Source organism: Cryptomeria japonica, chromosome 6 (assembly GCF_030272615.1).
Source record: "Cryptomeria japonica chromosome 6, Sugi_1.0, whole genome shotgun sequence".
NCBI classification, from domain to species: domain Eukaryota; kingdom Viridiplantae; phylum Streptophyta; class Pinopsida; order Cupressales; family Cupressaceae; genus Cryptomeria; species Cryptomeria japonica.
This window is the reverse complement of record NC_081410.1, coordinates 580,324,633-580,396,721: the sequence shown is the minus strand read 5'-3', so window position 1 is coordinate 580,396,721 and position 72,089 is coordinate 580,324,633. Positions and strand designations below refer to the sequence as shown.

Here is a 72,089-nt window from a genome sequence, read left to right as displayed (position 1 = left end):
TGGTTGGTTATGAGGATTCTCCCTGAGAATAAGATCTCCTACCTCAAATGTGCAAGGTTTGACTTGATGATTGTAGCTTCTGCTCATGCATTGTTGATAGGCTTTTAGGTGGTTGTATGTAGCTTGTTGCCTTTCATTAAGCGGTTCCAAGTCCTGAAGATGGGAGACTTGGTATACTTCATAATCTATCGAATTGTGCAAGGAGATCCATAGAGATGGTATTTCAACCTCAATAGGCAGGATGGCTTCTTCTTCATAAACCAGTGAGTAGGGAGTTGCGCCTGTAGGGGTTCGAATGCTAGTTCGATACACCCATAGTGTTGGATTTAATCGAATGTACCAATCATGACCAACATTGTTGACTATCTTTTTTAGGATCCTCAATATGTTCTTGTTTGATGCTTCAGCTTGACCATTGCCTTGTGGGTAATAGGGGTGGAAAAATGATGTTGGATGTGAAACTTCTCACAGAGTTCATAGACATCTTGATTTTTGAAAGGAAGTCCATTATTTATGATGAGGGACATGGGTACACCATATTGATAGATGATGTAATTAAGGATGAATGAGGTGATTTGCTTGCCAGTGACTTGGGTAAGTGGAATGACTTCGATCCACTTTGTGTGGTTGTGGTAATGATAGCTTTATGGCCATTGGATGAAGATGGATGGATTTTACCCACAAGTTCAAGTCCCAATTGACAAAAGGGCCATGGTGTTGTAATTGGTTGCAATTCCTATGCTGGTGCATGTATCGGGTCTCCGTGAACTTGGCACTTCTTACATTTTCTGATAGAATAGTAGGAGACTTTTTCCATGGCGGGCCAATAGTATCTAGTGCGCATTATTTTCTTTGCTAGAGAAGGACCACTTGAGTGATTCCCACAAATGCCTTAATGTACCTCTTCCAAGGCCTTTGTTATCTCATCTTGTTCCAAACATTGAAGGAGAGTAACATCAAGACTTCGCCTGTATAGGGTTTCGGCAATGATGGTGTATCGAGCGGTTTGGCAGATGAAGGTTTTTTGTTGGTTATTTGATTGTTTGGGAGGAAGTGTGTGATCACGGAGGTAAGTGAATAACTCACCGTACCATGGGGATTTAGAACCAATGAGGTGACATATCATTTTAGTTTCAGGGATATCATACGCGGGGATCTAAAGCTGTTCTACCAAGAACTCTTAGCATTTTGAATTTTGCGCAAGATCCAGGAGAGATGCAATTGTAGCCATTGCGTTGGCAGCTTGATTTTGATCTTTGGGTACTTGCTCAAATGTGATAGTTTTAAATGATTCTTTGAAACTATCCACCATCTTTATATACGGCATGAGCTTATCATCCTTAGTTTGATATTCATCGGTGACTTGTCAGGTGACTAGCTGGGAATCTCCATATACCTATAGCTCTTTTAGATGCCATTATATAGCCAATCTGAGCCATGTAATCAAGGCCTCATATTCTACTATATTATTGGTACATGGGAAAGTGGTCCTGTATGACTTCGGGATGCTGTCACCTTGAGGTGTGATAAAAAGAATACCTGCCCCCAAGCCATTTGTAGTGTATGAGCCATCAAAATATATCTTCCAAGGTTGTGTATTTGTGATCATGAAGATCTCTTCATCTAGAAAATTGGAAACAAGAGGATGGTCACCTGTGAGTGGTGCATCAACCAATTGATCTACAATAATTTTCCCCTTGATAGCCTTGTAGTCCACATACTCTATATCAAATTCACTCAAGATCATAACCCATTTGGCCAAGCGGCTTGTCAATGCTACCTTATTGAGTAGGTATTTGAGTGGATCTATTTTGGCAATGAAATGTACCTTGCATGTTAACATAAAGTGCCTCAATTTGGTGGCTGCCAAGATAGATGCTAGGCAAGCTCGCTCAATAGGTGTGTAATTGAGTTCATAGCCTACCAATGTGCAAGAGACATAGTATACAACACATTCTTTTCCTTCTGCATTGTGTTGTGCCAACAATACTCCTAATACCGTATTTGTAGCTAAAATATATAGCAATAGAGGTCTACTTGGATCTGGTGGGATCAACAAGGGTGTATGCATTAGGTAGTTCTTAAGAATTTGGAATACTTGTTGTCACTTTGTATCCCATTGAAAGTGGATATTCTTGTGTAACACATGCGTGAAGGGATGACACTTATCAACCAATTGTGCAATGAATCTCCGAATTGATTGTAGCCACCCTTGCAATGTCCTTAAATGACTGATGTTCTTTGGAGGTGGCATGTCCATGATTGATTTGACTTTCGAAGGATCTACTTCAGTACCTTTGCTTGAGATAATGTATCCTAAGATATTCCTAGAGGTTACTCCAAAGACACATTTCTTTGGATTGAGACGAACATGATATTGCTCTAATCTGTCGAAGATTTGACCTAGTATTGCCAGATGACCTTCTCTTGTTAATGATTTAGCTAGTAAATCATCGACATAATCCTCCATTATAGTGTGCATCATGTCATGAAATATGGTAGTCATAGCTCTTTGATAGGTTGCCCTTGCATTCTCCAGACCAAATGGCATCACATTCCAATAGTAAGTTCCCCATGGGCATGTCAAAGTAGTTTTATGTTGATCCTATAGAGCAATCTTGATCTAGTTGTACTCTTAAAATCCATCCATAAGAGAAAGCATTGCATGACTCACTGTGAGATCAACAATCATGTCGATGTATGGTAAGGGAAGTTATCTTTAGGGCATGCCTTGTTCAAATCTCTGAAGTTTGTACATATACAGATGCACCTATTAGGTTTACCAACAAGTACAATATTGGAGATCCAATCTACATAATTGATTGGTCTGATGAAACCAACATCCAAGAGCTTTTTGAGTTCCACTTTGACAAGAACAACAATTTGTGGGTGCGTCTTTCTGAGCTTTTGTTTGACCGGTTTAGCTCCTTCTGCCACAGTTAGGTGATGTATGACCAAATCAAGATCTAAGGCACGCATGTCTGCATAAGACCATGCGAAGTTGATTTGATGCTTCTGGAAGAATTCCACAAATGTTGGCTATTCCTCTGGAGTTAATAAAGATGCCAAATGTATTTGGTGAGGAGTCTCTGGAGTCCCCACATTGAATTCTTTTATTTCTTCGATTAGAATCATCGATCTCTCCTGATTTGTACTAGAGGGGAGGATGTCAAACCTTTCATCTACAGGTGCCTCAGAGAGCTTTTCACCTTTGGATACGCTCTTTATTTTTACTTTTTTGGGATCAACAAGTGCCACTGTGTGGTTTTCACTAGAAGATCCTTGTTTTATTGTGATATTTTTGCAGCTGAAAGGTTTGGCATCCGCCCCAAAGTACGCTACGTTGTTAAGTTCAATGGAAAACCCAACTTTATGATCCCCGCTTGGTATGTTATCCCATATTTCTAAAAAGTCTATGAACGCCTCATCGTTTTGGAAATGATCAAGACATGGGGGATTTGGCTGGTTCCAATCGATGAGTTTGGGGTGGATGATAGACATTACCTCATTGATTAAGTTGAGTTCAGAGGAGGCGTCAATCAGGGTTAATATTGATGAGTGAAGTTCATCGATGGTACTCTCCTTGTCAGATTCTGGTGTAGGATTTGACGCAGGGCTTGTGGAAGTTGCTTCTTTCTCAGGAACCCAAAAGGTTTTAATTCATGCCTCTCCATAAACTGGGATATCTTTACGAGGTGGTAGAGGTGATGTGTCTTCCTCATCTGAAGTATTTAGATTCACTAAATCCCATTCCCACTCATGTGAGTCTATCTCTGAATCACTCTCTAACATCCGATTACTGTACCAAGCTGGGATGTCTTTTGAATTGAAGAGTGTATTGGTCATGAGTTTATGCACTTTTGGAGGTGGGATAGTTGGTGTTGATGATGGGGTTATCAATGCTGTTGATGATGCTACTAGGATTATCTGTGTTGTTGGTATAGTTGGTGCTACTGTTTCTACTGATGGGATTATTGGTGTTATCAATGTTGCTGATGGCTTTGATGCTATTGATGGGATTATCAGTTTTGTGGGTGCGGTTGGTGCTACTGATGCTACTGATGGGATTTTTGGTGCTATTGTTGCTACTAGCTTTGATGTTATTGATGAGATTATCAATTTTGTGGGTGCAGTTGATGCTACTGATGCTATTGATGGGATTATCAGTTTTATTGGTGCAAGTGGTGTAGTTGGTGCTGTAGATATAATCAAGGATGGCCTCCTTGAATTAACTAGTTGATACACGAGTTTGCTGGATTTTCCTTTGAATATGAGTTTAGGAATAGATTCCTTTTGAAAACCTACTCCTGTTTTAGTTTTGGGTTTCAACTCAGGTTATAAAGGTTCATGTCTTCCTTGTTTGCAATGTCCCAAAGCACTCTGGCCATCATAGCCCATTCTTTGCATGATAGTGAGGACTTTGCCATATTTATCAGTGGGAAGATTAGCATTTGGGATTTCTTTGTTGATAGGGTCCTTGTAGATCCATTCTGCCAGGTCCTCATCCATTGTTTCCTCTTCCTGACTTTTACCAAGGATGAATTGCGCCAAAGTGCATTCTTGCTTGGCCAGTGGTGTTTGAAGCAACTTTTGAGGTTTTCCATGAGTTCTAGGGGAGATGAGTAATTTACCAACATAAAAGTGTTGGCTAAGATTATATTCCCCAGAACCTTCCTTATCTATTTTCATTGTCAACTTCTCTTGCTTTGGTATAGGGGTGATTGAGCTGCAAAGAGAGGCTGGATTAACATATGATGTGGAAGGGATAAATGGATTTGAATCACCAAGGATTGTGATTTCTACACCATTATGGGGAAACTTGATACATTGATGATAGGTGGATGGAACGGCTTGCATGGCATGTATACAAGGTCTTCCTAACAAAAGATTATATGGCAAAGGAAGGTCTAGAAATTGACAGACGGTATGCTTCACCACTGGCCCCACTCTGATAGGTAATACAATAGCTCCTCTGGAAGAATGCTCTGCATCATCATAGGTCTTAATGATTATCTTTTTATTGGCATCCACTGATTCTACCGCATACCCCAATGTTGTGACCAACTGCAAGGCGGATATATTCAAGCCGACTCCATTGCCAATCAAGACTCACTTGATTCTATGTTGGTTTACAAATCCTTCAATGTGAAGGGATGCATTATGTGGTTTTTGGAAGGAAGCGTTGTCACTTTCAGGAAAAAGTGAGGCATGGTGATGACTTGAGAATACCAACCATGGTTTGAAATTGATCTGTGTTGAGATTGGTGGGGACTGACTCTTCTTGGAGAGCTTGATCCAAGATTTTTTTATGTGAAGGGGATAAGTGCAAAATCTCTAATATGAAAATGAGTGTAGGTGTTTTATCCAATTGCTCCATAAGATTATATTTCTTGGGCAGGGGTGTCATTCCTTGTGGTGCTGCTTGAATGGTAATCTTGCTACAACGCGTAACAACGTTGCATGCAGGATTTAGATATTTGATGGTGAGAGTTGCAAATTGTTCATCAACATCATAGAGGTGATTCACAATATAATTATATGCAGCTTGTGTATAATTAGTTGTAGTATTTGTGTTTCACTTGGAGGTGGAAGGACCCCTTTGATCATGTGATGAAAGTGGATTCTTGAACATTAGATGATCATCATTGGATGTTTTAGGGTCATGTCCTTCTATTTCTATTTCTCCTCTATCAATAAGATCTTGAACAAGATCTTTGAGTCGATGGCAATTACTCATTTTATGCCCTCTTCCCTGGTGAAATTCATAATGTTCATTATCTCTCCACCATGGAGGTTTGACTTGAGGTTCATAGTTAGATGTTTTTGGTAAGGTCACAAGATTGGAAGAGACCAATTGACACAATATTTATTTTGATGGGTTCCCCTAAGGGTGTGTGCATGCATTTTGTCTTATAGTTCTGTTGCCTTTGTTTTGGTTCCTCTTGTGGCGCATTGCGACCTTGGTTTTGTGGATGAGTGATGGTGTTATTTTTAGGAGGGGGATTTTGTCCTGCAAACCTGACCACAGGTTGTGCAATTTTTACTGTTCATGCATCCACTATCTTGTCATTGACAACATTCTTGTTCTTGTTCAAAAAATTTGGTTTATCACTATTATAACGTGGACAAGGGCCATCTTTGGGTTCATTGTAGATTTTGATAAGTCCCTTTTTGATGAGGACTCTTTCACAAATTAGTCATTGAGTGATCATATCTTCAAAGGATTATGTACCTTTCATGTCTAAATGGAATTCCATCTCATCATTCAAGTTGGAAATGAATATTTCCACTAGTTCTTGCTCAGGTAAATGAAGAGAACATCTGCTAGACAGTTGCCACCACCGTTGTAGGAAAGTTGAGAACAACTCCCCTGGTTTTTGTTTGGTGTTGCAAAAATCTTCCATGGTAACATCTCGTTCTATATTATGTGCATAATGAGTGATGAATTTTTGAAGTAGTTCCTCAAATGTTCTAATGCCACCTGGTAATTGGGAAAACCATTGCATGGTTGTTCCTCCCAAACTCTGAAGAAAAAGGCGCATTAGATAGGTGTCCTCATAGACTACATCTAAAGAAGTTGAGTGAAATTATCATACATGATCTCGAGGGTCTCCTTTGCCCCTATACTTTTCAAACTTGGGTGTTTCAAACCCTCACAGAAATGGTGGCATAAGCATGTTCCTATCAGAAGGATAGGGACAAATATCGTTAAGTGAAAATCGAGTAGTCTTCACACCACTATTGAGTTGTTGAGCGAGATTTTCTACTTGTTGTCTCAACATTTCTATTTCTGAAGGAGGAGGAGGTGGAAGATTCCCTTGATGATTAAGGTCATAGAAGAATTAATCTCTACCTCTTCTACTATCGTTACGGCTATGTTGTTCAGATGTCTGCCATATTTGTGCGGTAACAATGTTAGAGGGTAGTTTAACACCCTCTTGAGAAAGTCTCAGAAAATGAGCATCTGCATTGTTTCTAAGGATTTCTTCAAAGAGTCTATTGAATTTGGGATTGTGTTGTGCTCTTTCTATATCTTCAGGAGTTGGAGTGCTAGGATCTTCATCATTAGTGCCTCCTTCAATGGCCTCTTGAAAATTGTTCAGGTTTTCTTCCTCCTTGTCTTCAATCTCTGGTTGTCGATTTCTCATTGATCTTGTTTGAGCAATGTTGTTGAAAGTTTGAGGTTGGTGAAAGTGATTATGAGGTGATGATGAAATGTTTGATAAAAGACAAGTTTTGTGAAATGTTTGTTTGGAAGATGGATCTCTAACACTGAAGGTTGGATGTTAACAAAGTTCTTTGTGAATTGCTCTTGTGTTTTCAACAATTTTGATGTGATGAGGTATAGCAAGGTTTGAGATGTGATACATACCAATCTACCTAGCAATGAGAGGATGCCCTCATAAACTAGTTTTAACTTGCACAAAAATGCCTCTAAGGATGATTGATCCTAGATGTAGAGACACTCTAAAAGTGATTTGTTGGTTTGATTTAAGCAATATTTAAAAGAAACTAGGACATGACCTTTTTGTGTTTTGAGAGTTGAATGTTTTTTGTGATGTGTGAAGGTGAAAGTGGATAGAATATGGACCTCAATAAAAACTTTCTATCACAAAGGGGGTTTCTACTTCTTCCTCTCTCTCAGGGGTTGGTGGTTCCCCTCAAGCTTCATTGTAGGTGATACAAATTTTTGGTAAGGAAGTAGGATTGATCTTGCCCCCTTTGTTTTTGTGATAATCCAATGCTCTATATTGAGTAAAAGCTCTATTTTTCAAAGGCTCTTTGTCAAATTCATTGGATTTGCCTTGAAGATACAAGTGCATATGATGTAAGAAGGCTCCATGTGAGAGAAAAATTTGTTTATTGATATAGAAAAACTTCCTTCTTTTAATTATGGCTTTTGAACCCAATTGTCTCTTTTTCAATGTGGTCTTTTGATGAAGGCTCCTTTTTCTCAATATGTGAGTGATGGTCATACAAACTGATAGTTTGTGTCACTTGTTGATGTTGTTTTGTTTATCAATGTTTGAAGTGGATTTATTGGATGAATACTTGGTTTAAAATTTGTTTTGAATTTCTTTGACAACAAAACATAGCAAGCACACAAACACAATAACCTTGCCCTTTTTCAAGAAAAGGCAAAAATAGGTGTGGGTCTAAATCAACCCAATCATGAAATTTATTGACCCCTCCCTTTTTTCTTTTACAAATGTATTTTGTGTTTCCCAAAGCCTGAAGTCGACCCAAATTGTTACTAGTCTGACACAAGATGAAGACAACTCAAACACTTTTTATCCCTAAGGTCAAATGGCCAGTTGTGATATTTTTAGCCCACATCTTGATATTTCTTTGACTTTGGTACTACACACCTTATGAATCCCGCCATGATAGGTAAGGATGTGATATACTAAGTCTTGCACTAGTATAATAGATAGATGATCCCTATGATGGGGGAGTCACCACTTTCATCAAGGTACAAGTAGCCTTTCAAAAAGCCCTATTTCTACTCAAGGAAATATTTATGGTGAGTATCATGGGAGTAAAACCATCTATGCTCTTGCACTGAATTTTTCACAAACATCCTCAATCAATAGACTAGGTAGGCTTCTATAATAAAAGGTGTCTAGTAATGTTTGATGTCTTTAGACGTAAGTTCATTCTGCAGTGACTTACTTAAGAGCCTTGTAACTTGTGGTGGGGCCCATATGTCCTTTCGGCAAGTTACACTGTAGGAATAACTACACCCAAGGATAAAAATTTCTCTCTCACCTGATTTCTATAGCAGCTCGAAGGATTTACCGCGCAAGGTCATTCCCAAGAGTGATGTGTCTGTTGACATACCTCTCTTAAAAATAAAAAAATTCGAGCGTTACTAACACTTTTCTCTTGCACCGAGGACCACAAGAGCCAAGGGAGAGGATAATGTGTTAGAAATGGAAACACTCTACAGATTTTGCACAAGTGGGCCAAACACTGAAAACAGATGTTCTTTTTAATTGGTTTATCGCAATGTGATCTATATGCTATTTGGAGATTTTGCTCCAACAACCATGGTGTTCTTTTAACCTCACAAAGCAATTTGTTTTCTAACTAGGAAATTGAAAAATCTTGGTCAATCAAATTTAAAAGCATGTTGCTCAAAGTAAAAGCGATTTTGCAAACAAAAATGGACAAGTTGATTGTTCTTTTTAACTTGCAAAAAATAAAAATAAAAAGTTGATTGTGAATTTTATCCTTGCAAGAAATGAAAGTTTGTTTGTTTGTTTTTAAACCCAAAATGAAAAGTTTGTTCCTAATCTTGCAAGAAAACAAAGTTTGTTTGTGTGTTTTTGTGGTTCTTTTTAACTTTGCTAAATGAAATTCTTTTTAAGCCCCAAACCGAAAATTTTGTTGATTTTTTATCCAAAATGAAAGATGAAGTTATTTTTAAACCAAAAGGGAAAGTGAATACTTTTTAAATCGAACTTTAAAAGAAAAGATTAGAAAGAAAAAGACAATAAACTTCCTAATTCCTAACTCCTCGAATCCTACAAAACAAGAAGTTAGCAAAACTTGCATAACAAAAAAATAGTTAGTGAAATGAAGGTTTTTGGTGGGCTTCTACAAGCCTAAAATTTTAATTTTTCGGTTACACAATATTTTTTTTCAACTCGCTGTTACAAAAGTGCTATTCTGTGTAAACACAGAAGCGTTACTTTAATACAAACACACTGAAAGACTGACAAAGGTGCTAAAATAACACCAACAACGCTACAAGATGGACAAAAGCGCTAATAAAAACTGTCAAACAGAATAAAAATTATGTCAGATAGAGAGAGAAAATACACTAAAAGAGTAACAATAGCGCTATTTAACCAACAATAGCACTATAACTAGGACAAAGGCGCTGATTTTGAATCAAATGCACTAAAAATCAGACCAAAGCGCTAAATCTTCAGCTATTGAAGGCGCTAAAACACGTGTCAATAGCGCTAAAGCGCAAGCTGTGTGTGGCAATTTTGGGAATTTTCACAAAAAAGTTAGTTTTTTATCAGAAGGTTGCATGTTCGATTCATGTTGGGTTATCCAAATGATGCACTGCATAAAGGATGTGAGAAACACAAGATTCAAATGTTAGTGTTGTTAGTGTCAATAAAAAATGAAAGATGAAAGAAACTACAATCCTAAGCATGAATATCAAGAGAGATATTAAACAGATTATAGAAAGCACACAAAAATGGAGGAAAGACACTAAACCTTCCCAAATGCTCTCCAACATGCTCATAGGTGCTTCTCCCTTGTTCCTCTCCTCTCCAAGTTCCACATGAGTGTAGCCCTCAACTTTTTGCACTATTATGGATGTCTTATGGAGATTCAAGATTATGAAAATGACTAATCATGCAAATGCAACAAGCTAAATATGAGAAAGCCTAATTAATCTATGTTAATTTTACCCAAAATAACAAAGAAAAGCGCTTCTAAATTCTTTCACAAATTTGGTATAAGTTTGATGCATATAAGATTTCTAGATCTTGATTAAGAAGGAATGGGCTCTATTTATAGAAAAAATGGAGCAATGGATGGTTGAGACATGTGAGGGCTTTCAACCCAATCCCAGGATGACAAATGTCAACATGAGATGGCTAGAGAGGAGAGGGAAGAAGCATTAAATGCCTGAGATGACATGAAGGTTACCTTGGGAGGTAAGGTTAGGCTTGAGTTGAATGAATAAAGCCTTTATCCAATGGATAAACTATTGTGCAAGAGTTAGTGGGGATAACAATGGTCAAAGCAATGAATGCTTGAAGAGACCCATGAGTTAAATTAGGGTTGAGTTAGAGGGAAAGTCTCTGACCATGTGGGTGAGTTGAGTTTAACAATTAATGGTTTGGAAGACTTTGGGGGTTAACTTGTTGAAGACATAAAGCTTGTAATGCCCTTCAAAGACTTTGAGGCTTTGAGAAGTGACTTCAAGTTGCTTAGGAATGTGACAACAATTAGGGGATGGGATTAGGCTAATTAGAAAAGGTTTAGAAGAATCTAGAATGGGTTTAGGATGCAAGTGGGTTTGGTGGGTGAGAGAAAATAGGATTTTAATTAAAATAAAATTACTTTATTTCAACTAAATAGGTGCAACTTGCATTTGTAGGAGAATGCAAGTGGAGGGGTAGTTTAGGGATTTAAATAAATATTTAATTATTTATTTAAGTGAGGAAAGGGGGTTAAATTAAATAAATGTACTTTATTCATTTAATTGATTTAGAGTGTGGTTTAATGAATTAATTTAAATAAATTAAATAATTTATTTAATTAATAGGAGAAGAGGTTGAGGATGAATTAATTAAACATTAATTTAATTAATTGATTATTGATAGTTAAATAATCAAATAAATAGTAAATATTCATTTAATGAAGTAGACGAATTTATGTGACTACATGGAGTTATATGCTAAAATGTTGATTGATGCTCCTTTGGATGATAAGGTTGAACACTTTGGCACTGCACAGGAAAAGGCTTTTGAAGTTAAGACAAGTTTCAATTAGAAAAGAAGAGAAAAGAAGATAGACAAAATGTCTACATTTGTTCAGGATGTAATGCACAGGATAAATACAGAACTAGGTTCTGGATCTAAACTGGTAGATCAACTGGCAACAACAAGTGCTCCTGAGGTGAAGAAGCCTGGGAATTTCATTTCTTCTCACTTCTAATTCTGATCCAGAGGATAATCAATCTCTTGCATTCAGAAGGGTACAAAGGAAGAAAACTAACAAGCCTTCGGTAGAGGAGAAGAAGGTGAAACCTAGGAGGAACCTAGTTAGAAAGGTAACAACTATGAAACCATACCTCCGAAAAGGAAACCTACTCAGAAGAGGCAGCCTACTCTGTCCACTCCTGCAACTCCTAGCAAGAAGAAAAAGAGTGATGAAGCGACTGAATCTTGTAAAATAACTTGTGCTGAGTTAATTGATGAGATAACTAAAGATGGAATGTTGAAAAATGTGTCAAAATTCTATGAAGATTTAGAAGATAATGAGAAAAATGAAATAGAGGAAGCAACTTTGTTATATCTAGACATATATAAGAAGGCTTTGGTAGAGATTTTGAATGAAATTCCTTTATCATTGTACAATAAGTTAGATGCAAGGAGATTAGATGCAATTAGGAGGGACAAAGAGATCAAAGAAGTTGAACTTTTGAATATGTGTGGCTCTATAAGTAATGAGGAAATGAAAAGATAAATAGATGTTGCTAATAGAATAGTCTTTAGTAGCAAAAGCCGACAAAGAGGCCTAATGATGGGTAGAGTCAATGAGATAATAAATGAGACCAGAGATGGTTGGACCAAATTATTCCAAAAGAATCCTAATTTTCTCACCTCTCAAGAAGAATTTTCTAAGGCTACAACTCCCACCATTCCAGACAAATTTAAAGGGAAAGGAATTTTGGGAAGTTCAGTTCAATTTTTGAGTGAATTGGCAGTTAAACCCATAACTATTGAGAGTGTACAGACTAAACTGACAGAGACTACATTTGTACAGTCTGGGCAAGGTAATATAGGTAATGCACAGGTTACATATAATATTGCGGATAATACTCCATCGACAGTAACTGATATTGCACCAAGTGGGGAAGCCACTGGTGCATTAGAGGAGGATAAAATAGATTCACGGGCAAAGGATAAGGAAGTAAAGGAAAATGAGTCTGGATCGACAGTAGTTTCCCCAGCAAAACCTTTGGCAATTGACACTTCTCAAGTTGAGAAGAAATCAATTATAAAGATGAGTCCCACAGAGCTAATGATGATGGCTACTCAAAAACTAATGAAGGAGGGATCTATAGACAAATGAATAATAGATCAATCAATAACAACGTTGCATAGATTGATTCCTGATTGTTTGATTGAAAATGAAGCAAGCTCTTCCGGCAAGCTTAAGGTACTAACAAAGCATATATCTAAAAACTTCTAGTCATTGCAGAAAATTTCAGACAAGAAAGCACTTGAAAGATTTACTCTAGCCAAGAAAGCAAATTTTGACTAGATTATTGAGACAGAGAAGAGGAAGGTCGAAGAGAAACTTGTACTCATTGAAAATTCTTTGAAACAATGTACTAACATCTATAGGGTCTATTGTAACATACAAATTCTTACAGCTAATGTAGATTAGAGGTTAAAGGAATTACATGAAAATATAGCTAATATTGTTAATTATTTTGATGGACTAACTTCACTTAGAACTTTCATTGATGGACAAATTTTGACTTTGGAGAACCAAGTTTTTTCTTTTGAACAGGAAAGAGACAAGATCATTTGAGAGAAAGGAGTCTTAGAGGTTTGGTGAGTCCAAGATTGGATTCACTCGGTTTACATACGAGGGAATGTATGGATATGCTTGTGAGGCCCACACTAGCATAAGTCATTGAGAAAGAAACACTAGCACATTTACTAACTGGACTTGTATCCATATCTGAAACATTCAAAACCGGCTGGGCATTTTGAGATTGGTCAAGCTCTGATAAAGTAATCTGTGATTATTCTTTAATTCTTTCACCGGTCTTTGGAATTGATGCCAAAGGGGGAGTATATGTGTGTGAAAAAAAAAGATGTATGTAATCCTAAAGGGAGGATAGGAAGAGTATATTGCTAACAGGGTCAATCAGCTCAAGGGAAGCATGATTCATTTTTTAGTTGAACCGACAGGGAATCCATTTTTCACATGAGTGTTGCCATCAATGCCAAAGGGGGAGGTTGTTGGCAATTGACACTCATTGGAATCATATGTTGTCATTGATGAAAACAAGATTCTATTGAAGGCATATACCAGACATACCGACATTTGGAGGCATACACCAACAAATACCAACATTGAGTATTCAGGGTCATCACCGACACCGGCACTGACATTGACATCCAACATTTCAGTGAAGCCAACATCAGTTTGGATCGGAAAGGTTTAATTGTAAAATCATTTTGTATTGGGCCGACATTGTATATCTTTTGTATTGTAAGTTGAAATAAGGCATATTGTTTGTAAGGGTATATAAGTCAATCTGTTAGGTCATTTTGATATGATAGTGACATAGGAGAATAATAGCAGAACTATGTGATGTGAAGGATATGTATGTAGATCATTTGAATGCAAATGTAATATCATGCTATGATCAATAGATATCGGTAGAACACTGATTCACCCCCCCTCTCAGTGTTCTTGGGTTCATTGTATTCCAACACTCAACCCTTAAACCAAGACACCTCACAACCCCAAGCCCTTTTCCAATAAGACCTTTTTCTCAAATGGTGGAATTTATCATGTGTGGGTGTTTGAACATGTTTTACATGGTATTTTCATTGAACTTGACCTCTTTTGGCATTATTTACAAGTCCTTTGTGCCTTTTGTCCTTAGGGACCTAGGAAATAGGGCTACAAGCAATTAGGCCTCCATTTGGAATTTTCCCACTTTATCTACCAAACTATCTTAAAAACCCCCTAAACAAATTTTATATTCAAATACCCTTTTGGGCACTCTAACAGATTTCAAACTTTTGCATCTGGGATTTGAGTGAAAATGTTCACACCCTATGGTGCCTATTTTGGTCTAATTAGCCGGTATAGGGTTTTAGGTCTCAAAATCTTCACCACTCAAAAGGAAATGAAGTCAGGGCTCTTGGAGAGGATCTGCACATGTCTAAGGGTCCCCTCCATGCAAGTTTTGACCATCATTGTGTCCACTATCCCAAAGATTCAATCAATCCTTCATTGCACAGACTTGCCACATGGAAAATGTCAAGTCTAGGGCATTACTCCTTAGTACAAGGTGAGATCTTCTGCTCCCCAAACCAAGAAAATCATCTAGTATACATGGTAATCCAACATCCCCAGGGTTTTAGACCTTTCCCATTGAGAAATGTTGAATGGTGGCCCCTTTTGCTTTAAAACCCTGATTTTTGGGATTTTTACTAGGCGGCGAGAAAGAAAATTCAATTACTCCTCAAATAGAGAACTTCAAGACATCAAACCTACATCAAATGAAAGGTGATTCACTGCAACAACCAATTCAAGACATTAGCCCTTCCGGAAGTCCGTACAAATCCGTACCAAAGCTAAGAACACAAGAAAAAGCAGTAAAAATGACAGTTTTAGATTGGTAGGAAGCATAAATTTCATTCAAAATCTCAATCTAACCTTTGGGAATCGTTCCTCAGGCTTAAATAAGGCCAAGGAATCTTTCCAACAACTTCCCAACATACAACCACAACTCATAAATTTGCAAAATTGCCTGTGACAACATAGCAACTTTTGACAAATTATGACATCACACTTGCCTTCATATCAAAGGTTACAATGTGGACACACAACATCTCTAGAACCCCTAGACACCAAAAACATAAATAAAATGCCCATACAAGACTTGTGACCAAGTATACAACTTTGGAGCCTTAGGGATTATTACATAGCATTGCTAGCATTGGACCTACCATATCCATTTAGGATCTACACAAGACACCTTCAAGGCAACACATCAGGTTGCTTTCAAACACATGCTCTACCACACCTTTGAGTGCCCCTGCACCACTCCCTCTTGGAGGTGAAAAACCCAGCTATAATCTTAGATCTTATTATGCAATAATCAATAAGTATCTTTACAAATCGACTTCAACACTTGAATCATTTAGAGTCAGCAGGTTATACACAGTAGCAGTATTATGTCTCTAAACTAGGGTATGCCCAACAATGAAAGACTTATCTGCAAAATGTTGATCACTTATTTGCAGATCAAGAGAAGATGTTCACTGCCTCAAGGAAGTTCGCTATCTCTTGAATGGAGCTCATTGTCCTTAAAGTGAAGTTTGATGTCTCCAAAAGCAGTTCATTGTCTTTGTAAGATGATTCGCTGCCCTTAGGTGTAATAACCGACCTTAGGTGATAGTTCGCTAAATACTGTTGAAGAAGATTATTGAATGAAGAAGGTATTTGCTAAGTGTAGAATGAATTCGCTGAATTGTGTGTCCTTGAATGACAATTCATCTCCTTTATATAGGAGGTAGACACTTATTACAAAATGACAGCCGGGAACCTATAGAAATAAAAAATAATGATATAATGCTTTCAATCCCACACATTACAAGTTACATATTCCATATAGGGCGTGACTAAGGCCAAAGGCCGATTAGTCACATAAATGTGCTAGGTCGACCCTAGAAAGGGTCTGACCTAGCTATATAACATCAGCAGGTTTAGTACAATTCTACTCAAGTTTCTTAAACTAATTATTAGACCCCATTTGGTAATGCCATGACCCTAATAAAATTAAGATAATTAATATGTAAATTGAGATATTATTTGTTCGAAGATTCGCTATTAGTGTTGGTGTTGTAAGGGTTAAGGAGTGAAAATGTATAAGTGCTTTTACATGAATGCTTTTTTGTAAAATAACATATTTGTCATAGTTCGTTTAGGTTTCAGTTATCGAGACTTAGATGCAAGTGTAAGACAATACCCTTTGTTGATGGAGATTCTTAAATAACATTTAGCTCAATAGTCAAAGATAAATTTTGATCATAATAAGATAATTATTTACTAATTTTGAAGAGTAATGATAAAATATAAGACTAGAATTGAGAGTTCAACTTCCCAAAAGTACAATATTAATAATAGATTGATAATAAATATATTTTTCCATTGTCCAATCCAAGATTCACATGATCGGACGATTCCATCCATATAAACCAAAAAATATAAAATATTAATTTTGTTCCATTTGAGTCAACGCATTTCCCGATTTTTATTATTGAAAAAAACAAAAAGTTGCATAACCTGATATTGCCATCCATGACGATCACGATAGATTTTCCTTTTTAATTATAAATAGTAAACGTCTCGTACATTTTTACACACAACAAATATTGTGTAGCACGCCTATTATGACTCTGGGTCATCACGTCTCAGTCGGTGAATTTTTTTTTAATTTGATCTCACATCGTACAGCCATATCTATGCATGCCATTACAAAAAACAACAAACACAGACTTCTGACATCTCTTTCTTCCTACCCACAGGAGTTCTCCATAGAAAGAATAATAAAAACAGTGAACCAGCAGTAACGAGTTCAGAATAGCAAGAAAGCGATGGAATCTCCATAGAAACTATAAACAGGGAAATCCTTACATTGTGGAATATCCATAGTACTGATTTAATAGGTTAGATTAGAGGCTAGTAGATATGATGTGGGAGACGGGGTATGGTTATTGTCTGTAAATCTGTAGCCTTCTTTAAAGCAAGTCCAAACTCGTCGCTCATGCTCATCTCTTCACAACTCATCCCATCCGGAAGTATCCATTCAAACGAATGGAGTAAAGAAGCCAAAACCGAATGAATCATACGGCTCGCTAATGGAAGCCCCGGAAAAATTCTTCTCCCCGCTCCAAATGGAATGAGCTCAAAGTTTTGTCCATTGTATTCTATCTTCTTACTCTCGCCCTCGAAAAATCTCTCGGGCATAAATTCCACTGGATTCTTCCAGATTGAAGGGTCCCTCCCAATGGCCCACACGTTCACCATCACCTCGCTGTCTTTGGGTATCACAAATCCATCGATCTCGAAGGAGCTTCCGGCTTTGCGGGGTAACAGCAGAGGACTCGCCGGATGCATTCGGAATACTTCTTTCACAGCTGCATGGAGATATGGCAGACGATCTAAGTCGGATTCTTCAACTCTTTGCTTGCAACCAACGACTTCATCCAGTTCTTCTCGGACTTTGCTTAATTTATTTGGATTGTGAATGAATTCTGCCATGACCCATTCTATTTTTGTAGTTGATGTTTTAGTACCTGCAAGAAATAATTCCTGAAACCAGAGAGCACAATTACAGATCGAGAAAATACCGGAGACTTATAAACCAGTAATTTTTTCAAAATATTTTCAGTTCTACTTACAGTGATCAGGGCTCGAATACCAGATAAAGTGAAATCTTCACTTCTAAAACCCAGCAGAACATCCAGAAAATCCTTCTCAAAGTGGTTACGCTCAATGCTTTGGCTTGTGGTGTCGAGCCTTTTCTATATGAATCCATCGGAAAACTCATACATGGCCTTCAAATGCCTGGCCGTCTCCCGGGACATTCCCTGCGGGTCGAGGTACCGGAGAAACGGAAAAAAAGTCGACCAAATTGGGTATTCCACCGAGCTTCAGTATTTCCCACACGTTATCTATGAGCTCCGCAGAAGCTGGATTGTGCGGATCGAAGACGCTTGTGCCGAAGATCATGTTGCCTAACAAATTCAGAGAGGTGCAGAAAACCGTATGCGCGATATCCACAACTTTTCCCTTGTCCTCGAAAATGAGTCGAGTCATCTTAAATACTTGATCTCTTCTGAGGTGTTGTAGAGATTCGAGTCTTTTGGTGCTGAAAAGTTCAACAGTTGAAATTCGTCGGAGATTGGGCTAGTAAGGACCGTATTCACCCCAAGCTAGAGAGGACTTGTGATGGGAAAGCGACTTGGCTGCTTCAATTACCATCCGCCCGGTAAGGAGGTGGTCTTTGGCCATGGCAGGAGAGGAGGCGACCACTGTTATTTTCATGCCCTGACGCAGAGACATGAGTGGGCGGTATTTGTGAGAGAGGGCATATAGAGATTCGTGAGGCCTTTTTCCTAGCTGAAAGAGGTTTCCCACAATAGGCCAAGCAGGAGGTCCAAGAGGAAGAGGAAGAGAAGGCCTTGTCCTACTGCTCTCCCTTGTCCATAGAAAGAGGAATAATATGAGTGAAGCAGCAGTGAGGAGAAGAGAGGACCATGGAAGCGATGAAATGTCCATACCAACTGTAAATGAGGAGATGCTTCTTTCGTTTGGCTTTCTGGTATACAGTATTTTATAGCCAGATTCCTTATCAGTAGATGTAATGTCGCAGTTATCTAGAACATACCATTCTTTCCAGATTTTATTAAGGATTCATTAATTGTGAGATTAACCAATAAAATAATAGATAACAGTCACAAAAATTTCCGTAATGCTAAAAATTGGATATCTACGTCAATTTTCATTTAACTTTTAAGTCTTTATTTTGAAAATAATCACACCACAGTTCAAATTGGGTAACATCTGTATTGCGAAAAAAATAAAATACATATTTATGTCAATTTTCATTTAACTTTAGGTCTTTTAATTGAATAACAATAACATCACAAAGTTCAAATGGGGCAATATTTTGGAACAAAACACAATAACACAATTACAAAAAGTCAATTATGCAGTGAGAATGGACACAGTGGAGAGCAGGAAAACTCTTATGAGAGAAATACTCAACTTTGAAAATTATTTACTCTAAATGTATTATTTAGCAATGAAACATTACAATATGCTTATAGAGTCTCCATGAAATACTTCAATTCCAAGTTCATCTAATACACCCTTCATGTATCTGAGCATAATGAATAACTATGCAACTAGACATCCCATGCTATAATTCACGTATGCACTCTTTAGGGGAGCTCAATACAAGTGATAGCCAAATTTAGTCAAATCTAGGTGGTAATCACTAGATAGAGATAGGTGCATGAACATGTGCGATAAGTAGATGGATTAAGTGAATGTATAATTGTGTGTATGGATGAATAGATTAGAGTTATGTTTATACAGATACATGTGTTATAGATGGATAAAAGGCTAAGGGGATAAGTCCAACATCATATAAGATTATACCATTTGTCACTTTATATATTTATCTACACCACGTAGTCTTGTATTATGTTAAAACATCATAATTCCAACTCTAATGCATTTGACAAAGAAAATAAAAGTCACATCAAGGTCATTTAGATTCCATTCAATTCTACCCATGTTTCCTAAAACCAATTGTTGAACGCCTTTTGGTAATGCCATGACCGTACTATAATTTGAATAAATGATATATAAATTGAGATATCTTATTCATAGGAGATTATTTATTAGTGTCTCTATTGTAAGGATCTAGAAGTCAAAGTGCTTTTACATCAAATTTTTTAACATAATAGAATATTTACCATAGTTCATTTATGTTTTGTTTATTGAGGCTCAACTAGTTGAAATGACAAATAAAAATGATTTTGAGGTGGATACAAGGTGTAGGAAAATACCTTGGTTGATGTGGATTCTTAAATGATATTTAATTCAATGATCAAAGATAAATTTTGACCAAACAAAATAAGATAATTATTTACCATTTTTAAATAAGACTAATATGTAAGATTACTATTATTTGTTCAAATTTGAAAAATATGATGCTTAAATAAAATATTGATCAATCAAATAAAATAATTTAAAGTTTTTTGATAAACATTTATAATATATCAATTCAAAAACTAAAATCAAATTCAAATTTTTTATTACTACTTTACAAATACCAATACCATACCATTAGTTTATTAAGTGAATGATACACTAACTAAAAATCTACTTAGCCCATAGGCTTCATAAGTGGATTTACGAGACCACAATTGATCGACAAACCTGTCTCACATTCCTTTTTTTTTCGTTAAACTATTTTTAGATCACTGATTATCAAAAATAAAAGTGATGATGTAGGTATTCATTGCCCACTTGAGGATAACCCTAAATGGTGGGAATGATGGCACTGTGCACATAGTTTTGGTGCCCTTTCTTGTGCAGAGTCACATCAACGCTTTCATACATATTTTTTATCTCTTCTTTGCACTAGGTATCTTCTATCATTTTCATTAACACATAATGGACTAAGAAACACATGTTTGGATGTGCAAAGCACAAGTCACAACTGCAACACTCCAAACCCAATTTCCAATTTTTGTCATTCGTGGGTAGCATACCATTAGAGCATTGGAGAACCAATCCACATCACAATTCTTCGATTTTCTTATCGATGAATTCCTTGCACCTATTCATGATGCAAGTGCTAGTATATAAATATATATTTTCATTATCTAATTCAAGATTTCTATCTATTCTAATGTTGATACGCGACATCAAAATACTAATCTCCTTCAATTTTAGTCAAATTCATTTACTGATATTGAAGCCGAGACATTACCGAACGTGATAATACCATCCATTGTCGCTAGTAAATATGATGCGGAAGACGGGATATGGGGATTGCCTCTAAATCTGTGGCTTTCTTTAAACCAACTCCAAACTCCTCGCTCATGTCCATCTCTTCACAACTTATCCCATTCAGAAGTATCCAGTCAAAGGAATGGAGGAAAGAAGCCAAAATTAAATGAATAACCACGTCTCTGTCACTGAATAACAAATTCTATTAATAAAAATTCAAGTTGATCTCATCGAGTATAATTCATTCCCACAACCAAATCTATGTAAAATTTTAACTAAACTTGCACAAGATAATATGATCTAGATGGAAAAGAAACAAAACTTGCAAGTTAAAGAAAAGGAGGGAAAACAAGAATAAAATTGAAAAAATATTGATATTTTTGAATTAATTAGAAAAAAACAAAGCAAACATCACATTTATTCATAAATCATGGATAAAACAGTCTGTAATGGCAACTATCTATAAAAGCGAGAATAAAGAAAGGTTGCAATGTTTGTTATCCAAAAAATACGTTTAAAACAGATTGCTAAAGTTATCTACACAGATTTCTAGAGTCACTATCACTCCATTTTTATACTTTAGAACTATCTCATTGAGGCTTGGATACAAATGATTCATTCAAAGAACTCCATTTGTTAGATGGTCCCCAAGATTTGGTTATTATTAGTCCCAACTGCTTTGTTGCTAACCTAGGGTACTGACATAATAGGTTTGGGAGTTGGACATGATCAAATTGATATTGGTTGACATTTTAGTGGAGAGGGAGTGAGAAAGATGTACAAAGACAGAGAAAGGACAAAACCAAAGAGTGTTTCATGTGTAAAAATATAATCATGTCACTATTTCCAAAGGTTAAAGGAACCCACATGATAAGGCTTCCTAGATTGATCTTATTCACAACCACAACCACAAACGAGAAGTTATTCAAAATTCTTCAAAAAGTGTCTTGTTATTTTGGCATGATTACTAATGTAAAAGGCTTTTAGGATTCAAAAACTACCAAATGGTAGCAAACATCTAGTCTTTTATTTTTTCTAATTTTTCTCTTATAGTTTCTTTCCCTTGCTTCACTCTTCAAAATATTTACTAAGGCCTACCTTTGTGAACTTTTCACCGTAGAAATATACAATAGGAAGTAGACGGAGCATGAAAATGTAACATACACCCTGGTTTGCTACCATTCTTTTTTCCCAAATTTTGCATTGTTTTTACCGTAGGCAATTTGACAAACAATTTGGTAACATCCCTTAGCAAGTTTTTAATATTTTTTCACTATTCTTCCCTTACAGCGAAAAGATATTTGGTTGTTTTGCATGCATGAACAAATGATGCTCATATTGCAATGGCTTTAAGATTACACAAAACTTGTACAAAATATTCAAATCATTGCAATAATCCTAATAAATGACATTACAAGGATGAGATTGATACAAGAATAGCACTAGTAAATCATTAAGATGGTTAATGAGTTTTTGATCTCATCTCTTTTAATAGCAATTAAGATTTAATTTTAGAGATTTGTAGTAGACTTAGTGGACTGTATCATGCAGTTTTCCTTCCAAACAACACACCAAATACGTAAAAGATTGTAGCTTACAATATGGGGCAAAGCATTCACAGAAAAGACTTCTACTAATACCATACATTGAAGATGAATACACCCTTTTTCTTGTGCTAGACCTTTGAAAGGTTCCTCGCCATTGTTTTTTTTTTTTCGCATATGTTTGACAACCTCCATGTTATGACTTGGAGTCTAATTAACCCCTCCACACAGGACCAAATATGCAACAACAGGGCATCTCACCAAGGGACATATCCCTCCTAGAAAAAAACCATTATCATGTCTAGATTATTGTAAATAAACTCCAATGCCCTACCATTTACTTCCCATAAATTGCTCTAAAATTCCAAGCTTGACAAGTATTGATTTTTCTATTTCAACCAGTAAACATGTGGTAGGTGAAATATTGAATGCAAGATGAATGTTATAATTCTTTGAAAGTTGTTTTTGTCTAGCATGAGAATGGAAAGCTTTTTTTTATGGTGTGAGACATTACATGCCCATGGGAGGTTTCTCCCAAATAATAACCTATCAAATAATAAAGCAATAATACCAAATGCACACACCCTAATAAATAGTTATATATAACAACAAAATTATTAACATAAATAAACCAATAAATCTAGTCAAACCTGAGTGAACATTTCTACCTGAGAACAAACTTATTACCAAACTCTAAATTGAATATTGGTTTCATTCCCAAAATAGAAAAGGCTAGCCCTCTCAAATATTAAAATAAAAAAATGTTTTCTTACTCTTTAACAATGCTGAAAACACACAAAAAGGCACATAAGCCCATAATAGAACAGTGGGATCTAAAGCAGTAAATATACAGATCATGTACTTCCATCTTGGAGGAAAATAATTATATAGCTTTCGTAAAGGATGGGGTTGTTGAGTGCCAACACTTCACATCAGCTAAACCCATGAAATAAAATCTACAAGACTCAAGAAAAGCATTTCACACCACCCCCCAAAAAAGAGAGAATAAACCATAGGGTTATAGTTTGCTTAATCTCATTAAGGATGTCATATGAATTGCACCTTTATGCACTTAAGAAGACTACAAATCAAAAGAAACATCAAAATTTGTAGTCTTTATCTACATCCATTTCCCATGCAAATTTGCCCAATAGAGATTTACTGAATATCTGGTAGCAAGAAAAAAGAAGAGGAATTAATAACAGTCCACCTAAATGGAAACCAAACAAGCATTGTACAATATATTCTAAAGCTAAAGAAAAAATATATGAATAAAACAACTACCTTTTCAATGCAAAGGTCATGGCGCTTGCACCAGGCAATTGTGATTCTTGGGTCCAAGTAATTTTTCTCACATGTTTCCAATGCCCGAGTCTTAAAATTATCCTTTCTTCGCATTATTAACTTCGTTTTATCTTTTTTAACCTTATTTTGTTCAATTTTCTTATGAATTTTGCAACATGAGAAGGATTAACATTCTCATACCAAATATTCAAGCACACAAAAAATAGGAATTCATAAATAAAATCATGATTCCACATAAAGGGTGATACTTTTTAGGATTGAATTTCCTCTTTGGCTTCCCTATTACATAATTTAGTGGTTGTTTCCCCTTTTTTGCCTTGCTCAAATCTATTTCAAGCTCCTTTACAAGATCCTATTTTCAATAAATTAGAATGTTAAATATATAAACAAATAATTTGAACAAACTCTAACACTAAGATCTAAGACTCACTATCTCAAGTCTTTCTGTGAATGTAGACCTGGTTGATCTCAATAAATCTATATATTTTTATAAAAAAATAAAAATTTGCAAATTCAATGCAGCATCATTGTGGTAGATATAAGCACAACTACTTGTTTAAGAGGTACAATTCAAAAACTTGAAATATATTATAACATACATTTCAAAATATTGAAAAATAAGTTGTGCATGCCTTTAATATGATGCAATAAAAATAAAGGCATACCCCAAGTTCTGTCATTTTTCTCGATAATCTATCCATTTGAGCATTTTGTGACTTCGACTCAGAGTGTTGATGGTTACAGAGAATTGCAACCTAAACAAGAACCCAAACATTTAAGAACCATTAGATCTAAGGCTTCTCATAAAACAAACCATATATACGAAGTCTAGTGTAAATGTTCAAAGAAATAGTCAACAACAAGAATCTAGAAATTGTGAATTGTGAATGTGCACTTGTCTCTTTGTTTGCTTGTTGATAGCCAACAATATTTTTCTATTGTACCACTACCAGTTATGTCTTGAAGCTTTGGAAGGACATGAAAAAAAAAGACAAAATAATTATAAGAATCATTACATTGTGCTTAAAATTAAATCACTCCATAAGGTATACATTAAATTGAAGGATATTTCGCAAATGAATCCCATAAGAAAGGAATCAAAGCAATCCTAAGTCATATGATTCAAGTATAAATATAGAAAAGATGAACGCTGAGAAAAAAACCAATTGCTAGGTACCACAGATCAATGCACTTCAAAAGGGACTAGACTCAAGTTCTGTGATTTTGCAAGAATTTGGAAACAATTCTATAAAGGCTTGATGCTGTGATCTCAAAAATTTAAATAACATGTAGTGCAAGAGTGACTCCATTTAGTGAAAATATATAGTCCATATCTATACGATATACAAAACAATGCACTTTGTTAGTGCACATTTAGTTGATGAATGGTGAAGTATTTGTAGACAAAAAAATACATTTAACATGCAGCTAAAGTACTAGCACATGCCAAACCATTGACCAGGATATGGTTTGTGACCTAGTAATTGAAACATGGGGCAGCAGTCATGCAAATTACTGAAGTTCAAACACCAGAGGCCATAGGGCTCTTGTTTGACTCTAGGAGTTTTGGGAATGTTAATGTAATTAAATTTGATATTCATGTACATACTTACATCTGATCTATGTGTCCACTGGGGAGAACCATCTTAAGGAATGTAACACATACTAGTTTGTCCAATGTGATGGAGGAATTATATGTTCTAAAGACTTTTTCTATGAGGCTAGGCATTATTTTCTTGAGATAAACATTCAGTATATTTGGATCCAACCCATCAAAAAAAAAATAGCCATCATATTTACCTTAAGCATACAAGTACAATTTATAATAAATATAATAAAATTGGTTTAGCTCATGTATGATGCATTGTACAATGCAATTTAGCTTTTAACTAAAGCATAGATACCATTTTTAAATTATCGATAGTGATGTAGACTCATTCATCAATCTCAACCATATAGAAGTATCCGATGGAATCTTTACCTAGGAAGTCAAGCTGAAAGAAAAGGCCTTATCCATCGAAAGCTTTAGAAAAGAAACAACTTGTCTATTTTATTTGTTGCTTGTGAGATTGCTGGTAACCAATCTTAAAGCATGAGACATAAAAATTATAGTTATCATGTCAGTTGGAGAAACTTTGGAGGAAGTAATTTCACACTTTCTACGTTCAGTGTACAACAACTAAATTTATCAGCCTCATCATCATCCTATAATTCAATAAAATAATAATAATTGTAGTGTCATAAACTATACACCCTTGCTAGTGTCGTACAATTTCACACTTAGTTTAACACCCACCTTAGTGTGTTTGCATCTTGCATTATTATTTCCCTTTAAGAATTTAACTAATTAATTAAATTAAATCTAAAATCCTATTTCATCACTTCATGCATCATAAAATTGGGCCCTTTACCCTAAGTGTGCCCCTTTTTATTTTATTCCCTCAATAAATCATTTAATCATAAACCCTAATTATGTCCTATTTAGACCTTTAAGGCTCGATTTTGCATATCAAAACACCTCGAAATTAGTTGTAACTTTGGGATTCACTCTAATATCATCACATCTAATGGCCCTGAAAATTTGGTGAAAAGTTGGCTAGACCATGGCAGGAATGCACATGGTCCTCAGTTTTTTCCTGAAAATTTGGGAGCACAATTCTATGATATTATAATGCATAACCCCAAAATATTGGTGGGAAATTCAATTCCTAGGTTGGCTGAATGGTAGAATTAAGTTAACATTTAGATCTAGGGTTCCATATATAAGAGCTCTCTTTCTTCATTTGAAAGCAACAAAGATGGATCTAATCTAAGGGAGTTTTCAGCAAAGCAAGCATAAGGAGCCTTCTATGTAGTGAAAGAGACTCCTATGTGGAGTTTTCAACAAAATTCAACAACATTCATCAAGAATTAGTCAATCATTCATCATCAATTAGGAGCCTTGAAGACATTGAAGAATAATATGAGATCTAGTGGCAATATCTCTCCCTTGGGGATTGGTATGATTTCATGTTATTTTCATGTCTCTGTATGAGCTTCCTTACATCAATTTGCATATTTACATTTATGCTTTAGATAATTTAGCATATTTGGTTTTAATAATTTTTATTTAAATTCACATTTACATTTAGGGTTTACTCTCATGTGTAGGGTAGCTCTAGTTTCTTTCATTTTAGGATCTTGCATACACACAAGGTTCTAAAACACACATTTTTAGTAAATTATCGGCTATTTGTGGAGGTGGAAATCACTAAAATAGGGGTTTGACTAACTAAAAACCCCATATAGCCACCCAAACCTTCCCTTTTCAGTTGCAGGTGCAGAAACAGGTATCTGGATGGAATTTCAGATCCGAAAAAGGCATCAAAACCACTCAGAAGTCTCAAAAGTGTAGAAATATGTCAAGGAAAGGGGCATGACACCCTGTTCCTACCTAGGATAAGGGCGTGGTGCCTTCATCCCTCTATTTTTTAGATAAATTTAATAGGTTGCAGACTTGGGACCTCTTGTTTGCAGTGTCTCAGTTACAGCTCTTTGTCAGTCAATCAAGGACACTGGCATGGCACCCTGGTCCTCATGGTCAGTTTTGTTCAATTTGAAGCATCAGGTACACATCCAAAATCCTCCCCCTTTCACGTTTTTAGTATCTTAGTTTCAGATCTACAAGTTTGTTCAATTTCAAGTTTATTTGTGCTTCATTCTTTATCTCCTAATCTAGTTGATCATTCAAACCCTAGTTTTTCTCATCATTTGCAACAAGAGGAATAGAAACCCTAAGAGATAAATATTGGCTCTCTCTTTCTCACAAGAAGTAGCCAAAGTGATTTATCTCCCTAGGCTCTTTCGTATTCCCAATTTGTTGGCAAAAGTGGGATTAGGTCCTAGTCACCCGGTCTTTCTTTTCCCACCACCACATTTTGGTGAACCTGACGTGAATCCAACCTTCTTTAATTCTGATTTATGTTCTCATAACTGAGTTTTTTTTCTATTTCAAATTCAAATTTACATTTAGAAGTTTCAATTCCTTGCAAGTTTCAAAATCTAGAGGTTAATTTAGTTGAAACCCTAATTTTTCATTTCAAAATTGAACTTGTAGATAGCTTAATTTGGATCATTAATTTCAGATCTGATTTTCAAACACATTTCACTCATAAATTACATTTTCTAAATCAACATTTAGAGTGCTTTCATCGGTTAAAATTGAACATTTCCTTCTATTTTGCATATGTTATCATTTGAAAGAGGAAATTTTTGTCATGATGCATTCATTTCCTAGATGTGATAATGGGTTAGCTTCCCTTGTTTCAATGTTTCCATCTCTTAAAGAACCTCCTCCTATCTATGACAACATTTTAGTACCTAAAATATTTGTTACCAATCCCTTCAAAACTCTCCCATGCTCTAAGGATGAAGATTTGAAGAGTGATCTTGACAATTCTCCTAAAATGTGCCCTTCTCATCTAGCTATCTTAGAGGAAGAGGATGTTATCATAAACACTTTTCTTAATTTTACTTTACCTTCTTTACATGATGTCTCTCTAAGTGAAAAGGTATTGATGGATATTGACTTATCTTCTCCTAAATTTGGTCTTACAAATGGGGGCATGTTAGTACAACAAGAGGTTATGAATAGTCCTTCCAAAGATCTCCTTCCTAAGCACGAATCTTTGGAGAAATATTTGCATCTCCTTCCTAAAGAATACTCCCCTCATGATGTTAATTTTGTGCTATAATATGGTATTGTCCCTACTTTTTCTAGTAATGGCATTTCCTCTTTTGATTTCAACAAAACTCCCACTAGAGATGAAACATTAATGAGAAATGCTTGCCCTTCTCCCAAAGTTTGTCTTACCCCTAAAGATGCCTTATAGAAAGGAGATGAAATCATAATAAACTTCCTTAATGATCTCTCTCCTAAAGATCCTATTGAAGACATTTTGAGGAAAACAGATGATTTAAACACATGTGGTGATGCTCTTCTTCATAAGGATGAAGAATTAATGAACAATGTTATCCCTTCTCCTAAAATTGGCAATAGCAATAAGGATATCTTTGTGCAGGATATTTCTAATACTTTTTCTAATGACCTCACTATTTGGGATGAACCATTAGAAGAAGGTGTTGATTATTCTTTACCCCATGAGAGAACCCTAGCCAAAGGAGATATAATCATGATTGATGAATCCCTTGATATAATCTCACCATCCATGAATCTCAATCATTCTCCCTCTAAAAATAAATCATCTCCCTTTCCTCAACTTGGTTCTACTCATAAGGATACCCTAGTTCAAGATAAGATTGTTGACATCTCTTTCAAAGATCTCCCTCTCAAAGGTGAGACTTTAAAGAGTAACGTTGATCCTTTTCCTAGAGAGTTTATTCCCCATGTATATACTTTGGTGATAAAGGATGATATGACCTTTCCTAAAACATCAATGCCTACCCCTAGTCTCCCTCCTAAAATTGGTCTTATCCATGATAACATTTTAGTGCAAGAAGAGACTAGCAACAATTATTCCAACAATCTTGTTCATTCTTCTTCTAAGGACACCTTTGATATTCCTAAACCATCCTCAATCAATTTGATACATGTGAATGAAAGACCTAATAAACCCCTCTTCATAGGTCAAGGTACTTGTCCTTCTCAAAATTCCCCATGTAAGCCTATCTTAGTGGGTCAAGGTGGTTATGCTAATGATTCTTTTTGCACTCCTACAAAACCTATTATTACTGTACAAGAAGGTTATCCTACTAAGAGCCCTTATGAGTATGCTAAGAAAATTATTGGAGAGAGTTATCATGTGGTTTCTCATATCTACAACACAAGAACCAATAGGAAACCTAGTCCTCCTCCAGTTATCCCAAATTCATTTCCTCCCTCTCAACCTATTCTTCCACAAGAACCTCGCATATCAAATCTTAGCAAGGAGTATGATTTTATTGAACAACTTAAGGCCACTCCTACTAAGATTTCTATTTGGGATTTGGTTCAAATTTCACCTTCTTATCATAGGATGTTACAAGATGCTTTAAAAAACTTAGATGTCCCACCTGCAGTGACCTAATAGCATGTCCGCTTTGATTGATCCTACAAACAAATCCAAAGCTCAAATTATATTCACACAAGATTAGTTACCTTCTCCTCAAATCCAAAATCAACATGCTCCTCTTATAATTGTGGTTATTATCCATGGTAGTGCTATAAGGAGAACCCTTGTGAACAATGGATCTGCCCTTAATGTTTATGGTGTGGACTTATTCAATAAGATTAAAGTGGATAGTGCTCTCATCGAACCTTCTTCTCTTACTATTTTAGGTTCTGATAATGTGGCTAAAAAATGTCTAGGTGTCATAATCTTTCCTATTAAGGTAGGTCCCGTTGTGTTACCTACACCCATTTATTCTATGCCTGGTAATTTGACATACAACTTTCTATTAGGGAGACCTTGGATTCATAGCATGCAAGTTGTCCCCTCAACTTTACATAGGCAAGTCAAATTCATTTATAACAATACGAAATACACCTTTTTAGCTGATACCAAATTTCAAGAACAATTAAAATATGGATCTTCTTGTTCAAATACTTCCCATTCTTCTCCTAATCCCCCTACTTCTTCAAATACATCCATTCCCTTCGATGATGTTGTTCCTTCTAGTACTCCTGATTCTTCTACTCAATTGGAATCTCCTCCCAAGGATCTATTTTCTCTCGAAGTAGTGCTCGCAAATGATGATTGGGGATCTCTAGAGTTTACCCCTACTTTTATAGGAGAATATAGGGTACCTTGTAATGGATCTAAGACTCAAAAGGAGAAATCTAAGGAGGAACCTAAAGAGAAACCTACCTTGTTTAAACAACTAAGTAACCATTTTGTGGCTACTTCTAATTCAAATGATTCTTCAAATCCTTCCTCTAATTCATATAGCACTAAAACCTATGAGGCATCACCATCTTCTGATTCAACATCCATTTATGGTCCTAGTTTTCACATTTTAGCTAAGAGTGGCTATGATGGAAATGGTTGTGGTGCAAATGGACAAGGAATTAAAGTTCCTTTAGAACATGATACACATGAAGCTTCATTTGGACTTGGATATAATCCTTCTACACCCACCAAAGCATCTCAAAGACCATCTCTCAATGTGAATGCTATATTTAGTAGTGATGATGACCTCACATCAATTAAATCATCTTTTACTTATTTCAACACTCATCCCCCTCATAAGGAAATCTTGGTGATGAACAAATCTCTTTATGAATCTCCTCAGGAGATTTCTAATCCCACCTATGAAGATTTATTTTCTACTCATTCTAAAATCCCTTCTTCTAGGAATAAGACTTTGATGAGTTACACTTATCCCTTTCCCAAGATTTCTTGTGTGCAAGAAAAGTATGACTTAGTGGACTATTATTTTCCTGTAAACTTCTCTCTTTCTAAAGACCCTTCAAGCTTCATCATCTTATACATGTTTTTAATCTCACTTATAGTAGACCATTTAACATGTCATATTCAAATACCTCATGCAATCTATCATGTATTTAAATAATATTAATGGCTATTATGTTTCTCATCATTGTGTGACATTGGTAGCTCACTTACTAGGGGCTTATTGTCATTCATGATGGTAAAATTTCACATGCAATCATACTTTTGGAAGCAACATAATAGCCTATTTCTATCTCATCTCTTCTCCCTATATATGGGGGGCAAGAGTGATTTCAAACATCTCTCCTTCTTATGATGAAAAATTTCCCTTTTGTGAAGTAGTGTCTTCTATAAGGATTTCTTATTGATTAGGTGTATTCATATTTGAATTCCTTCTCTCATATTGGAACAAGCATCCCTGATGGGGATCTTAAGTACGCATCCTTAATTGGGACCTCCTCCTTTGGTGTCTGAAGTCTTTGATCATTCATCAATTTATTTTCTTCATTGAGTAGTATCTTTTATAATAAACCCTTCTATTTTGCGCACGTGCATATCCTTGATGAGGATCTCTTTCCTTCTTTTAGAAGAGTGTTTTTATAAATAATCTCTTTGATGTCATCTCGATCCTCTTCTCCTTCCAAATCTCTTGCATTCATTCATTCTAGAAGATGTTATATTTATCTAAGACAACTTCTCTTAAAGGTAGATGTCTTTTGAACAAATATATCTTCTCCTCCAAGCATCTCACGTACACTTATATAGCAAGATATCTCTTTTGAACTATCTTATCCTTGTTTGAAGAGCATTCCCTCTTTTGCTTGGATGTATGAAATTGTTGCATGATGGATATCTTCTTGGTGTCGAAGGTAGGCATCCTTGTTCTACTTGCACACACATGCATGAGGTTGAGTGGAAATAATGGTGTTCTCACTCTCCTCCCTTACATGGATGACCCAGACAGACTCTGGGGGCTAGTTGTTCATGTACTTCTCTCCATGGTTCACCTAGTTTTAGGGGTGAGATGTCCATGGTTACTTTTATTCTTCCTTATCTTTGCATTTATTTCCATTTAAATCTTTCATCTTGTGTTAGAGAGCACTCAAATCCTCACTCTCTTTGTCATGTTGGAATTGAGGCTTAGTTCTCTTTCTTACCAAATGATTCTGTTACTACTTACTACAGTTGCCATTAGTTGTAGGTTCAAAGTCATTCTATATACTTTAGTTAGTTATTACTACCAAAATATTCAGTCGGTAAGCATAGAGCAGTCAATTATAGAAGAAAGTAGTCATAGAGCTTAGTATACACTGAGCTGTCTACTGAGTATCACTTCATGTCTACCGAGCAGCAAAAAGGATACACTGAGTGAAACGTGTTACTAGATTCATTGAACCTAGACACACATGGAAAACGTGTTACAAGATCGAGGAACAAAGAACCATTATCACATTGGAAATTGCACTTAATGATTTTGTATGATCTTGAGGTCATCTATCCAATGAAATATTTTGTATGGTTATTCATTCGATAAATCATGTTTGTAAGATTGAAGTAATGAACAAGATCACCGACATAAGAGATCTATTTATACAACATGAATTAAGGATCATAGAGATATATATGAAGCAAGACATGTGTAATAGATAAGGAAGCATTGAGTATTGTGACTATCAGAGACACAGAGGTCACTGAGAAGGATTTCAGAGAACAATCAAGGAACATAGTAAACAGAAGGGTTTACCGAGTTAATCTATGGATTACCGAGGTATGCTATAAGCAAGGTAATCTCATTTTGAGCACATAGAATCTGCTATAACATTTTAGATGTGAAGTTGCAGATATTTGTAAAGATTTTATTGTGATATTTTGAGTTGTAAGAGAAACCTTTAACAGGGTAAAAGACTCTAACAAAGTCTATAAATTGTAAAGCCTTTAACCAGGTCCAACATTTAGAATAAGTGTTGTAAAATCCTTTAGCAAGGTAGATCTAATGATCTTGATACTCCTATCAGGGTAAGCTATTAGAAATAGCTGAACATGTAGCTCTAACCGAGCAACCTTTATTATTGTAGTAGTAAAGTTGTGGGTGCCATCCCCACCGCAGTTTTTCTCTCTAACCAAGAGTTTTTGCATAACCAAAATATATGTGTTATGGAGTGAATCATGTATGATTGTTATTTATTTGTTTTAGCTTTATGTTATGTTACAACAATTTTTGGTTTATGCTTAACAGTAAAGTTATTGTTGAAGAAAGGATTTGAAGTATTGATTCACCCCTCCCCTCTCAGTACATTAGCTTTCCATATTAGGCCTAACAATTGGTATCAGATCTTGAATCTTGGAAAAGGGTTTAACAACCTAAAGAAAAAGATCTTATGAATGGAAGACTATAAACAATCTCTGAGAATTGTGTATCTGCAAGAAGAGTTGGATCATGCTAATCAATTGATTGCAGACATGCAAAGACAAATGCAAAAATCATTGAAAGTCAGAAGAAGGTTGTTTGATGATTTAGAGGACTCTCAAGAGTTAGTGGAACAAATTGAAACATAATCTAAGAATAGTATATCTAAAGAAACTGAAGAGATGATTGGAGAACTGAAAGAAAAGAACAAAGCACTGACTGATCAGCTAAAAGCAATGAAAAGAGGACACAAACATTTTAGCACACAGATGACTGAAAATCTTGATGCATTGAGGACAACCGAGGATAAAGTAAGAGATCTAGAAAGAGAAAAACAACAACTTGAAGCATTAGTATCTAAAAAGAATGCTGAAATCACAAGGTTGACCAGGATTCAACAAAATTTGTCAGATCAATTGGGTTATGCACATTATGAAGCAAATCTAAAAGATGATGAGAATCAAGCATTGAAACTTGAAGTATCAAGGTTGACCGATGAACTTGAAGTAGAGAAGAAATCCAAAGAAACACTGAAGAAGAGTTATGAAGCATCAAAGATGTTGGATGAACAACTGAATACAAGAAGACCCAACAAAGATGTAGGACTCGGTTACAAAGGAAAAGACTCTACCAAGAAGGGAATCCACACTATCGAGAGAGGAGAATCATCAAAGCAAGCTAGAAACAAGAACATCAAAGGAAAGAAGCCTATTTGCAACTACTATGGAAAACATGACATACTACTAACATGTGCCAAATCAGAAAAGGTAAGCAATCGAATGTCACTAGGTCTAATGGTTATTGTTACAATTGCAATAAATATGGTCACACATCTAACCAATGTAGGACAAAGTCTGCTAGCAATTATAAGAAGCCAAAATTCAAAGGGTTTTGTAAAAATTGCAATAGATATGGACATAGTACCGATAAGTGTTGGTTTAAGCAAAATAACTATATGTGGTCTGCACACCAAGCAAATACTAAAGGCTATCGAACTCACACAGATCCTAACCGATAGTATTCTGCAATACCATGAGATTACAATACAAGGATATGGTGTGAATGTTGTGGAAGATATGGACATATAAGTGCCAACTACTTTATAAGGTTTGGAATGAACAACTGAAGATCATGGAGAAATCCTGGTATGACATGTTTTCATTGTCACAAAGTTCGACACTTGGCTAGAGATTGCAAAGATCAACCTAGAGGAGATATTGAAGAAATAAAAAGCAAATTCCAGATGATTTGGAAAAAGAAGGAGATTGTGTCAAATGAAGAAAGAACCTTATCTACTGAGTTAGGTGCACCTATTCCAAATTAATCGGTAAAGGTATAAAGTGACTGCATTCTCTCAAGATTAAATCTTAATAGTTCCTATTTTATCATGTACTTAATTCAAAATCTGCATAGCTAAAGATGCAATAGGAAATTACAAATTTTATCAAGTCTTTTGGAAGCCTGTCTAGTCAGTAAATACAGGAAGTTTGGCTACTCGGTAAAAGCACAAAAAGAAAGGTAAATTGGTTTAGTGGTACCGAGTGCATTTAATGTTTTCTGACCTAACTGCACGAAGCTTGATAAGGTATAATGTGTACTTAAAGCACTTTGCACGGTCATTTTACACTTACCAAGTTTTCAGGAAAGTAGAGCAAGGTGATTCAAAAGCAATCAAACCTCCTCCGAAGCGAAAATCAAGGTATTTACATCAATCACAATGCATTGTCAAGCTAGTTTACTGATCATAGCAGTTGTGAATATCTGTTTTAAATTTTCTAAGTGGGAAGTCTTTACCGTTTGAAGGTTTTCAAACCCTAAGAATCTTTTGATAAGTGATTATCTGAAATCTGCAATGGCACCTAAGATCTAGAAGCCCGTTGTTGTTGAGAACATTGAAAGGCCCTCACTGAAATACTCTCTAACTCCCAAAGTAGCATCTTTACTAGATGATAAAATTGCATTTTTACTCATTCCGGATAGGGTTTTACTAGTTGAGGATGTCAAATTCTTCACTAAGTGTCGTGTTGAGGAACTAGGTCATGTTGAGATCAAGGACACATGATGAATTGTGTATCAATGGGAAATTGGATAGCAAGTATGAACACATTAAAATCAAGGGATTGAACGAAGCCCTAACCTACCTGCGTGTCTTCAAACCCCAATGGGTCAAGTTTGTTCTGAGCAGAGTTCATGATGATTTCATGTGGTTAGAGGAGAAACCATTCAAACTCACCAAGGAAATCATTCATTTGATCACCAGTTACCCTATTTTTGATCATGCCCGAGCTCAGAAAATGATATCACAAAAGGAATTGATCACTTTAACTGGAGTTGAATCTGATTGCAGAGGACTGAAACTGAACAATGTCACTGATGCAGAGCTGAAGTTTTCCATTAGAGTAACAGGTTATTGTTTCTTTCAATCGGCAAGGGAAAATAGTGTACCCTATGCAACAGTCGATTTAGCATATAAAATTGTGAAGAAAGGAATGAAAATTGATCTATGAGAAGTATTGTTAAAAAACATGTTTGAGAATCTAAACACCATAAGGAAGCCAAAGAAAAAAAACTCGGCTAACACATAGAAGTTTGGATCACTTTTGGTATGCATGTTTTTCTATTTTGAGAAATTATTTCCATCAATCGGTAATGTAGTTTGGGAGCTACACCGACCAATCACCCATCAAATCAATGACTTCATCAAAAGGCTAGGTGATAACTTTAATGATATTATGGATGATTACTTTAGCAAGTTTCAAGAAAAGATGCATAGCAGGTATAGAATTCCACCCCAGTTAGTAGAGAAATACAAAGATGACATATGCTTTGAAGTAGACACCGACTACTGCTATGTTAATGCTGTGGAATTGAGAACTCAATCTTTGCCACCTATGGGTTATGAGACTGATTTTGACATCACACAGCAGTAGATAAATGCTTTTCTTACATTACCAAGGCATGCTATCGAGCTGAGATACAGTACATATGAAGAAGTTAAAGAGAAAGTTAAGATGAGCATTGTAGTACCAAAGGCTACAAGGAAAGCAACAAAAATGATCAAGGCTTTAATGGAGAAATTTGGAGAAGGTTCTTCCTCCACACCTGTCAAGGGCACTCTAGTCATCACCGAGGAGGAATCTAAAGCCCAAGAGGCAGCTATTACATTGAGCACCGAGTTTCCTAAAGGGAAAGTTTTGAAAAGGAAGAAACAGGATACATCAAAGGAATCACTGACTCCTTTAGTAAAGCGCCCAAACACAAGATCATCTGTAGCATCACCAAGTAAGAAACCAAAGAATGTTGCCGCACCAAAGGTAACAAAAACTTGTAAGAAATCTACTCGGAGACTCATTTTGACTAAAGAGTCTAGTGACACCGAATCTATAGATGCAAGTAAATTTTAGATTGTCAAGAGTAAAAAGGAAGATGTACATAGTGTTGATAATTTTTGTGCTAATCTAAAGGATTTGGAACATTTAGATATGTAAAATATGACTCCAAATCTGATGCAAAAAAGAGACAAATTGAAGAAGCCGTAATCTGCACTCTTCTTAAATTCTGATTGGTCCCATTGGAAGTAACTAATTCTCTTCCAAAAGAATTGTATTTGCATATTGATAACAGGTGGAAACATGCCATGGACTCAGAAAAGAAGATGAGAGAAAGAAGTCTAGTATATCTCTTTCCAGACATGTCGATAGATGAAATAAGTGAACATCTGAAAAACTACCACTCAAACTTCCTAGTCAAGCAAAGAGCCTTGAAATTGATGAATGGCCTTTATTTGGATGTAGAGAATGAGACCAAGGAAAAATGGCAGGAAATCTTTCGAATCAAGAATGATGGTGAGCAAGTTGAAGTTGAAATAGTTGATGTCACCAAGCAAGATCCTGATATCACTGAGCAAGACCCTACTGACACTATACAAATTGATGAGGATATCATGGACACCGAGGCACAAGAACAGGAAATGATAGAAGGGAATGCATATGCCAAACTGGTATCCAGTGAGTCAGTTTTGGAACAAGTTCAGCCCTATCCTCTGATCACTTAGCCTGTTTCAACCGAGGCCCCTCAGGATACTGAACAAGGAACAAAGGGTCACAAGTCTACAGAAGGAGAAGCTACTTCTCATACCACCGGGGAGCAGACTTCTCAAGCTTCTTCTAGCACTGAAAATGTTACAACTGAGACCCCGACCAAGGATTCACCGAAGGCTACATCAGAGGTTCAAGAAATTGACAAAAGTGTTGCCTCTACCAAGCAACCTACTGAGGGTCAACAAGCCTCCCAAGCCATTTTATTAGTTCAATCAGTGAAAACTAAAGAAAAGAAAATGAAAAAGTGTAGTTTCAAGTTAGATTTGTCAAAACCAATAGTGTTGCCGAATGTAGACATATCCAAATTAAAAGGGCAAGCACTTATTGAATTTGATGAACTATGCAAAGCCAAAGCTAAACAGGAAAAACAAATGGCTATTCAAAAGAAAAACAAAGTACTTCAAAAGGTGAAAGCACTATTAATAGATATGCTACCTGAAGCTACAGTGTCACAAGATGCAGCCATCCATATTCAACTAGATGAACTCCTCAATCAAATAGAGACATCTGGAGTAGACGCATCTGAATATTTGAGCAAATTGAAGGACAAAGAGCTCACTACTAAAATGATTGGAGAGGTACAGAAAGCCATTGCTATTGGCAAAGTAAAACTTGTCAAATTTATTGCTGAGTTGTCCCCTCAACTCAAGCACATTCTTTATTTATTTCAGAAACTCTATACATTCTCTTTATTCATTAAAGATATAAAAAATAAAACAAAAGTGATTGAGAAAGAGATCACCGAGCTCTCTCAAATAAGTTGACCACTAAGTCAAATTCTATTCAGAATTTCTATACCAAATTACAAAAGCTCATGGCTCAACAATTGGAACTTAGGAATGAAGAGCAAAAAATAAGGATGGACATTATGACTCTTCAAACCTTATTCATTCCACACTTGTCCTCTATCCAAGAGTAGACCAACAAGGCTACCTCCCTATCCACTCAACTAGAGGGAAGCACCTTAGATGGGCTAATTTCACTGTTAGCTGACATTACAGCTTAGAATTCACTCATGGATAGTGTCAAGGATGCCCTCTCTGTCATTCTCACCGATGCAAGGACAAAGTACAAATCCATTTTTGACTAGTTTCCTCCACCGAATGGTAACTAAGTTTTGATGTTTGTCAAAAGGGGGAGTATAGTATCAAAGTATCAAAGGGGTAGTGTAGTATACAAGGGGAGTATACCGAGCAGAACAAAGGATCCAAATGCACAATTAATTTTGACAGGGGAAGCAATGAACCAAGCAATTAATACAGAATATTGATCACAACGTATACATAATCAAAGTTTTGTACAGTATATTGATAAGGGGAGTATATCTGAATATACTACTTTATTGACAATTGTATATACTGTCTGATTAGTCAAACTTTGTAAGTATATGTATTTTGAGTTATGACTTTGAAAAAAGTTTTGTCAAACATCTCAACTAATGTCAAAAGGGGAGATTGTTACTACTTACTACAGTTACCATTAGTTGTAGGTTCAAAGTCATTCTATATACTTTAGTCGGTTACTACTACCAAAATATTCAGTCGGTAAGCACAGAGCAGTCGGTTATAGAAGAAAGTAGTCACAGAGCTTAGTATACACTGAGCTATCTACAGAGTATCACTTCATGTCTACCGAGCAGCAAAAAGGATACACCAAGTGAAACATGTTACCAGATTCATTGAACCTAGACACACATGGGAAACGTGTTACAAGATCAAGGAACAAAGAACTGTTATCACATTGGAAATTGCACTTAATGATTTTGTATGATCTTGAGGTCATCTATCCAATGAAATATTTTGTATGGTTATTCATTCGATAAATCATGTTTGTAAGATTGAAGCAATGAACAAGATCATCGACATAAGAGATCTATTTATACAACATGAATTAAGGATCATAGAGATATATATAAAGCAAGACATGTGTAATAGATAAGGAAGCACTGAGTATTGTGACTATCAGAGACACTAAGGTCACTAAGAAGGATTTCAGAGAACAGTCAAGGAATAGAGTAAACAGAAGGGTTTATCGAGTTAATCTATGGATTACTAAGGTATGCTTTAAGTAAGGTAATCTCATTTTGAGCACATAGAATCTGCTATAACATTTTAGATGTGAAGTTGCAGATAATTGTAAAGATTTTATTGTAATATTTTGAGTTGTAAGAGAAACCTTTAACAGGGTAAAAGACTCTAACAAAGTCTATAAATTGTAAAGCCTTTAACCAGGTGCAACATTTAGAACAAGTGTTGTAAAATCCTTTAGCAAGGTAGATCTAACGATCTTGATACTCCTAACAAGGTAAGCTATCAGAAATAGCTGAACATTTAGCTCTAATCGAGCAACCTTTATTATTGCAGTAGTGAAGTTGTGGGTGCCCTCCCCACCGCAGTTTTTCTCTCTAACCAAGAGTTTCTGCGTAACCAAAATATATGTGTTATGAAGTGAATCATTTATGATTGTTATTTATTTGTTTTAGCTTTATGTTATGTTACAACAGTTTTTGGTTTATGCTTAACAGTAAAGTTATTGTTGAAGAAAGGATTTGAAGTACTGATTCACCCCTCCCCTCTCAGTACATTATCTTTCCATATTGGGCCTAACAGATTCTTGATTAGTTTTTATTCTTGTATCAAATCTTCTTATGAGCATTTGTCATCAATATTTTTTCACAATTCGATGGGGTAAACATGATACCCTGTTTCAACTCACTAAAATTAGAAAGTCAAAATAGGGGGGCATATAGCTACCCTCGAATTTTCATCACCTTCCTTAGTAAGCATTCAGGTGATTTTGTGATTTTATCTAACATGTGTTTTTGTAGGGTGCAGATCCTAACTATGTACTACAGATACCACTGGTGGCTTCATCCGACAACTTGTGGATATATCCTTTTTCATGAATGTTTACTTTTCTGTACTTTAGCTTGCATATGCATGTAGTTTCATATGATCACTAAAGTGGGGGCTAAATATATTGTCGTAAATTATACACCCTTGCTAGTGGCATACAATTTCACACTTAGTTTAGCACCTGCCTTAGTGTGTTTGCATCTTGCTTTATTATTTCCCTTTAAGCATTTAATTAATTAATTTAATTAAATCTAAAGTCCTATTTCATCACTTCATATATCATAAAATTGGGCCCTTTACCCTAAGTGTGCCCCTTTTTATTTTATTCCTTCAATAAATCATTTAATCATAAACCCTAATTATGTCCTATTTAGACCTTTAAGGCCCGATTTCGCATATCAAAACACCTCAAAATCAGCTGTAAATTTGGGATTCTCTCTAATATCATCATATTTAATGGATCTAGAAATTTGGTGAAATGTTGGTCAGATCATGGTGGGAATGCACATGGTCCTCATCTTTTTTCCTGAAATTTCAGGAGCACAATTCTATGATATTATAATGCTTAACCCCAAAATATTGGCAGTAAATTCAATTCCTAGGTCAGCCTAAAGGTGAAATTAACGCAAAATTAAGATCTAGGGTTTCATATATAAGAGCTCTCTTTCTTCATTTGAAGACAATGAAGATGGATCTAATCTAAGGGAGTTTTTCAGCAAAGCAAGCATAAGGAGCCTTCTATGTATTGAAAGAGAAGCCTATGTGGAGTCTTAAACAACATTCAACAATATTAATCAAGCATTTGTCAATTATTCATCATCAATTAGGAGCCTTGAAGACATTGAAGAATAATAGGAGATCTAGTGGCAATATCTCTTCCTTGGGGATTGGTATGATTTCATGTTATTTTTATGTCTCTGTATGAGCTTCCTTACATCAATTTGCATTCATTCTTTAGATAACTTAGCATATTTGGTTTGAAGCATTGCTATTTACATGCACATTTACATTTAGGGTTTACTCTCATGCGTAGGGTGTCTCTAGTTTCTTTCATTTTAGAATCTTGCATACACACACAATTATAGCACACACATTTTCAGTACATTATCAACTATTTATGGAGGTGGAAATCATCAATATAGGGGTTTGACTAAGGCAAAACCCCATATAGCCATGCAAACCTTCCCTTTTCAGTTGCAGGTGCAGTTACAGGCATTTAGAGGCAATTTCAGATCTGGAAAAGGCATCAGAACCACTAAGAAGTGCATAAATCTATCAAGGATAGGAGCCTGGTGCCCTAGTCCCTCCATTTTGCAGTCAAATTTGATAGTTTGCAAACTTAGAACCTCTAGTTTGCAATGTCTCAATTACAACTTTCTATCAACCAATAAGAGACAATGGCGTGGCACCCTGGTCCTAAGTAGTTTTGTTCAATTTGCAATATCAGATACACATGCAAAATCCTCCCCCTTTCATGCTTTCAATATCTCAGTTTCAGATCTGCAAGTTTGTTCAATTTCAAGTTCATTTGTGCTTCATTATTTATCTCCTTATCTAGTCGATCATTCAAACCCTAGTTTTTCTCATCATTTGCAACAAGTGGAATAGAAACCCTAAGAGATAATCCTTGGCTCTCTCTTTCTCACAAGAAGTATCCAAAGTGATATGTCTGTCTAGGCTCTTTTGTATTCCCAATGTGTTGGCAAAAGTGGGATTAGGTCCTAGTCACCCGGTCTCACTTTTCCCGCCACCACAAAAATGTTATTCCAAAATAGTTAAATTAATAAGAGAGAACATCTACCTTTCTCTTCTTACACAAAATTTCATAATATTAGATGAATTATTAATATGTATATCTAATTATTTTTTATTCACTAAATTTGACAATAGATTGCTTATAGGCATACAAGTTCACTTTCTTAATTTGATGGATTGATGACCTATTCTAGTATCTACATGCAAAAAAAATTTCACAAGAAGGGAAGAAAAAGCCTAAAAATAAAACAATGAAGAGTTGATATTCTTATCTCAGAATGCTTGCATGAAAAAATTTCTTCAATTGGCTAATTTTTACTATGTTTACTAACTGAAAATTTGTCCAATGATTAGCCAACTCTATAAATGAAATAGAAAATTCAGTTCAAAAAAATCAATATAACAAGTGGAAGAAAGAACAAGGAATAGTCTGAAGTTCACATGGGGCAGTGAAATAAAAAACAGTGTATTCATAGAAAGAGATAGACAACCCCAATAATTATTTATCTATACATCATAAGTCAAATGATGTATGACCCATTTTCTATAGATTCGCACACATAAATAATTGCTAAAAATTAATGACACTCTAAAAACACACACAATGCTTGTTTGGAATAGAATTCAATTCATGTTTGGATCAATTTACAAATAGAAAAAATTGTAGCTAATTGCATTATTAAAGTCCAATGATGCAACAACAACATTTCTTATATGTTAATGACAGCACACACAACAATACCAATTCAAAAATGTTCATGTATACACAAATCTATTGTGCAAACTAAGCATCCTCTATTAGATTTCCTTTTGATTGTTAGCCCTTAAAGCAAGCCTTTCAATAAGATAAGTGGCAAAAACAATTTGTCTCTCAATTATATTTTGTGATTTGAAGTGTTTTGCATATGAATCTCGAATATTATAAATGTAATCTTCCACGAACACAAAAAAAAATTCTTTACATCACAAAATTTATTGGATACAAACAAGCATATGTCAATTTAATTATTCCATAAATAGTGACCAAAATTCAACAAGCACGAGAGAAGAAAATTACCTTGAGCATTCTTTCCTTCTCATACTCCTCTATGTCACTCTGAACTTTTAGAGAGTTATTGGCATCCAAAAATACATACTTGAATTCCTTGAGATTGATTAAGTTATACCAAAAATCCAACCATGTGACAATTTTATCATTCTTGACCTCCTTCCACCTGTAAGGAGGAAATAGCCCAAAAAACATACTTAGAACCAAGAAAAAAAGTTTGCATTTTTAGTAGTGAACACCAAAACTAGATATCACTGATAATGGCAATTAGCAATAGACAACACATATTGTATGACCTGTGGCTTGGAATTGGACATTCTAGAATGAAGATATCCTTCCCAATGTTAATAGTAATATCCTTTGGGTTAATATACTTCTTCAATTTACCCATCTACGAATAGGTATAATTTTTTTTAATTATTATAGCACTAACAAAATATTTAGAAAGAAATGATAACCACTAGTAAAAAATTCCAGCCCTAAAAAGCCAAAAGCTTTTCAACTTTTAGCATATCAATTTCTTGAAGTAGATAAAAATCAAACCTTTGCATGGTCTCCCCAATCATGGAACAACTCAGGGGGTTCAACTTCGAAATTGCCAACCTGCAACAATGCAAATGATTAGTCTTCATCACCAGAAAGGTAAATGAAAAGGAAGATAATAAAAAGATTATGTAATATTCTAATTATCAGCAATAAAAATGAATTGGAGACCTTTTGTTTCACTCCATCCACAATAGACCACGTGTAATTTTCCTCTTCTTTTATCTTTTCTTCTTTCAATTTCTTCATTTCCTGCATTGACACCACAATTTAATAAATATATGTTCAATATTTAAAACATAAGAACATAACAAGAAAATGTGTTAGTTTCTGATGAATAAGGTGTAGCTGAGTTGCATATGAATTCTTCCACATGATACAGAGTGCTAATAGAAATTACATTTAAATCCATAAATAATCCTCTTGTAACAGTAACAATAAGTGGAGAATAGATTACAACTAAACACTGTATTTACACAAACTTGCAATCCAAACCAATGGATTGGACAAATAAAAATATTAAATATAAATAATAATTTTTTCCTTCAAATCTACATCAAGTTGTGATAAAATCCATAAATATCTTCCTACCCTAATTGACACGGAATAGATGAGGATTGTAGAAGACATGGAGCCTTATTTTTTTCTCTCTTATTTTGTTGATATGCCATGCATTCTACAATAAATTTTCAAACATCGACTTTCAACCCCTCCAAAAAGAAATCTTGCGTGATTCTATGATCTAGAGTGCCCACCTACCTATTGGAGATCCATGTAGTTCCATCAATACCTTAAAATTAAGCTACACAAATTGATTGAATAAGGTAGCGATATGACAGGATTAGGTAGCTCATGGTTACTATATGATGTGTTGAAAACAACAATAGCATGAAAAACAAAGAACCAACACCAAGACAATAAAGAGAATAGGTGCAACAATAATAAGTGGAAGGTGGTGTTACAAACAAAATCAATTGTTAGAGTAGAATGGAGGAACTATTTTGAAGTGCAAGACTTGGAAAATAGAAAGGAGAGAGAAGTACTAAGGAGAGTAGCAAGACTAAAAAGAAATAGATGAAAAATTATTGTTAGCTTTCCATTATTATACTAGCGCTTATGCCAAATGGAGGTGCAATGGTTACACCGATAGTAATTATATATACTATTTCTATTCATGGAAGTGAGTAATGATTTCAACAATTTTTTACTTAATATTTTTATTTTTCTATGTTTTTTTAAAAAAAATTAAATACACTAAAATTACTTTTAATAAATGTGTTCAATAATTTTTTAATAATATTGAATCTTTTATATATATTATGGTTTTTAATTTAATATTAATCATTAATCTTTGTTTGTTAAGTAATTTTTTTTTTTTAAAATTTTTTTTTTACATTAGTTTTTATATCAAAATTATCTTTGAAGTTTGATATAATATTTTGAAATAAGTTTAATAATGTGCATCATTATTTTTTTTTAATGTTTAAATTATTTAATATTTAATATTGTACTATATTATTTAAATTTTTATCATTAACATAATAATAGATTCATATTTAAAATTGATGGTTGATTTTATTTGTTTAATAAATTTTTATTAACAATGATACTTTTATATATGTTATAGTTTCTAATTTAATAATAATCACTACTTTTATGAAATTTATTTATTTCATACATTGGCTTTTATTTATTTTTCTCTCTATCTCTCCTAATCTCTATATCTCTTTCCATATCCCTTTATATATCTCTATACTATCCTCTACCTATATCTCTCCATCTCCACCCCCTCTTCTTCTTCTTCTCTCTCTCTCTCTCTCTCTCTCTCTCTCTCACACACACACACACACACACACACACACACACACACACACACACACACACACACACACACACACACACACACATACACAACCCATATCCTCTCTCCCTCAATCTATCTCTCTCCCTTTTCTCCCCCTCTTCTCTCAGTCCCTTTACCTATCTATCTCCTTCATTCCCTTTCTACGTATCTTTCTTCATTTCTCTCCCTCCCCGTCCCCCTATTCATCTCTCTATCTCTACCACCTCTCCCTTTCTCTTCTCATAGATCTCTCTCTCTCTCTCTCTCTCTCTCTATATATATATATATATATATATATATCTTTATATCTCTATCTTTCTATTACTCTATCCCAACATTTAAATTTCTCTCTCTTCCTCTCTACCTCTCTACCTTTGTCTTTGTATCTCCCTATCTCTCTCTAACTTTATCTCTCCTTCTACCTCTCTATATCTATTTATTTCTCCCTCTTCCTATCTATCTTTATTTTCATCTCTACCTCTTTTTTCCTCTCTCTAGATGCGACTCTCTCTTCCTCTTCCAAAACCACTACATCTATATCTATTTGACTCTCTATCTTTGTCTTTCCATATTTCTTCTTCCATATCTCCCCATATCTCTATCTCATTATCTCTTCATATCTATCTACGTTTATATGTCTCTACCTATTGAAGTCATGTACATCACAATTTATGATAAAAAAATAGATTGAATTTTCCCCTAATTAACTTTTGATACCTCTTTAATGTACCCATTGCACACCAAAATGCGATTGCTAGTTTACTATTTCTACAGAAGTAAAATAAAATATAAGACTACACTGGACATTCAACTTTCGAAAAGTACAATATTAATAATAGATTACATTTTCTAATCCAAGATTCACATGATTGGATGATCACATCCATATAAACCAAACAACCCTAATTTTGTTCAATTTGAATCAACGCATTTCTCGATTTTCATTATTGAAAATAACAAAAAGTTACATAATCTGATATTGTCATTCATGACGATATTAATAGATTTACTTTTTCTATTATAAAAAGTAGATCTCTTATACATTTTTCCACCTATAACAAATATTGTTTAGCACACCTATTCTGACTCCGAGTCTATCACGTCCTAGTCCGTGAATAAAATTCAAGCTGATCTTATCGAATCTAATTCATCGTACAACCATATCTATGCATCTCATTAAAAAAAAGCGCTGACAGAGAGTTCTAACTTCTCTTTCTTCCTACCCACAAGAGTTCTCCATAGAAGAATAAAAATAATGATCCAACATAAGTAGTTCAGAATACCAAGAAAGCAGTTGAATATTCATATAAACTATAAACATCAAAAGCCTTACTTTGTGTCTCGATTTATTGATTCAATAGCTAAGATAACAGGCTAGTAGATATCATCTGGGAGACGGTGTATGGGAATCGCCTGTAAATCTGTAACCTTCTTTAAAGCAAGTCCAAACTTATTGCTCATGTCCATGTCTTCACAACTCATCCCATTTGGAAGTATCCACTGAAACGAATGAAGCAGAGAAGCCAAAACCAAATGAATCATATGAATCGCCAATGGAAGCCCTAGACAAATTATTCTCCCAGCTTCGAATGGAATTAGCTCAAATTTTTGTCCATGGTATTCTATCTTCTTACTCTCACCCTCCAAAAATCTCCCAGGCATAAATTTCACCGGATTCTTCTAGATTGAAGGGTCCCTCCCAATGGCCCACACGTTCACAGTCACCTCGTTGTTTTTGGGTATCACAAATTCCCTAATCTCAAAGGAGCTTCCAACTTTGTAGGGTAACAACAGACGATCTAACTCGGATTCTTCCATTCTTCGCTTGCAACCAATGACTTCTTCCAGTTCTTCTTGGACTTCACTTAATTTCTTTCGATTGCAAATGAATTCTTCTAGGGGCCATTCTATTCTTGTAGTCGATGTTTCAATACTGACAATAAATAATTCCTTAAACCAGAGAGAACAATTACAGATTGGGAAACACCAGAGATTTATAAACCTTTAAATTTTTTAATATCTTTTCAGTACTACTTACAGTTATCACCGCTCAAATACCAGATAAAGTAAAATTTTGACTTCTGAAATCCAGCAGAACATCCAAAAAATCCTTCTTAGAGTCGTTACACTCAATAATTTGGGTTGTGGTGGAGATACTTTTCTGTATGGATGCCAAATATATAAATTTTTGAGTTATGAGTCAAAGAGAAAGGTGTTCTTATATTTGCATCTAGTTAGGTATAAATACCCTGATATAAATAAAGGTACAAATGGCTTAATATAATATCATTAAATTTGTTAATTGATCTAATTACTAAATTTTTCCAACAATTAGACAAAAATTATGCTGATCTCTGACAAAACTACTAAATGGAGTGATATGCATGACAAGAATAAATAAACTAACATGAAAAATGCAGAGTCTACATTGTATCACCTATACAAGTGAATTGATTTTGTGACCGATTTAAGGTTGCTAGTAAATATGATGCAAAAGACTGTTTATGCAGTTAACGCTGCCAACATCATTTGAGTCATGTGTATGTTTCATGTAGCAGGGCAATGCACTTACTTTTGTTTATGCAAATGGTTGTTGTAGCAGATATAATGGGAGCTTTGGAATAGGGTGAAATGCTCTGTTAAATGCGTATGTAAAATGTGGAAGCATAGACAAGGAATGTAAATTGTTTCATAGAATGCCTCTGAAATTTGGTCTCATGCAATGATTTGATTGTAGGATATGCACAAAATCCATCTGTTGAAAAGGGTTTAGAAACTTTCAAATCAAATGTAATCTTATATTTGGAACAGGGTGTGGACATCCATCAATGATAATGAAATTTAGATTAAATTTTAAGTTAGTATTTAGATTGTATAGAAATTAATAAAAAATACATAATTTTTTACAAATTAGGTATTGTGATGATGAAAATTATATATTTATGTTAATTTGATCTTAATGTTTACTTTTTGGTATTAAGTATGTTAACTATTTTTTAATGTGCAACTCAAATAATATATTAAATATCTAACTAAATTTGCATAAAACTTAACAAGTGAATCTAAATAAAATTTTAATGTGGCTAAACACATCTCCAAAGATGCATCATAAATTATTTTATATTACATATTAAAATATTTTACTTGTGCAAGGTGTAGACACATTTTATTAAAACATAAATGATTTCACCCAAATAGTCTCTTTGATCATAGAATCAAATTATGCCAAATGCGAATTTATGTTGTTCAAGGTGGAAGGTGGTAGGAGAGAAATTAGCTAAATTCAAAATTTTAAATTTTAAATTAAAAATGATAAGTTCGTAACCCCGAGATCACCTTGATGAGTATAACTTTTTTTTTTTGGGTGGGGGGGTGGGATAATGGCCAATTTAGGGTGGTAAATGACTAATAGTGATAGGTGCATGGCCATGTGTGATAAGAAGATGGATAAGATAAATTTATAGTTGTGTGTGTGTGTGTGTGTGTGTGTGTGTGAGAGAGAGAGAGAGAGAGAGAGAGAGAGAGAGAGAGAGAGAGAGAGAGAGAGAGAGCATTAACAAGGGCTTCCACCTCAAACTTCTCTCTTAGAGAAGAATGCATTAACAAGGGCTTGCACCTCAAACTTCTCTCTTAGAGAAGAATGCATTAACAAGGGCTTGCACCTCAAACTTCTCTCCCAGAGAAGAATGCAATAACAAAATCTTCAAGATGATGTATCTCCCTCTGAAGCTGAAATGTCAAGCTCCCTCTGAAGCTAAAATATTAGGTTCCCTCTTAAGCTGAATTGTCACCTCAAACTTCTCTCCCAGAGAAGAATGCAATAACAAAATCTTCAAGATGATGTATCTCCCTCTGAAGCTGAAATGTCAAGCTCCCTCTGAAGCTGAAATGTCAAGCTCCCTCTGAAGCTGAATTGTCAAGCTCCCTCTGAACCTGAAATGACACTTCCTCCTTTTAGAACAAGAACCCTTTTGAGTTGACATTTTACCTTGCCTCCTCCTAAGGTATCCCTATGTCAACTTCCCTAGAAGAAGCTAGAGGAGTAGACCTAGATTTGCACTCTCGAGCAATCTGGCCATACTTGTCACACCTAAAATATTGAATGTGAGATAAGTCCTTTTTTGGAATAGGACTTGGACCTCTATCTCTATCCCTCTTTCTTATTTTGTCTCTTTCCATAGAAGTGTGTGTAGCAAGGACTTGATTTTCCACATCATAATGATTATGCTCAATTCCTCTTGATATCAACCCTGACTCTTGAATATAATCAACACAAAGGCAATCAAATTTGGGAAATTTGGATCTCCCACTCATGCCTTGGATAAATGGCTCCCAAGAGTGAGGAAGGCCATTCAATGCTAGCATGACAAGATCCTTGTCGACAACTTAATCTCCAGTGGCGCTAAGTTGATCTCTCAATTCATCAATCTTCATGAAGAAGGATATGACTGATTCTCCCTTTGCCATCTTGACTTGATGAAGTTGCTGCCTCAATGCAAGTGCTCTACTTGTGTTGTTGATCTCATATATCCCTTCCAATGTCTTGAACATATCTCTGTCTGAAGACATCTTGGAAATGATAGGCACAAGGTGATCCTTCACGGAGTCAAGCAAGATCTTCTTTGCTTTGACAACTTTCTTCTTGAACTGGAGTTTCTCTTCTTGATCTTCAGGTTCAGACTGTCTTTTTCCTTGAACGAACTCCAAAAGATCATTTTCTTCGAGGATAACAAGAATTCTAACATTCCATGAGGTGAAGATCAAATCTCCGTCAAGTCTATCTTCAACCTTTAAACTGTTCACCATCTTCAATGCTGGAAATGGCGTGATAAATGTGAGGAAAGAGCGCTGCTATCAAAAAGTCTGATCACAACTTAATCAACCTTAGCTCTGATACCATGTTGATTTTAAGATCAAACTGTAAAATATAGATAGCACTAATAGAGAACTGAAATAATGAACACAAGGAACACCAAAATACCCTCGGAAAAACTCCCTCTTGGATGTGAAAAACCCAGCTATAATCTTAGATCTTATTATGCAATAATCAGTAAGTATCTTTACAAATCGGCTTCGACACTCAAAGCATTAGAATCAACAGGTTATGCACAGTAGCAATATAAGGTCTCCAAACTAGGGAATGCCCAACAATGAAAGAACTTATCTGCAAAATGATGATCACTTATTTGCAGATCAAGAGAAGATGTTTGCTACCTCAAGGAAGTTCGTTGTCTCTTGAATGAAGTTCGTTGTCCTTAAAGTGAACTTTTTTGTCTCCAAAAGCAGTTCGTTGTCTCTGTAAGATGATTCACTGCCCTTAGGTGTAATCACCGACCTTAGGTGATAGTTTGGTAAATATTACTGAAGAAGATCACTGAATGAAGAAGGTATTTGCTAAGTGTAGAATGAATTCGCTTAATTGTGTGTCCTTGAATGACAATTCATCTCCTTTATATAGGATGTAGACACTTATTACAACATGACAACCAGGAACCTATAGAAATAACAAATAATGATATAATGCTTTCAATCCCACACGTTACAAGTTACATATTCCATATAGGGCGTGACTAAGGCCAAAGGCCAATTAGTCACATAAACGTGCTAGGTCAACCCTAGAAGGGATCCGACCCAGCTATATAACATCAACAGGTTTAGTACAATTCTACTTAAGTTTCTTAAACTAATTATTAGACCCCATTTGGTAATGCCATGACCCTAATAAAATTAAGATAATTAATATGTAAATTGAGATATTATTTGTTCGAAGATTCGCTATTAGTGTTGGTGTTGTAAGGGTTAAGGAGTGAAAATGTATGAGTGCTTTTTTGTATAATAACATATTTGTCATAGTTCGTTTAGGTTTCATTTATCGAGACTTAGATGCAAGTGTAAGACAATACCCTTTGTTGATGGAGATTCTTAAACAACATTTAGCTCAATAGTCAAAGATAAATTTTGATCATAATAAGATAATTATTTACTAATTGTTTAGAATAATGATAAAATATAAGACTACAATTGAGAGTTCAACTTTCCAAAACTACAATATTACTAATAGATTGATAATAAATATATTTTTCCATTGTCCAATTCAAGATTCACATGATCGGACGATTCCATCCATATAAACCAAAATTTATAAAATATTAATTTTGTTCCATTTGAGTCAACGCATTTCCCGATTTTCATTATTGAAAAAAACAAAAAGTTGCATAACCTGATATTGCCATCCATGACGATCTCGACAGATTTTCCTTTTTAATTATAAATAGTAAACGTCTTGTACATTTTTCCACACATAACAAATATTGTGTAGCACGCCTATTATGACTCTGGGTCATCACGTCTCAGTCGGTGAATTTTTTTTATTTTGATCTCACATCGTACAGCCATATCTATGCATGCCATTACAAAAAACAACAAACACAGACTTCTGACATCTCTTTCTTCCTACCCACAAGAGTTCTCCATAGAAAGAATAATAAAAACAGTGAACCAGCAGTAACGAGTTTAGAATAGCAAGAAAGCGATGGAATCTCCATAGAAACTATAAACAGGGAAATCCTTACATTGTGGAATCTCCATAGTACTGATTTAATAGGTTAGATTAGAGGCTAGTAGATATGATGTGGGAGACGGGGTATGGGAATTGCCTGTAAATCTGTAGCCTTCTTTAAAGCAAGTCCAAACTCGTCGCTCATGTCCATCTCTTCACAACTCATCCCATCCGGAAGTATCCATTCAAACGAATGGAGTAAAGAAGCCAAAACCAAATGAATCATACGGCTCGCCAATGGAAGCCCCGGGCAAATTCTTCTCCCCGCTCCAAATGGAATAAGCTCAAAGTTTTTTCCATTGTATTCTATCTTCGTACTCTCACCCTCCAAAAATCTCTCGGGCATAAATTCCACTGGATTCTTCCAGATTGAAGGGTCCCTCCCAATGGCCCACACGTTCACCATCACCTCGCTGTCTTTGGGTATCACAAATCCATCGATCTCGAAGGAGCTTCCGGCTTTGCGGGGTAACAGCAGAGGACTCGCCGGATGCAATCGGAATACTTCTTTCACAGCTGCATGGAGATATGGCAGACGATCTAAGTCGGATTCTTCAACTCTTCGCTTGCAACCAACAACTTCATCCAGTTCTTCTCGGACTTTGCTTAATTTCTTTGGATTGCGAATGAATTCTGCCATGACCCATTCTATTGTTGTAGTCGACGTTTCAGTACCTGCAAGAAATAATTCCTGAAACCAGAGAGCACAATTACAGATCGAGAAAATACCGGAGACTTATAAACCAGTAATTTTTTAAAAATCTTTTCAGTTCTACTTACAGCTATCAGGGCTCGAATACCAGATAAAGTGAAATCTTCACTTCTGAAACCCAGCAGAACATCCAGAAAATCCTTCTCAGAGTGATTTCGCTCAACGCTTTGGCTTGTGGTGTCGAGCCTTTTCTGTATGAATCCATCGGAAAACTCATACATGGCCTTCAAATGCCTGGCCGTCTCCCGGGACACGCCTTGCGGGTCGAGGAACCGGAGAAACGGAAAAAAGTCGACCAAATTGGGTATTCCGCCGAGCTTCAGTATTTCCCACACGTTATCTTTGAGCTCCGCAGAAGCTGGATTGTGCGGATCGAAGACGCTTGTGCTGAAGATCATGTTGCCTAACAAATTCAGAGAGGTGCAGAAAACCGTATGCGCGATATCCACAACTTTTCCCTTGTCCTCGAAAATGAGTCGAGTCATCTTAAATACTTGATCTCTTCTGAGGTGTTGCAGAGCTTCGAGTCTTTTGGTGCTAAAAAGCTCAACAGTTGAAATTCGTCGGAGATTACGCCAGTAAGGACCGTATTCACCCCAAGCTAGAGAGGACTTGTGATGGGAAAGCGACTTGGCTGCTTCAATTACCGTCCGCCCGGTAAGGAGGTGGTCGTGTGTTTTGAGGAGGTCTTTGGCCATGGCAGGAGAGGAGGCGACCACTGTTATTTTCATGCCCAGATGCAGAGACATGAGTGGGCCGTATTTGAGAGAGAGGGCATAGAGAGACTCGTGAGGCCTTTTTCCTAGCTGAAAGAGGTTTCCCACAATAGGCCAAGCAGGAGGTCCAGGAGGAAGAGGAAGAGAAGGCCTTGTCCTACTTCTCTCCCTTCTCCATAGAAAGAGGAATAACATGAGTGAAGCAGCAGTGAGGAGAAGAGAGGACCATGGAAGTGATGAAATGTCCATACCAACTGTAAATGAGGAGATGCTTCTTTCGTTTCGCTTTCTGGTATACACTATTTTATAGCCAGATTCCTTATCAGTAGTAAATGTACTGTCGCAGTTATCTAGAACATACCATTTTTTCCAGATTTTATTTAGGATTCATTAATTGTGAAATTAACAAATAAAATAATAGATAACAGTCACAAAAATTTCTGTAATGCTAAAAATTGGATATCTACGTCAATTTCATTTAACTTTTAAGTCTTTTATTTTGAAAACATTCACACCACAGTAACATCTGTAAATACATATCTATGCCAATTTTCATTTAACTTTAGGTCTTTTAATTGGATAACAATAACATCACAAAGTTCAAATGGGGCAATATTTTGGAACATAACACAATAACACAATTACAAAAAGTCAATTACACAGTAAGAATGGGCACATTGGAGAGCATGAAAACTCTCATGAGAGAAATACTCAACTTTGAAAAATATTTACACTAAATGTATTATTTAGTAGTGAAACATTACAATATGCTTATAGAGTCTCCATGAAATACTTCTTCAACACCAAGCTCATCTAATAGACCCTTCATGTATTTGAGCATAATGAATAACTATGCAGCTAGACATCCCATGCTATAATTCACATATGCACTCTTTAGGGGAGCTCAATATAAGTGATAGCCAAATTTAATCACTAAGCATGTGCTTGCTTTTATAAAACCAAACTCACATAGATATAACTTTGGTATTACAAAATTGAGTGTCTTGAAACTATGGGAGCACAAAACCATTAATCCCATAAATTTCTTTTTGATATTAGATTTTTATCAAAATTAATTTTGATTTCAAAATGCAACCCTATATAAGTATCTAACCAATGTCCAAAATATTTTACAAGTGGACCCAAATTAATATTCAATGCGACTAAACACATCTCAAGAATGCATCACAAATAAATATTTAGTTACATAATTAATATACTTACTTCTCGTTCAAAGTGTACAATACATTTTCCAAACACACATATGCTAAAATGGAAGTTTAGCTACCTCAAGGTGGAAGGCTGAAAGGGACCAATTAGCTAAATTAAAAAATAACAGGTTTGTGACCTCTAGATCACTCTATGAGTATAGACCTGTCTTGAGATAAGACAATGGTCAAATGGAGGTGGTAAATGAATATATAAATACAGTTGCATGGACTTGTGAAATAAGTAGATGTATTAAGAGAATGTATAATTGTGTGTCTGTATGCTAAATTATTTTAAATAGTTAAAAAAAAAAATCCTATGCAAGGTGTACAATACATGTTTTCTTAACAAATTTGTGCTTTGATCAACACAATCTCTTTGACCATAGCATCAAATTATGCCAAATGTGTGTTTAGTTGGCTCAACTTGGAAGTGTGAAGGGGACCAATTAGCTAAACTAGAAAATAACAAGTTTGCAACCCCAAGATCACCCTTTGGGTATAGACTTATCTTGGGATGGGAAAACGGTCAAATCTAGGTGGTAATCACTAGATAGAGATAGGTGAATGAAAATGTGCAATAAGTAAATGGATTAAGTGAATCTATAATTGTGTGTATGGATGAATAGATTAGAGTTATGTTTATAGGGATAGATGTGTTATAGATGGATAAAAGGCTAAGGGGATAAGTCCAACATCATTTAAGATTATACCGTTTGTCACTTTATATATTTATCTACACCACGTAGTCTTGTACTATGTTAAAACATCATAATTCCAACTCTAGTGTATTAGACGAGGAAAATAAAAGTCACATCAAGGTCATGTAGATTTCGTACAATTCTACTCATGTTTCTTAAAGCCAATTGTTGAACACCTTTTGGTAATGCCATGACTGTACAATGATATATAAATTGAGATATCTAATTAATAGGAGATTAGTTATTAGTGTCTCTATTATAAGGGTCTGGAAGTCAAAGTTCTTTTACATCAAAGTTTTTAACATAATAAAATATTGACCATAGCTCAATTAGTTTCGTTTATTGAGGCTCAAATAGTTGAAATGACAAATACAAATAATTTTGAGTTGGATACAAGGTGTAGGACAATACCTTGGTTGATGTGGATTCTTAAATGATATTTAATTCAATGATCAAAGATAAATTTTGACCAAACAAAATAAGATAATTATTTACCATTTTTAAATAAGACTAAAAGGTAAGATTACTATTATTTGTTCAAATTTGAAAATTATGATACTTAAATAAAATATTGATCAATCAAATAAAATAATTTAATTTTTTTTTATAAACATTTGTAAATATATCAATTCAAAAATTAAAATCAATTTTTTTTTTTTATTAATACTTTACAAATACCAATACCATACCATTAGTTTATTAAATGAATGATACACTAACTAAAAATCTACCTACCCCAATGGCTTCAGAAGTGGATTTGCAAGTCCACACTTGATCGGCAAACCTGTCTCACACTCCTTTTTTTTTTTCTTTTTTTCGTTAAACTATTTTTAGATCACTGATTATCGAAAATAAAAGTGATGATGTAGGTATTCATTGCCCACTTGAGGATAACCCTAAACGGTGGGAATGATGGCACTATGCACGCAGTTTTGGTTCCCTTTCTTATGCAAAGTCATGTCAGTGCTTTCATACATATTTTTTATCCTTTCTTTGCACTGGGTGTCCTCTATCACTTTCATTAACACATAATGGACTAAGAAACACATGTTTGGATGTGCAAAGAAAATTTGCAACTGCAACACTCCAAACCCAATTTCCAATTTTTGTCATTTGTGGGCAGCATGCCATTAGAGTGTTGGAGAACTGATCAACATCACAATTCTTTGATTTTATTATCGAATAATTCCTTTCACCTGTTCACGATGCAAGTGCTAGTATATAAATCTATATTTTCATTGTCTAATTCTAGATTTCTATCTACTCCAATTTTGATACGAGACATCAAAATACTAATTTCCTTCGATTTTAGTCAAATTCATTTATCGATATTGAAGTTGAGACATTACCGAATCTGATAACCATCCATTGTCGCTAGTAAATATGATGCGGAAGATGGTATACAGGGATTGCCTCTAAATCTATAGCCTTCTTTAAACCAACTCCAAACTCCTCACTCATGTCCATCTCTTCACAACTCATCCCATTCGGAAGTATCCAGTCAAAGGAATGGAGTAAAGAAGCAAAAATTAAATGAATCATACGGCTCGCCACTGGAAGCTCCAAATGGAATTAGCTCAAAATTTTGTCCATTGTATTATATCATCCTACTCTCACCCTCCAAAAATCTCCTGGACATAAATTCTCCCAAATCGATCTAAGATACCACCATCTTATGTGATATTGTAATCGTTACGATCTTGATAGGTTTCTTTTTCAATTATAAAAAGTAGACATCTTATTGATTTTTCCACAACACTAGTAATAATAAATATTTGAATTATGAAAGACCACCTAACCCTTACCAGAAGTTGTAGAAACTTAGCACGGTATAATTATGACTGAGTCTACCACGTCTGTGTCATTGAATAACAACTTCTATTAATAAAAATTCAAGTTGATCTCGCCAATTATAGTTCATTCCCACAGCCAAATCTATCTAAAATTTCAACTAAACTTGCACAAGATAATATGATCTAGATGGAAAAGAAACAAACCTTGCAAGTTAAAGAAAAGGAGGGAAAACATGAATAAAGTTGAAAAAACAATGCTATTTTTTAATTACTTGAAAAAAAAAGTACACATCATATTTATTTGTAAATCATGGATAAAATAGACTATAATGGAAACTATCTGCAAAAGAAAGAATAAAGAAAGGTTGCAATGTTTGTTATCCAAAAAATACAGTTAAAACGGATAGTTAAAGTTCTTTACACAAATTTCTAGAGGAACTATGACTCTATTTTTACACTTTAGAACTATCTCATTGAGACTTGGATACAAATGATTCATTCACAAAACTCCATTTTTTAGATAGTCCCCAAGATTCAGTTATTATCAGTTGCCAACTTCTCTGTTGCTAACCTAGGGTACTGACATAATAGGTTTGGGAGTTGGACATGATTCAATTGATACTGGATGACATTTTAGTGGAAAGGAAGTGAGAAAGATGTACAAAGACAGAGAAAGGACATAACCAAGGAGTGTTTCATGTGTAAAAATATAGTCATGTCACTATTTCCAATGGACGGGATTATTTAATTTACTTAAAGGAACCCACATGATAAGGCCTCCTAGATTGATCTTAACCACAACCACAACCACAGATGAAAAGTTATTCAAAATTCTTCAAAAAGTGTCTTGTTAGTTTGGAATGATTACTAATGTAAAAGGCTTTTAGGATTCAAAAACTACCAAACAGTAGCAAACATCTAGTCTTTTATTTATTCCAATTTTTCTCTTACAGTTTCTTTTCCTTGTTTCACTCGTCCAAATATTTACTAAGGCCTACCTTTGTGAAATTTTCACTCTAGAAATATACAATAGGAAGCAAGGGGAGCATGAAAATGTAATATACACCCTGGTTTGGTACTAATATTTTTTCCCAAATTTTGCATTGTTTTTACCATAGGCAATTTGGCAAACAATTTGGTAACATCCCTCATCAAGTTTTTAATATCTTTTCATTGTTCCTCCCTTGCAACAAAAAGATTACACAAAAATTGCACAAAATATTCAAATCATTGCAATAATCCTAATAAATGACATTACAAGGGTGAGATTGATACAATAATAAGACTAGGAAATCACTAAGATGGTTAATGAGTTTCTGATCTCCTCTCTTTTAATAGCAATTAACATTTAATTTTAGAGATTTGAAGCAGACTTAGTAGACTGTATCATGCAGTTTTCCTTCCAAACAAAACAACAAATAGGTAGCCTCATTTGCTTATTTCCCATTGCATTTGCAGACTAAAAGATTGTAGCTTACAATATGGAGCAGAGCATTCACAGAAAATACTTCTACTACTACCATACATTGAAGATAAATACACCCTTTTTCTTGTGCTAGACCTTTGCAAGGTTCCGCACCATTGTTTTTTTATTCTCACATGTTCAACAACTTCCATGTTATGACTTGGATTCTAGTTAACCCCTCTAGATAGGAAAAAATACACAAGAAAATGACATCTCACCAAGGGACATAGTCCCTCCTATAAAAAAACCATTATCATGTCTAGATTATTGTAAATAAACTCCATGCCCTACCATTTATTTCTCACAAATTTCTCTAAAATTCCAAGCTTGGCAAGTATTGATTTTTCTATTTCAACCAGTGAACATGTGGCATGTGAAATATTGAATGCAAGATGAATGTTATAATTCTTTGAAAGTTGTTTTTCTCTGGCGTGAGAATGGAATGTGTTTTTTATGGTCAGTGACATTACATGCCCATGGGAGGTTTCTCCCAAATAATAACCTATCGACTAATAAAGCAATAATACCAAATGCACATGCCCTAACAAATAATTATATATAACAACAAAATTATTAACACAAACAAACCAATAAATATAGTCAAACTTGAGTGAACATTTCTACCTAAGAACCAACTTATTACCAAACTCTAAACCGAACATTGGTTTCATTCTCACAACAGAAAAGGCTATCCCTCTCAAATAATAAAATAAAAACACATTTCTTACTCTTTAACAATGCTGAAAACACACAAAAAGGCACATAAGCCCATAATAGAAGAGCGGGATCTAAAGAAGTAAATATATAGATCATGTACTTCCATCTTGGAGGAAAATAATTACATAGCTTTCATAAAGGATGGGGTTGTTGAGTGCCAACACTTCACATGGGCTAAAGCCATGGAATAAATCTACAAGACTCAAGAAAAGCATTTAATGACACCACCACACAAAAAAGAGAGAATAAACCACAAGGGTATAGATTTCTTAATATCATTAAGGATGTCATATGAATTGCACCTTTATGCACTTAACAAGACTACAAATCAAAAGAAACATCAAAATTTGTAGTCTTTCTCTGTGTCCATTGCCCATGCAAATTTGACCAGCAAAGATTTACTGAATATCTGGTAGAAAGAAAAAATAAGAGGATTTAATAACAATCCATGTAGATGGAAACCAAACAAGCATTGTACAATAGCTTCTAAAGACAAAGAACAAAAATATGAATAAAACAACTACCTTTTCAATGCAAAGTTCATGGTGCTTACACTAGGCAATTATGATTCTTGGGTCCAAGTAATTTTTCTCACATGTTTCCAATGCCAGAGTCTTAAAATTATCCTTTCTTCTCATTATTAGATTCATTTTATCTATTTTAACCTTGGTTTGTTCAATTTTCTTCTGAATTTTGCAACATGAGAAGGATTAACATTCTCATACCAAATATTCAAGCACACAACAAATAGGAATTCATAAATAAAATCATGATTCCACATACAAGGAGATACTTTTTAAGATTGAATTTCCTCTTTGGCTTCCCTTCTACATAATTTAGTGGTTGTTTCCCCTTTTTGGTCTTTCTCAAATCTATTTCAAGCTCCTTTACAAGATCCTATTTTCAATAAACTAGAATGTTAAAAATCTAAACAAAGAATTTGAACAAACTCAAACAATGCTAAGATCTAAGACTCAATATCTCAAGTCTTTCTATGAAAGTAGACCTGGCCGATCTCAATAAATCCATACATTGTTATAAAAGAATAAAAAATTGCAAACTCAATGCATCATCATTGTAGCAATTATAAGCACAACTACTTGTTTAAGAGGTAAAATTCTAAAACTTGAAAAATATAATTTGTCAATAGATCCATACATTTTCAATACAAGAATAAAAAAGTGCAAACTCAATGCAACATCATTGTGGCAATTATAAGCACATATTCTTGTTTAAGAGACACTATTTTAAAACTTGAAATATATAACATACATTTCAAAAAGTTGAAAAATACATTGTGCATGCCTTTAATATGATGCAATAAAAATAGAGACATACCCCAAGTTATGTCATTTTTCTCAATAATCTATCCATTTGAGCATTGTGTGACATTGAATCAGAGTGTTGATGGATACAGAGAATTGCAACCTAAACAAGAACTCAAACATTTAAGAACCATTAGATATAAGGCTTCTCATAAAACAAAACATATATACGTAGTCTAGTGTAAATGTTCAAAGAAATAGTCAAACACCAAGAATCTATAAATTGTGAATTGTGAATGTGCACTTGTCTCTTTGTTTTCTCGTTGATAGCCAACAATATTTTCTAGTGTACCACTGCTAGTTATGTCTTGAAGCTTTTGAAGGACATGAAAACAAAAGACAAAAAAATTATAAGAATAATTACATTGTGCTTAGAATTAAATCACTCCATAAGGTGTACATTAAATTGAAGGATATTTCTCAAATGAAGCCCATAAGAAAGGAATCAAAGAAATCCTAAGCCATATGATGAGTATAAATATAGAAAAGATGAACATTGAGAAAAAAACCAATTGCTAGGTACCACAGATCAATGCACCTCAAAATAGACTAGATTCAAGTTCTGTGATTTTGCAAGAATTTGGAAACAATTCTATAAAGGTTTGATGCTGTGATCTCAAAAATTTAAATAGCATGCAGTGCAAGAGTGACTCCATTTAGTGAAAATATATAGTCCATATCTATATGATATACAAAACAATGCACTTTGTTAGTGCACATTTAGTTGACGAATGGTGAAGTATTTGTAGACAAAAAAATACCTTTAGCATGTAGCTAAAGTACTAGCATATTCCAAACCATTCACCAGGCTATGGTTTGTGACCTAGTAATTGAAACATGGGGCAACAATCATGCAAATTACTATTGTTCAAACACCAAAGGCCATAGGGCTCTTGTTTCATTCTAGGAGCTTTGGGAATGTTAATGTAACTAAATTTGATATTCATGTACATAATTACATCTGATCTATGTGTGCATTGGGGAGAACCATCTTTTAGGAACGCAACACATAGCGATTTGTCCAATGTGATGGAGACATTATATGTTCTGAAGACTTTTTCTATGAGGCTAGGCATTATTTTATTGAGATAAAAATTCAGTATATTTGGGTCCAACCCATCAAATAAAAATTAGCCATCCTATTTACCTTAAGAATACAAACAATTTATAAGAAATATAACAAAATTTGTTTAGCTCATAAATAAGGCATTGTACAATGCAATTTAGCATTCAACTAAAGCATGTATACCTTTTCTAAAATTATTGATACTAGTGATGTAGACTCATTCATCAATCTCAACCATATTGAAGTATCAGATAAAATCTTTACCCAGGAAGTCAAGCTGACAGAAAAGGTCTCATTGATTAGAAGCTTTAAAAAAGAAACAACTTGTTTATTTCATTTGTTGTTTGTGAGATTGTTGGTAACTAATCTTAAAGCACGAGACATAAAAATTACAGTTATCATGTCACTTGGAGAAACTTTGGAGGAAGTAATTTCACATTTTCTAATTTCAGTGTACAACAACCAATAGTATCAGCCTCATCATCATCCTATAATTCAAGAAAATAATAGAAATGTTATTCCAAAATAGTTAAATTAATAAGAGAGAACATCTACCTTTCACTTCTTACACAAAGTTGCATAATACTAGATCAATAATAAATCTGCATATCTAATTATTTTTCATTCACTAAATCTGACAATAGATTGCATATAGGCATACAAGTTCACTTTCTCAATTTTATGGATTGATGACCTATTCTAGTATCTACATGCCAAAAAAATTTCCACAAGAAAGGAAGAAAAAGCCTAAAAATAAATCAATGAAGAGTTGATATTCTTATCTGGGAATACTTGCATGCAAAAATTTCTTCAACTGGCTAATTTTTACTATGTTTACTAATTGAAAATTTGTCCAACGATTAGCCAACTCTATAAATGAAATACAAAAGTTAGATCAAAAAATCAAAATAACAAGTGGAAGAAAGAACAAGGAATAGCCTGAAGTTGTTCACATGGGGCAGTGAACTAAAAAATAGTGTATTCATAGAAAGAGAGAGACAACCCCAATAATTATTTATCTATACATCATAAGTCAAATGAAAAAATGACCTATTTTCTATAGATTAGCGCATATAAATAATTGCTAAAAATTAACGATACTCTAAAAAGACACACAATACTTGTTTGGATTAGAATTCAGTTCATGTTTGGACCAATTTACAAATAGAAAAAAATTGTAGCTAACTGCAATGTTAAAGTCCAATGGTGCAACAATAACATTTCTTAAATGTTAATGAAAGCACAAACAACAATATCAATTCAAAAATGTTCATGTATATACAAATCTATTGTGCAAACTAAGCATCCTCTATTAGATCGTCTTTTGATTGTCAACCCTTAAAGAAAATATTTCAATAACATAAGTGGCAAAAATAATTTGTCTCTCAGTTATATTTTGTGTTTTGAAGTGTTTTGCGTATGAATCTCGAATATTATCAATGTAATCTTCAATGAACAATTTTTTTTCTTTGCATCAACACATTTATTGGATACAAACCAACAAATGTCAGTTTAATTATTCCATAAATGGTGACCAAAATTCAGCAAGCATGAGAGAACAAAATTAACTTGATCATTCTTGCCTTCTCATACTTCTCTATGTCACTCTAACTTTTAGAGAATTACTGGCATCCAAAAATACATACTTTAATTCCTTGAGATTGATTAAGTTATACCGAAAAGCCAACCATGTGACAGTTTTATCATTCTTGACCTCCTTCCACCTATAAGGAGGAAATAGCCCAAAAAACATACTTAGAACCACGAAAAAAAGTTCACATGTTTTGTAGTAAACACCAAAACTAAATATCACTGATAATGGCAATTAGTAATAGATAACACATATTGTGTGACTTGTGGCTTGGAATCGGACATTCTGGAATGGAGATATCCTTCCCAATGTTAATAGTAATATCCTCTAGTTTAATATACTTCTTCAATTTACCCATCTATGAATAGGTATAATTTTTGTATTATTGTTGTAGTACTAACAAAAGATTCAGAAAGAAATGACAACCACCAGTAAAAAATTCCAGCCCTAAAAAACCAAAAGATTTTCAACTTTTAGCATATCAATTTCTTGAAGTAGATAAAAATCAAACCTTTGGATGCTCTCCCCAATCATGGAACAACTCAGGGGGTTTAACTCCGAAATTGCCAACCTGCAATAATGCAAGTGATATAGCTTGTTCACTAGACAGGCAAATGAAAAGGAAGATAAAAACAAGATTATGTAATATTCTACTTATCAACAATAAGAATGTATTGTAGACCTTTTGTTTCACTCCATCCACAATAGACCACATGTATTTTTCCTCTTCTTTTATCTTTTCTTCTTTCAATTGCTTCGTTTCCTGCATTGACACCACAATTTAATAAATATATGTTCAATATTTAAAACATAAGAACATAACAACAAAATGTGTCATTTTCTGATGGATAAGGTGTAGCTGAGTTGCATATGAATTCTTCCACATGATACATAGTGCTAATAGAAATTACATTTAAATCCATAAATAATCCTCCTGTAACAGTAACAATATGTAGATAGTAGATTACAACTAAACACTGTATTTACACAAACTTGCAATCCAAACCAATGGATTGGACAAATAAAAATATTAAATATAAATAGTAATTTTTTCCTTCAAACTATATCAAGTTGTGATAAAATTCATAAATTTCTTCCTACCCTAACTGACACAGAATATATGAGGATTGTAGAAGACATGTAGCCTCAATTTTTTCTCTCTTATTTTGTTGATATGCCATGAATTCTACAATAAATTTTCAAACATCAACTTTCAGCCCCTCCAAAAAGAAATCTTGCTTGATTCTATGATCTAGAGTGCCCACCTACCTATTGGAGATCCATGTATCTCCATCAATACCTTAAAATTAAGCTACACGAATTGATTGAATTAGGTAGCGATATGACATGGTTAGGTAGGTCATGTTTACTATATAATGTTTTGAAAAAGGTAAGTAGCATGAAAAACAAAGAACTAACACCAAGACAATAAAGAGAATAGACGCAACAATAATGAGTAGAAGGTGGTGTTACAAAAAAAATCAATTGTTAGAGTAGAATGGAAGAACTATTTTGAAGTGCAAGACTCGGAAAATAGAAAGGAGAGAGAAGCGCTAAGGAGAACAGCAAGACTAAAACAAAATAGATGAAAAAATATGGTTAACATTCCATTATTATACTAGCGCTTGTACAAATGGAGGTGCAATGGTTACGCTAATAATAATTATATATAATATTTCTACTAATGAAAGTGAGTAACGATTTCAACAAATATTTACTTAATATTTTTATTTTTCTATGTTTTTTTTCTAAATTTAAATACAGTAAAATTACTTTTAATAACCGTGTTCAATAATTTTTTAATAATATTGATGCTTTATTATATATATTATAGTTTCTAATTTAATATTAATCATTAATCATTGTCTGTTCAATAATTTTTTCATGAAATTTATTTTTTTTACATTAGTTTTTTATATCAAAATTATCTTTGAAGTTTTATGTAATATTTTGACATAAGTTTAATAATGTGCATCATTATTATTTTTTTATGTTGAAATTATTTAATATTTAATATTGTACTATATTATTTAAATTTTTATCATTAACATAATAATACATTCATATTTAAACTTGATGGTTGATTTGATTTGTTCAATAATTTTTTATTAATAGCGATACTTTTATATATGTTATAGTTTCTAATTTAATAATAATCACTACTTTTATGAAATTTATTTATTTCATACATTGGCTTTTATTTATTTATCTCTCTATCCCTCCTTATCTCTATATCTCTTTCCATATCCCTTTATATCTCTCTATACTATCCTCTACCTATATCTCTCCATCTTTGCCCCCTCTTTTTCTTCCCTCCCTCCCTCCCTCTCACCCCATATCCTCTCTCCCTCAATATATCTCCCTCCCTTTGTTCTCCCTCTTCTCTCGGTCCCTTTACCTATCTATCTCCTTCTTTCCGCTTCTACATAACTTTCTTCATTTCTCTCCCTCCCCATCCCCCTATTCATCTCTCTATCTCTACCACCTCTCCCTTTCTCTTCTCATAGATCTATGTCTCTCCCTCTTTCTTTTCTCCTCTCTATATCCTCCCCTCCCTCTCTCTCTCTCTCTCTCCCCCCTCCCTCTATATCTCTTTATATCTCTATCTTTCTATTACTCTTTTCCAACATTTAAATTTCTCTCTCTTCCTCTCTACCTTTGCTTCTGTATCTCCCTATCTCTCTCTAGCTTTATCTCTCCTTCTACCTCTATATATATCTATTTATTTATCTCCCTCTTCCTCTCTAGCTCTATTTTCATCTTTATCTCTTTCTTCCTCTCTCTAGATGTGTCTCTCTCTTCCTCTTCCAAAACCACTACATCTATATCTATTTGTCTCTCTATCTTTGTCTTTCCATATTTCTTCTTCTATATCTCCATGTATCTCTATCTCATTATCTCTTCATATCTATCTACGCTTATATCTCTCCCTCTCTCTAACCCTATATATCTCTCTACGTATTGAAGTCATGTACATTACAATTTATGATGAAAAAATAGATTGAATTTTTCCCTAATTAACTTTTGACACCTCTTTAATGTACCCATTGCACACCAAAATGCGATTGCTAGTTTACTATTTCTACAGTAGTACAATAAAATATAAGACTACAATGGATAATTCAAATTTCAAAAAGTATAATATTAATAATAGATTACATTGTCTAATCCAAGATTCACATGATCGGATGATCCCATCCATATAAACCAAAAAAAATCCTAATTTTTTCCATTTGAATCAATGCATTTCTTGATTTTCATTATTGAAAAAAATAAAAAGTTACATAATCTGATATTGTCATTCATGACGATCTTGATAGATTTACTTTTTCTATTATAAAAAGTAGATCTCTTATACATTTTTCCACATATAACAAATATTTTTTAGCACACCTATAATGACTCTGAGTCTATCATGTCTCAGTCCGTGAATAAAGTTCAAGGTGATCTTATCGAATCTAATTCATTGTACATCGATATCTATGCATCTCATTAAAGAAAAGAGCAGACAGAGACTTCTGACTTCTCTTTCTTCCTACCCACAATAGTTCTGCATAGAAGAATAAAAAAATTGATCTAGCATAAGGAGTTCACAATACCAAGAAAGCAGTGGAATATCCATATAAACTATAAATAGGAAAAGCCTTACTTTGTGTCTCGATTTACTGATTCAATAGCTAAGATAAAATTCTAGTAGATATCATGTGGGAGATGGTGTATGGGAATCACCTGTAAATTTGTAACCTTCTTTAAAGAAAGTCCAAACTCATCGCTCATGTCCATCTCTTCACAACTCATCCCATCTAGAAGTATCCACTCAAATGAGTGAAGAAGAGAAGCCAAAACCAAATAAATCATACGGCTCACCAATGGAAGCCCTAGACAAATTCTTCTCCTAACTTCGAATGGAATTAGCTCAAAGTTTTGTCCACCATATTCTATCTTCTTACTCTTGCCCTCCAAAAATCTCTCAGGCATAAATTCCATCGAATTCTTCCAGATTGAAGGGTCCCTCCCAATGGCCCACACGTTCACCATCACCTCGTTGTCTTTGGGTATCACAAATTCCCTGATCTTAAAGGAGCTTCCATATTTGTGGGGTAACAACAAGCGATCTAAGTCGGATTCTTCCACTCTTCACTTGCAACCAATTACTTCTTCCAATTCTTCACAGACTTCGCTTAGTTTCTTTGGATTGCAAATGAATTCTTCCATGACCCATTCTATTCTTGTAGTCGACGTTTAGTACCAACAAGAAATAATTCCTGAAACCATAGAGCATAATTACAGATCGAAAAACACCAGAGATTTATAAACTTTTAAATTTTTTAAAATCTTTTCAGTACTACTTACAGCTATCAGGGCTCGAATACCAGATAGAGTAAAATTTTGACTTCTGAAATTGAGCAAAACATCTAGAAAATCCTTCTCAGAGTCATTACACTAAAAAAATTGGCTTGTGGTGGAGATGCTTTTCTATATGAATGCCAAATATATAGAGTTTTGAGTTATGATTCAAAGAGAAAGGTATTCTTATATTTGCATCTAGTTAGGTATAAATACCCTAATACAAATTTAGGTACAAATGTCCTATTAAGGGTATGTGCACAAAGATGGTGGTTTGAAAAGTCGACACCACCCAAAAAAAACATGTAAAAACAAGCAGCACATACACGGTTCTAAAATTTGAATTCATCGCGTATGTGCTTAGGTTTGTTGTTCTTGAGCCTAGAGAAGGTAGCGCGTACATGTTGCTTTTAGGAAAATGAGCACATGCGTGCTACACCTAGGAAAATGAGCACATATGAGCTACTTACAAGAAAATGAGCGCGTACGCGTTAATAATCCAAAGATAACTATGTACGCGGTGCCTGTTAAATTTTTTCTTTTTAAAAAAAACTGGGTCTCATTTACCCGTGAATAGCGCATTTTTACTTCGTTTTTTCTTTTTTTTTTGTCCTAAACCATGAACGGGGTGCTAGATTTCTCCTCCACACTATGGATCAAGGTTAGTTTTTGTTTATTTTTTTCTTTCTTTCTCGTTTGTTCAATTTGTTTTACATTTTGAATTTAATTTCATTAATTTTGATTAGCTTTTTTCATTTTTTGTTTCAAAAACCAAATTCTTCTAATCCACAACAAGAACAACCAAATGCACCTCCTAAAAACCCACAAGAACAACCCCCACTTCCTCTTTTTGACCGCACACCCGAAACACAGGAGCAATTAATTAATCAGTTAGGACAAAATATGTCTAAAATCAATAGACTGATTGTTAAATTGAAAACATTTGAACTTGAGCATCATCAATCCCTCGCCACTAGCCTAGAAACATTAGCTAGTGGTGCCATTACTGTTTCCACACAAATTACCAAATGGGGAAGCTTTAGGGATAGGTGTTATCAATTCTATGTCGATGGGCTATCATACGAAAGAGTAAAAAACAAAAATATTACTAAACAACAAATATGTGCCCTTTTCATTGATCCCAAAACTGGTCAGTCATTACCTCTTAATGCAAAGAGGTTTCCCATACATTGGTCTACCAATGTGCAAATCAAGAATCTTTTTTGGCAGAGGTGGTGGATGGTCTTTGATGATCCACCTTGTAATAATTATGAGATGCATTATATTTTTTGAGAAAAGTATATTGTCAGTTTGTGCTCAATGTGCCTCCAAACTATTTTGACATGAGAGAGTTCCATGGTAGAAGTGGTGGCTCTACCCAAGATAGACCTAGAGCCCGTAGGTGATTACCCACAAAGAGTTGCCGCCCCCTAGCACCCAAACCCAAGGTGCATCAGGTTGTCCCAGTAGAGCTGAAAGAGTCGATGGAAATACAGACTCTTCAGGCGGCCATAAAATTGACTGGTGCCATCATCCAGCATGGGATGTCATTAGCACACCCTACTGCATTGGATGATGAGCCATTAGGTGGCGATGGAGAGCCCATCTAGCATATGTGTGTCAGTTGCTCAGGGATATCCTCGGGGATAGATGATGTAGCCGGTGCAGATAGATCCTCATCTCATCTGTGAATTATTTGCGAGAGTAGATGTCATGCCCACACGACTGAGGATTTTGCGTTGACAGATGAGTTGATGGACATGGTGTTTTCCCATGAGCGATAGACATGAGTGTGTTGATTTGAATTCATAGCATTTTATTTATCAGTCACTTTAAATTTGTAATTACATAAATGAATTTTCATTTATACATCGATTTAAATTGAGACAAATAATATGCATTTCAGGATGTAGTAGCGGTATCCCATACTCCTCCCCCAATTACTATAGCTACAACTTTGATCCCTGAGGTATAAATTTTGTAACATGTTAAAATAGAATAGTACACTTTGAATTCAAAAAAATATAGGATATACTAACTATCTTTAATGCTTGGTCCATTTTTTGGTTTGTAAGTGTTGACAGGGGACCAAATGTCCCAGATTGATGACATCACGCTCTCAGCGATCGATTTTGGCCTACAAGGCTATACGGTATCATATTCTGTACAACCCTTTTTATGTATTGTTTTGATGGAATATGCAAGTCATTTCATTTTAGATTTTTAAAATTATGTTTAATTTGTACTAATATCTCATGTTAATTTTGTTTTTTTAGGGTACCCCCTCCGCATCTAGGGCTCGTCCTAAGAAAAAGAATTCCTCGAAGACACCAAAACATGGGAAGAAGGTAATTGAACACATTTTTAGTTGTACAATTGTTTGAAAATGTTGAAATCAAGTATTAGTTGGGGTTTGTAGATTGATTAGTGTTTTTTGTCTATTTTACATGTACAATGGCCATTGAGCTATATGGATTTGTTGAATGCACCTGATTCGCCTGTGGATCAAGAGAGGGCAGAGGTATGTATCTCTACTTTATTTTCTTGATTTCATGATTATATGCACGTGTACATGTGAACTTGTGATATTTTATAATCTTATAATTTTTTCATACAGGAAATATCCATACCTATTTCATCAATGGCGAACCCTCCTCTGTGGACTAGAGAAGCCTTTCAGGATCCGGTACACTTTTGTTTGATATGTAAAATTAATTGTATTTAATCTTTGAACATTTTTTGTATAGGTAATAGCGTTAGTTTCTACATCGATGGTGAGTCATCCTTAGTCCATTGGAGAAGCATCTCAGGCACAGGTATGTCATTGTTCTCTATATTAGAGCTTTTAAGTGTTTTTGATATATTTATGTTAGTACATTGTATTAATTGTACATTTAATCTACAATAGACCCCTTCGCAGTACGACCATAATGTGGATCCATTTAAGTATGTCTTCAAGAAAACTCCTAAGAGTGACAAGGAGAGGAGAGCGAAGACATTAGCTCCTAGATCAGTCGATGAGGTAATCTACATTTCAATTGGAAAGGAATTATAGTTAAATGCATAGTTATGTTGTTAATTGTGAACTATTTTCTACAAAATAATTTTAACTTGGCTTTTGAATTGTGGTTTTGCAGCCATCTACAGAGCCGCGTACAACAACGAAGAGGATTTATTTTGATGATCCACCACAAGTTTAGGATCATATAGTGTTAGTTTTGGTCATAGAATGACCAATACATGTAGATATATTCTACATTTTTATTGTATATCACTTTGGACATGGCATATGCCACTTTTTTGTAATACTTGTAATGACTTGGCAGACATGCCTTTTTTTTAATATATATTGTATACACCTAAAAATGGTTTGAAGATAGTCAATTAAATACGCAGTTATTTGATTAATTCCCTTCCCAATTAATTGAATTCACAAGCAATTTAATTAATTTCTCTATTCATCTACTAGTAAATAAATCTACATGATTTATTTATATAATTCATTTCATATCCCCATTTGATTAATTAATTCTAAATTAATTAATGTCCCCCCGTATAAATCAATTCTTCTAATCTCTAATTAAGATTAACAAACTCAAGTTTGTTGAGATTAATTATCATTTTCCAATTATTTGAATTTCTAAATTCAAATGAGCACATGGCTCCTAACTTTTAACCACCTAACCTAACCATCCCCTAACCTAGCCCATTCCACCTAATCTTGGGTCTAACTAACCCTACCCTATCTTGCACATTCTAACCTCCTTATCCTAACCTCCCATGGTGTGGATATTCCCTCCTTGAGACATATGACACTTACCCTCTCATGAGCAAGGCTCCTTGACAATTGTCACCATAGAGATGACAAGTGTCCCTTCCTCCAACCTCTTCTCCAACTTCCTCAATCTTGGCCCTTGATATCTTCAGATCAGATCTGGACCGTCGATTCCTCCCACCTCAGCTTTGGCCTTAGCATTTTTGATTAATCATAGCATGTTAATCTAGTTTCTTAAATCATGCATT

The 72,089-nt window shown here is 34.7% G+C and overlaps 2 protein-coding genes and 1 pseudogene across 2 annotated transcripts; all 3 read right to left on the bottom strand.

Moving 5' to 3' along the window:
- Positions 1-16,902: 16,902 nt before the first annotated feature.
- Positions 16,903-18,251, bottom strand: LOC131035723 (cytochrome P450 76C2-like). Its single transcript, XM_057967461.2, has 2 exons — positions 17,913-18,251; positions 16,903-17,823 (listed from the first exon to the last, which is right to left on the bottom strand). Exon 2 carries the CDS (start codon positions 17,770-17,772, stop codon positions 17,191-17,193), a length of 582 nt encoding a protein of 193 aa, XP_057823444.2. The 5' UTR covers positions 17,773-17,823; positions 17,913-18,251; the 3' UTR covers positions 16,903-17,190.
- Positions 18,252-23,683: 5,432 nt separating this feature from the next.
- Positions 23,684-46,148, bottom strand: LOC131035655 (DNA topoisomerase 1 beta-like; annotated as a pseudogene).
- Positions 46,149-52,102: 5,954 nt separating this feature from the next.
- LOC131035685 (cytochrome P450 76T24-like) lies at positions 52,103-54,139 on the bottom strand. Its single transcript, XM_057967416.2, has 2 exons — positions 53,206-54,139; positions 52,103-53,116 (listed from the first exon to the last, which is right to left on the bottom strand). Exons 1-2 carry the CDS (start codon positions 54,100-54,102, stop codon positions 52,484-52,486), a joined length of 1,530 nt encoding a protein of 509 aa, XP_057823399.2. The 5' UTR covers positions 54,103-54,139; the 3' UTR covers positions 52,103-52,483.
- Positions 54,140-72,089: the final 17,950 nt, after the last annotated feature.

What these genes read in the sequence shown, in the direction of transcription:
- LOC131035723 (XM_057967461.2), bottom strand. Translation starts at nt 17,772, where the DNA reads ATGGCAGAATTCATTCACAATCCAAATAAATTAAGCAAAGTCCGAGAA.
- LOC131035685 (XM_057967416.2), bottom strand. Translation starts at nt 54,102, where the DNA reads ATGGACATTTCATCACTTCCATGGTCCTCTCTTCTCCTCACTGCTGCT. An exon ending in GTATTCGAGCCCTGATAGCT is followed by an intron (nt 53,117 to 53,205) that starts GTAAGTAGAACT and finishes CTCTGGTTTCAG; the next exon opens with GAATTATTTCTTGCAGGTAC.